We start from the raw sequence: 60,948 nt of genomic DNA on the forward strand, positions 1-60,948 counted from the left end.
TATACAAAACGCTAGAAACCACTACAGAAAAAAAGAAAGAAGGACGGTGACACTTCCCAATACCTGCCCTAGGAAAGCTCGAGTATTGGATTTTGATGAAACGACGTCGAAACACTCGCATTAGTATAGTAGTATTTTTATACTACCTAAGAGCATTATAGCAAATAGCCTAAAAATACCCACTATCACTAATATTCTATGATTAGTCCCACCATTGGGGCACGGTGTGGTATTCCCTTTCTTCTCTTGGCCGTTCTGTAATTAACCGAAGTTGGGGGTGGTGTGGATGGTGTGAAGCTCTGGACTTTGCAGTTTTTCTTAAGACCATGGACGCTGTTGCTGCTGTACGAGTCCTCAGAATCTGATGACATTGCCATTGACTGCTTCTTCCTCTTCTGGAAGTTCTTAGATGTTCCAACAATCTGCAAAATTCATGTTCACACCGGTTAATTAGTTGAATACACACAATGAAACGTAAGGTTGTTCAAGACATTAGAGTTAAGACTAAATTAAAAGGTAAAAAGTCAACATTCAAATCCCAAGATTTTCAAACAGTGGTGGCTGTTTAATGCCTCTGAGGAAATTAAGGCAAAAGAATAAATTGGAGGATCCAAGAGTCCCGTGAATCAGAGGGTACCCATTTTCATGGCTGAGAGAAAAAGTCAACTAAAAAGTGTTCTCAGCTCGCTTGAAAAGAAAGCAAAGCAAAGTCCCAATTTTCCAAGTTTTTTTTTTTAATTTAGTTTTCAAAAATTGCCTAGTCAGAAGCTGAAACAATGAAGGAAAGAAGACATTGGTGGTAAAAAATTAACAGTAGTACCTTGCAACCAAGAGAACAGAAGCGGAAAGAATCAAGAAGGCTACGCTCGCAGACTTCACAAGTGTTTGTGACACCTTTTCCAGGCCTTGGTTGAGGCCTCTCGTTCAAAAACACCACCCTTGCGCTGTTGATAATGTAGGTTTGGACACCAGTGATGTCCAACACCTTCTGAATCTCAGAGACCCTGATCACATCATGGTATGAGGACCTCCTAATCTGTCAAAAATTAACATAACAACAACAACATTAGAGTGGAATGGTTAAAAAACGTTAGAAGTTAGAACTAGACACGCAATACACGCATTGAAAATAACTCCCAAGATCACCGAAAGCTGACATTTTTTTCTCCCACTGTGTGGTTACTTTCACACCATTCTAGGAGTTGATAAATGCAGGAAACGGTTGGAAGAGGGGCAAATGGGCACAGAAATTAAAAATAGCAACCAATTAATGAAAGAGTTCAAATCAGTGCTAGGAAGGAAATTAGAGGAAAGGTGTGACTTTTAGCAAAGAAAAAAATCCAGAGGAAAAAAAGGAAAAGAATCCAAGTAGTCCCAAAAATGGAAAAGGGGTGATTCTGACAAACAATGACTGCGTGAGAGACCTGAGCCAAAAAACGGGTCAGATGCAAAGTTTCTGAGAAAAACTAATGAATGATGTGATGTGACAAACCTGGATTGCACGGTGATCTTTGTGGTGGGCGAGGCAGAGAGAGCAGAGAGGGCCATTCATACAGTCCAAGCAATACATGTTGCATTCGCTCTTGTGAGAATCAGCATGCAACTTGCATTGAACAAAGAAGCTCTCTTTCAGCAGTGGCTTCAACCACGGTGGCCACCTATTGTCCTCATCATCAGGCCCTCCAGCACCCTATTCAAAAAGACCAAACACTTTAATCAGACACAAAAGTTAAAACAAAAAACAATAGAATCCCAATGCCTTCACACCCCATCAAAAAATAGAGCACATACATTTAAGCTCAATGAAAGAGTCTAGTATGCTTACCATGATTCTCCTGTTCTTGGGCTTGATTTCTCTGACAGCGGTGTCTTGGTTTTCAATTGCCATGTTAGTTGAAGAGGGAGGGAGAGAGAGAGTGAAGAGAAACAGAGAGAAGAGGTGTATGTTTTGAAGTTACAGAGGATTGAGAAGTGGAGAAGAGTGGGGGCAATGAGGGAGGGAATGGGTTGTTCTTGTAGGACTTGGAAGCGGTAGATAGATTGGTGTTTTAGAGAGAGAAAGATGAGTGAGATGGTTTGGGTCGTTCTTATCCGCACAAAGTCTTCAACCGAACCTAGCTCCGAACCCGAACCAACAAAGATGCGTTGGGCGTAAGGAACCCACCTCCTTCTTTCCTTTTTAATCTTCATTAAATATTTAACATTTCATTTATAATTGTCTCACTGATCTTATCATTTTATTTTATTATTAACAATAATAATCTCTCTGCTGCTATTATTTTGCTTTCATTATTCGCGATTAAAACATTTTATTCGCCTCGGGCGTGGGCTTTGCCACACTTATTTCGTCCTCTTGCTTTAAACTAATGCAGCATACTTTTTCATATGGTAAAACATTTGATATATTTTTTTTTTTAGGGCTGCTCAGGAGCTTGTCCTAATCCAACTTGCATTGGTTTATTAATATGAAATATCTTTCAATTGTACTAGCTATATTAGGTCTTGTCTTGTCCCTACTAAATGTGTATACAAGCTATAAGCATTGGCTATATATCACTATTCACATCGCAATTCTTCGTTTGTCAATGTAAAACGTTGATAAATTAATCAAGCCCTCAACTAACATAACTCTGTTTGGAAAGAGGATGTTTCATTAAAATACCCATTGCACAGGTGACTAAGATAAGAAGTTATGTGGTGTTTGAAGCAACTCTATGTAAAACCTAATAATAAATAGTAGGAGCTGAATTGTAAGCATCAGGTTGGCCCTAATCATGTGCGTTAGGTCTCGGTTGGCCATCCTTAATTAGACTCTATAATAGTAGCATTTCGTGAGGGTCATACTACGATTTCTAGAAACACTTGTTGTTTCAACAAATAAAATTTAAAAGCTTTGTTCCAGTTTTTTAGGTTAAGAGAGTTTCCTTTTAATTAATGCTTTTCGTTATGCAATGTATATCATTCATGAATCTTTACTGAGAAAAAAAATACTGTCATTCATGAACCAAATATATCGTGTTTGGATATATATTAAGGTACGGTTTTTTTTTATTTAAAAAAAAATATAGTAATGTAATGTAAAGGTACCTTCTTTGCATTGAAAAATTAAAGAAAGACAAATTTTCATAATATTTTGTTGCGTTCGATAACATTTTGGAATTTTAAAGTCAATTTTACGATAAATGAAGAGTTTTTGTTGAATATAATTGACTGTGTGGAGCTCACAAAAATTTAAATACATATTTATATTTATACTTCACAGAAAAGTTTCTATCAGCATTTAAATAATTTTGTTTTTTTTTAATTTATATTAAGACATTATTTATAAAAAAATATTATTTTTAATTCTGTTTTTAAGGCAATTTTGATTCTGCTAAAATCAATTATTTTAATATAATTTCTATCAAAAGTTTGAGTCATGTACAACCAATAAATGTTGAATGCTACATAAACTTAGTTTACATGGCTAAACAGATGAACAATATATCAGGAGAATGGCTAATTAATTCCATTAGTAGTTGAAAATATAGCTGCATGCAGAGAATCTAAATCCCATGTAGACTCCAAACTCCAGAGTAGAAACTTGCCCACTATGTCCTTCAGTACTTCTGCAACTCCTATCCCAAGTCGAATTGCTTTAATTAGTAGCAATCATTGGCTTGATTATGATGGTAATTAATTAATTTGAAAACGGTGATTCAGCTAGCCATTGCGCCTTTGGTTAGTGACAGTGGTGAGTAGCAGGGAAGTGTGTGTAATGATGCTGCGTGTTGGTGGCTAAATTTTCCAAGAGAAATTGTGAGGATGAAGGTACATAAGAGTTTGGAATATAGCATAGGGTTATTATAGACAAGTGCTTCTATAATACTACTATAAATTAAAATGGTTAGATTTTTGTGGCCCTGTACAAAATACAGGGAATACCATATAGATCATTAATTATACTAATTATACACAATTCGTTACAGAAATCTCAGAAAATATTTGGTTAAAAGAAGTCTTTAACCTAATCAAAATGATTTTCCGTAGATTAGATAAAAGTCCACGAAGGTATAAAGAGTTTCCCATTAACAATCAATGACTGAATGGAAGACCATAAGTCACTAGTCATTACTCATGGGGGGCTGCCGCCATTACGGTACCATCAAAATTCAGCAATATCCTGTTTTTCCTTTTTATAATGGGCGATGCTACGAAAGTTTTGAGTATTTCAACGATCGCACATCTTCTGCAAGTGACAACATGTCTATATTTATCATCATCTCATTTGAGAAAAAAGAAAAAGAAAAGTGACTTGATAAAGAAAGAAATATATTATATAAATGTGAAATGCTAACAAACAAATGTTGTTAGAACATTATTTAAGGAATTAAAAATAGAATTTTTATTTATTGAAATAGATAAAATTATATTTTTTTTTATAATTTTTTTTTGTTTTTTTTATGATTTTTATAATGATTTTTTTTAATTTCTTAATAATATCAAAAAAACACGTCGATTAACAATGTATAAATTTAAAGATTTCGACCAATGTCCATTAGGTATATTCTCTGTTTTTATATTTAACTTTAGTAAGAAGTAACTAACGTCGGATTTGGTTTTTAATAAATTTCAGAACTCGCACTTGTTTATTTTTTTCTTATTATTAATTTACTAGTAAATGTTAAAAGTTCATTAATTGCCAAAATTATTTTTTTTTTATCTCTTTTTCATTTTGAACAAATTTTACAAGAAAAAGCAATTATTGCATTAAATATTAACCAACAATAATTGGGTGTAATTATAAACACATTATATACCTCCAGGAAAAATTATTAAAGTTCAAATTCTAAAAAGGAATAATAATTACAAATGTTTTTTTAGACTATGTTTTTTATACATTTAATATGTATCTTTTTTTTAGCCTACTGCCTAAGAAATAGCCTTTTTAGTTTATAAAAAGACCCATCCTTAAAGTAAATTATAACATAAATTCAGAAAAGATTCCACAGAAGAAAAAAAGGAAAATAAATTTATCGTAAGATTTGAATTAAAGCATTTTAATAATAAAAGACAGTTTAAAAATAAAGGAAGCATGCCGTTTTATTTTTAGTTTAAGGAAAGACTTATTGTTGAAGTGAATTATAAGCAAAAAGATTAAATATATTCTTAGCTCGTGTAAATCAGTAATATTCATGTTTAGTCTCTCATCTTAATACTTTATTTATAGAAATGCCATATGTGATCTTTTTTCATAACTAAGGAGAAAAAATGAGACAATTTTTTTTTGAAGAATAAGAATTATATCTAACACATTTTCATAAAGGAAAGATAAGAAGATATATTTATTTTTTAGGAACTATGTGGATGAATTCCATTTTATTTAACTCAAGAGAGAAATCATGAAAGAAGGAAGGGTGGTGAAAGAAATGCATTATAAGATTTGAATTTATGCACTTTGGTTACATAACATTTAATTTTTATTTCATTTTAATTTATATTTTGAAGTTGATTGCCAACCTCATAAAATCTATTTCTTTTTATGAGCTCATGCTCCTTAGGTGCCACTTACAATATGTTATTTTCCACTAATGGACAAGAAATATTTATTGTTAAAAATTCTTTAATTTATTTATTTTGCTATTAAGTCACTCATTTTTTATCAGTAAAAAATAAATTGATTAAGAAAGAAGATATGGGTACAAGGGGGTACCCAGCCCTTACACTTCCAGACAACAAGTGTGTGAACCAGAATATTTTGCTATTTAGTCCCTCGTGAATTTACAATTGCTAAAAAGCTCAAATGAGAAAAAGAATCCGCAAATCCACTATAGACTAATAGACTATAGTATTACTTTGCTTTGAGGATCTGATTCAACGGAGGTGGTGTATTAATTTGCAAAATAGGATTGAGATGCTTGATTTCGGTGTTTGTGGCAATGAGATCTCATGATGAGCATCTCCAAACCAAAAGCCCCACCATCAACCTTTCATTCTTTGTGTCACTATTAATGATATGAAGCAGCCTCTAAAACCATGTTCCTATCCTTATTCCTTAGACATAGGCATGACTAGCACGGAATTACCATTGTCGGATTGTGCACTACACACCAATCGATCTCATAAGCAGTTACTTTTGTAAATTAAAATTTTGTATCCAAATTACCTTCCCATTGTGGATCACCAACATCAATCAACCAGGGAACATAAAAATTAAGGTGAAATGATTTATTTAATTCTTTATCTTGTTTTTTAGTTTAATTTTATTTTTTCTTTTTAAAAAATTATTTTAATTCTTTACATTTTTAATTTGATTCTAAATAGTCATTTCGTCTATCCAACACTAACGCCATTAATCAAATAAATATATTGGCGGTTAAAAATTACTATAAAACGTAACATTATTCCTCCTCTTTTTCTCCCTTCACTTCTCCCTCTTCCTAAGCAAAAACAATTAATAAAACGGATATTATTTAGAGAATCAATAACAATCATAAAATGTGACAAATTTACAAGTCACACAGTGTAATTACAATGGTAGATCTATCGGAGTTAGTGATGTGGAAGTCATGAAAGCTACAAAAACAGACATCGAAATCGCAACACCATGACATACACTCCACACCATAGATATGCATTTTGTCATGACAAGTCTACACTCCACAATATAGATCCACCCTCTGCTGTGACACATCTGCAAAGGACTTCGCCATCACTCCTTGACGACATCGAAAAGATTCCTAATAAGATGTCGTCGAAGAAGACTTTAGTATTCCTACTCCAACGCTAGGAAGATGTTGTTTGGTGATATTGTAGCTCGTCACAAATGTCAACTTCCCCATCAGTCTCGTCGAGAAAACGCCCTTGCATGTCGTCGTTGAGATGGTAGTAGTGTTGCTGGACCACCATGTGGACACCAATGTCCTTACTCTGGGAGGATGTGACCCCGCTGGACATCCTCAGAACCCTAACATCGGACTTCCTCCTAGATAATTCCACCCACATTGAGAAGTAAAGGTGAAAGGGTATAATTGAAAAATATTTGTGATAGTTTTTAGCCGCTGATATTTTAAAATTATTAGCGGTGTTAGTTTACATTGGATAGAATGACCTATTTAAATTGATTTAAAAAAATAAAGGACTGATATAAATTTTTTAAAAGATAAAGGATTAAAAAATAAATTAAAAATAAGATAAGAAACTAAATAGATCATTTCACCTAAAAATAAATTATATAAAATATATCCCATATAAGCAATTCAATTGCTTCGCATACAAAGATTAAATTTAGTCTAAATTCCATCATAGTAGCGTCTCAATTGCAATTTTTTTTTCTATTGACAAGTTTTTGTTTTTATCATTAACTATATTGGAACTTATACGGTAACATGGAATTTTGTAAATAATATTATATATAATAATTAGATTATAATTTTAATTAGCGAAAGATCTAGGTTAATTTTTTTTGTTATATATCTTCTTTAATTTAATAGCTTAATTTTTTGTCGATTATCAATGTACATTGCCCAACAAATAAAATTTTTAAAATAATTATTATAAAAGGCAATTAACATACCATTCATAACAAATTATGTGATTAGATGATACTATAATTTTTTTTTCATATTAATATTAAGAAAATTCAACGGAATCTAACTAATGCTATTTGTGCTGATGCAGACATGCAGTGGTTATAAATTTTCTTCAGTTAAAGTCAATTTCAGTCATATATTTTTAAGCATTAACCTGTAAGATATTGACAAATGATATTTCTGATTCATTCTCGATGGAAATGTTAGTTTTTTACGGTTGTACTCCGTATAATTAAATAACAACATTTACATGTAAAAACAATATTTAAATTTATAAAACTTAGATAAAAAAAATTTAAAACAATAAATGCTTGTATGAAGAAGAAACATGATGCCGCAAGTAATCATGTACCAGCAATCTCCCTAACTTTTCGCATATTTGCTTAAATAACTAATGGCAAAGTCTAACAAAGCTCCTGATTTCGCCAATTCCATGTCAAACTTCAACAACATTTACATGGAAACTTCATTTGAGCCAAAGTAGCAAGAGATCACCCCTCCCATGAGTCCATTTTGTTTTATTCTCTAAGAAACCTCAAACAATTGAAAAATATATTGATCCCGGCCATGATCTATTATCTATAAACCATTCCTCCAACCATTTCATGCCAATCAATTTGGTGCATTGATGAGACTCTAACCATATCTTGCTGGGCTTTTTTTTTTGTTTTCGTTTCTTTAATAGTATCTTGTTTTGTGAACCATATCTTTGATACGATTAATCAGTGGATAAGCACTGACCACTCTTTTCATACAAACCCTTCATTGAGTTTAGGTGGACATTATATTATATTTTATTCATATAATTGTGGGGTTACGTGGGATGGAATAGGAAAGATATTTGTATATTATTCTGCTTTGAAGAAAGGTGCAGGGTCGTGGACCATGCCCAAATTGCCCATAGTTCCCCTGTTGCTGACTAATGAGCTCTGAGACACCACCAATGGACACAACGGAACACGGTTTAAAAAATAGCTACTCTAATAGTATAATGGAAATGTAAAGGAATTATGGAGTGTGACTTCATCACCATTATAAGCATTGAATACACATATGTGAAGTATCATTCTTAGCATTAAAATATATACGCGTGACCATCACATAATGTCATAATCCCATGTTTCACAAGACTTAGATGCTTGCAAATATCAGCTAGTTCAAAAATAAATTTCATATTAATTATGTTAGGCATAATTTCATACATCTATCATATTTCCTCATACATTTTAAAAGTAAGTAGAAATTACCTTATCCATGAAAAACATAAATTCTGCAATCTTCTTTATCTCAATCTATCTCTTTTCTTTTTTTCTCTTTTCCTCTCATGTTGTTGATGATAATTAAAGAAAAAAATGCTTATGACAGAGATAGAACCTTTTCTCTTTTATTAATAAACTTTCATCAAATTAGTTATTAGAAGTTTATTAAGTTTCCCTAAGTTTATTAACTTCTCATATTTATTAATAAATTTCTTTATTTTATTAAATAAAGTTTAACCCTTAATTGACATGAATTACATTATTCTAATAGCTTATTCTCAAAGACAAAATCTTTTCTTTCTCTTTTTTTTTGGAGTGGGGGGATAATATTGATCAGGAAAATAGAAAAGAAAAGGACATGAGAAGATGACGCTGTTTCAAGTGGGTATGATTGATGGTTTGAAATGGCTTAATTACCTGAGGCAGGTTTATGCCAATGAAGAGCTGATATATATATATATATATATATATATATATATATATATATATATAGTAAAGTAAAATAATATTAGATAAGAGTGTGCTAGTAAACCACTTAACACTTTAGAAGCATTGTCCTCTTACTTGCATATTTTTTAACTTATGTCTAACTACTTAACGTGGACCCGTTCTCAACTAATTCTCCTAAAAGCCAATTGTTTCGACTTAGTTGTGACTTGTGGCTTGTTTTTCATTTTTAGTTTGAACTTGTATTTTAAGTTTGGGTCTCAAAAGTGTAGGGTTTATCTTCATTTATAATTAAATATAAAAAAAATATTTTCTAAAACCGAATAAATCTTCTTTTTATTTTATCCAAAGTTCAAGTTAAAGACGTGAATAAATAAAGTAAGGGAAAGAATATTGCACGGAAAAATATGTAATGTACAGGTCAGGAGAGTGTGAAACTAATGGCTTAACGGTTTAAAATTTGTTGGATTAATTAAGTTTCAATTATTAAACTTTTTTAAAATTTAATTTTTGGTTTCTAAATAAAAGTTTCACTAGTCATGATTCTTTAACTTTTTTTCTTTTAACTATTTAGTTCCTAAACAAAAGTTTAACTGATAAAGATTCTTAAGTTTTTTTTAAAAAAATTGATTTTTAGTCTTGTAATAAAATTTGAAATCCATTATTTTTAATAATCCAATGAATTTTAAGGACTAAAAATTGAAATTTTTATAAGTTTAGAGACATTGAGCAGTTAAATTTTTATCTAAGAACTATAAAATTTAATAGGAAAAAGTTAAAAAATTATGATAAATCAAATTTTTGTTTAAGAACTAAAATCCAAATTTTTAAATAATTTAAGAACTAAAAATTTAGTTAACCTAAATCCTTTTAGATAAAATTGCATTTCTTCTTATAAGGACATGAATCACATGATGAGTTGAAAATGTCCTTGGAATAAAAATGGAAGAACATGTCATCCTCAAAGGGTAACATATAAGAACACCTTTGTTTCATAAAATCTTCTTATATTTCTATGAATGATATTCTTAGAAATATAGCATGAAAATATCATTCTCAAGTTTTTTTTAAAAAATATATATTTGATTACATTTTAGGTTATGTTTAAGACATTTTAGTTAGTTTTTAACTTTTTTTATTACCTAAAAAATTTATTTAACTGTTTTGTAAACAAGTTTTTAGTAAGTTGTATTTTTTGAAATCTTATTTGAAGTAGCATTTTTAAAAATATTATCTTTTAATTTTTTATATTTTCTTTCATTTTTATCCTCAATATACTTATCAAATTTTCTAGTTATCATTTTTAAATAAATCATAATTTTTTCCATCATTTTATACTTTTAAGCTCTTTTAACAATTAATTTTATTGAATACTTATAGTTTAATAAGTGAACTTTCAAATACTAACTCATTTTTAAGTTTCTAACTAACTTTTTTGTTAGTTTTGCTAATCATAACCTTCAAATGACAAAAAAAATATTATATACTCACTGCATAAAACAATCACATTTATTCAATCATAGGCCACTATATATCATAAATTTGTTAATTTTTATTATAATTATTTTAAAGTAATTCAAATAATAATTTATGATTTAATGATAGTGTAAGACTGATTTATATCGTTAGAATATAAATATTAAAATCTTTTAATATTTCTCGTAATAATTTTTAAAATTTAAAATAATTTTAATAAAAAGAAGGTTGAATGTGTATTACATTGTGACAAAAATATCACTTTCTCACCTCTCATAGAATAAAAAAAAAGAAAATTATAATATTCTTAGATTCAACCATACCCATTTTTTTTTTAAAAAAAATTATATCAAATACTAGAATATATATATTCCATCTTCATATTCCCAAGAATCAATTAAAATTCAGTGATACAAACGTCATATATGCCTACAGAGGGATTAATGTGAGAGGCAAGTGGCAAGAAAGGAAGTGTGGAAAGCAAAGGTGAAAATAGATGAAGGAGATATGGCGTTGAATTTGACTGGGTACGCATAGGCTACTGCAATGGCTCTATTATGGCAGTGGCAGCGACACCCTACCCTTTCTTTTCTTTTGGTTTGGTTCAAAAGGAAAAATCCACCCTCTCGAAGCACACCACCATTGACCACACTGCAACCCTCTTCACACGTGTGCGTTGACCATTTAAAACTACTATGTTTAGTATCACGTGCCAATGCTGTGAAGTATGAAGTGCCGCTGCCATGCGTTTCCTACCGACCTACCCTGAATCTGAATCTCCTTACTTTGGATGTTATAATTATAATTATTACTGTCATTATTACTGATATACGATAACAGAATCTTATTAGCTAGCGTACATGTACAAAAAATGAAATGTTGAATCCAAATCTTTTATCAATAATAAAGAATCAGTTTTTTTTTTTTTTTGCTGAAAATGTTTTATTTTTAATCTTTCATGAATATTATAATAATATAATCATTTTTTAGTTGTATTATGGGTGTTCTTGATTTTTTTTAAAATTATTGTACTAAATAGATTTTGAAAATCATTTTAGAGAATAATAGAGAAAAAAAGTTAAACATATAATTTAGTTCCTGCATACGTTGTGTTGCGGATTCTCAGTTTTGTCTTTATTTGTAAAACTTTATCAAATTGGTCTCTATATATACAAATCTTAATAGTTTAGTCTCTACCATCTTACAACGATTGCTAACTTCCTTACACATTTTAAATTTGGTTCAAATACATATAATGCATTCTTAATTTAGTTGTTATACATGTAGAACATTTTTAATTTGATCACTCTATGTGTAATGCATTCTTAATTCAGTCTAAAATGTAAGAGACCAAATTAATAACGCATTATACACACATGAATTAAATTAAGAATTTGTTACATGCATGAAGACTAAATTGAAAACGAATAAGGGGATTAACAATGTCATAGAACAAACTGATAACAACATTTATACGTCTAAAAACACATTTAATAAGATTTTATATACAGGGACCAAATTGAGAATTTATAACGTATATAAGGACTAAATTATATGTATAATCTAGAAAAAAAAAATCCATTTATAAGGTAATTTTGAAAATAGTTTTTGTTCTACAAAACTCACTTACAACCTAGCATATGTAATAACTGATAAAAGATTATTTTCATAGAAGATACTTTTGATTTTTTTTTAAATAGACTACAAATATTGTTTAATGGTGGCAATTTCGCTCTAGCTAGTAACAAAACTTTTTCACTCTGTTAAAAAAAAATACTCTTAAAAAAATATTATTTTAGAGTAAATACTAATCTATTTAAGCAATATTTTTTAAAAAGATTTTAATATAAAATAAGTTAAGTTTTTAATGCAATATATTAAATAAATTATTTAAAACTATAATTGTAGACTTTAATCATTTAAATAAGTAACTGAAAAATGAGGGCCAACAAACCAACTTAAATAGCGCGAGTCACGTAAGACTGAAATGAATCAATATATCTCAACCTAATCCAAATTTGACGTATTGTAAGATCACCCACATATAGCCTGCCCCACAAAGGCCTAACCCCAATTCACACCACCATTAGATACAAATGAAAAAAAGGTATAAAGTGCTGAATAATGGCATTATCTGGAACCAAAGTCAAGTACACTACTTTTCATACGTATAGTTTTGAAGGTCTTTTTCACTGAAAGGAATTAAAACTCATCCCCTGTTATAATTAAAATTGATCCAGAATTCTAATCCTTGTATTTGATTTGTATCAAATTAAATTCTAATTTCATTTTAATATCTTTAACAGAAATTTACTAGTAATTTGCTTACTGCTTTATTGTGTACAGTGGAGAGTGCTCACTACTCATAATTGATGAAATGAAATCTATCTAATGCTAAATTAAGCCCTAAGATGAAATGAAGTAATGTTCAGAGTTCTCTATATAGGCTACAATTATTCCCGGTATGAGACTTGAAATAGGTTACTAAAAAGGTCACTTCTATAATCGTATGCCGTAACCACAAGCCAAAAGTAAAACTACAAAAATGTAGTTACCAAAATAAAATAAATGAGAGTAAATCTATTCCCCTTACAGGTACCTTCAATGCAAGAATCACCTAAAAGACCACACTAACAAAATATACTGATGAAAGTACATATGCTGTCAAAATTCGTATTCAATCTATAGTTGAAAATAATCCAAAACTAGAAAACAAAATAAACTACATACGTTGTCCTTATTAGAGAAGACAATAAAATAAAGCAAAAAATTATTAAAAGAAAGTTTTGTGTTTTCACTGTCAATATGCAAACAAGTTGCAGTGAATATTGCAACCCAAAAGATGAATTATGAATTGAAATAAAGACATACATCAACAGTCTAGAAGACACAGCCAAGTTGGGAGGCTTTATTTGGGGGCATAATAATGAAATTTTTTCCTCTGCCCTCTAATTATGCTGCTAAAATATAAGAATTGAAAGGGACCTCTTTCAATCTTTTATAACATCTAGATAGGTAAAAGCAAGTGGTCGATCGCTTTGGATAACTACGATGACTAGTGGCACAAAAGCTAGTTACATGAATATTAGACGCATTAAGGTGAGATTCTTTATTGTGTGAAAAAATTGAAACATTGAAAGGGAGAAAAGGGAAAATGGTTGCACCTGTATGCAACACTTGTGTGTGAAGGTGACAGGTACATTTATCTGGACGAAATATTTACTTACCAGGAATACAATGTTTATGATGAGAATAATGTCAATTTAAGAAAGGGTAGGATATGTTTCGGTAGTTTGTCGACTGATTCTTTTAGTTTAAGTCTCTTCGCACTCTTACACTCGAGGATAAAAGATTATATATTGTATTGTTCATTTGCTATCCCTAGTTGGTAATCGACCATCACTCTTTATTTAATATCAACAATCTTTGATGTGAAGTAATGGTCACCTGAAGATTTCGAGATAACAATTATGATAATTGATGAAGAATTGAATGCCAAAATTATGGTTACTAGGTCGAGCGGACACAAGGATAAAAAGACCAAAAGCAACTTAAGAAAGGCATATGACATTTTCTCACTTGAATTAGGTTTTCTAAACGTTATGTACGATCTACCTGCAGGAACATGTAGTAATAATTTTTTTTCCCTAATGTGATATGAAATTATGTGGTGTAATAATTAAGATTCTGCTCCCATTACCCTGTTTGCGAATGAATGATGTATTCTGGAATGTAGTTAGGACATAGATTTCAAGAGGGATGGGTTAGAGTTACTTGGTAGGACCCTGCAAGTTGCTAAGACTTTAAGTTGTGAGGGAAAGGCCGGTGGAGGAGGCAACTTTGAACTTTGTCCCAATCTCTCTTTGTACTTTTGCGTTTGGCGTTGGCCTCTATCAACACTGCGTAATCGTTACTCTCCGTTTAATTTGTCGTTAAATGGAAAATATGAAATGACTTTTCTCTTGCTGTGCCCTCATTTACTTCGTTAGATTAATACTACATACTATCACTGTGGCAATCAAATAATAAAAAACCTTTTCTAAGGAAATATAAATGCATAATCACGTATGTATTAATGGGAAATATTTATAATTAAGTTTAACTTAGACAGATGTATCATGCATGAATTATATATTTAACAGATTTTAAATCAATTAGACACTTATCCATGTATCTGAAATGGGTTGATTTCGTCTTAAAAAAATATGTACAGTGCACGAAATATTCAGTCCGTGTCATTAAATATCACAACGTCAATCTGTTGATGCAATTTGAATAGATAACATCAAAAGCGAGAAGGAATCGCGTTCATTGGGAAATTTGTCTTTTACTATTTGACTTTTTGACTAGATAGATTTTAGATTAGTTGAACTATCAGTGTTATTAGTTTTATTTATCATGTTCATTGCATACAAAGAGACTAATTATAAGCAACTACTTTATATGAAAAAATAGAGATTAATTTATAAAGTAAATTCTTGTTTTAATTTTGACATTGTATTTATCAACATTTTTATTCTTTGCTTTGCAAAACTCTACCTTAATCAGTCACTCAATAAAACATTATTCATTTTAGTTGTTAATGTTAGCTGAAAATATTGTACAAAAGGATTAACATATATAAAAGACATTCTTTAAAGTATAAAATTAAAATAACCGACATTCATTAAATATTACAACGCCAATCTATTGATGCAATTTGAAGAGATAAGTTCAAATTTGTCTTTTACTATTTGACCCGATAGATTTTATGGTAGTTGAACTGTTACTGTTATTTATGTAACATGATTAATTGCATGGAATTGAAGAGGCTAAACAATTACGTTATATGAACAAAAAGGCTAAATTATAAAGCAAATTCTTATTTCAATTTTGAGATTGTAAATATCGACATTTTAGTCTTTTGGTTTACAAAACCTCACCTTAATTAATCACACTATAAAACATTTTTTTAAAAAAAATTACATATAGAAGAGGAACTAAGTCTCTAGGAAACGAAATGTGAGCTATGTCAGCTCTTACAACTTCGAGAACAAAACAAGGAGCAAATTCAAAAACACTAGTGAAGCCATCTTCCATAGCATGCTTAGCCAAACCATATGCAACTTGTTGGCTTCTCTATATATATGATTCCAAGTAATCTCTCTCTCGTTTTTGTGGACTAAATGGATCTCCCTAATGATATTATAACAAGGGTGCAACATATAACACTCTTCAGAAAGAAGTTCCACTTCCAAGGGAGAATCGAAGTTCACGCAAATCTTCTGAAACCTCCTTGACCAAGCCAATTTGAGACCAACCATCATCGCCTTCAACTCAGCAATGAGAACTAAGCACCCACCAAGATTAGCACCAAACCCACAAATGAAAGATACATTGTGATCTTGCAACACTCCTCCACAAGCTGACTTATTCCCTTTTCCGAAAACATCTTTCATTTTAGTTGTTAATGTTTTCGGCAAATATAGTACAAAAAGATTAAAATAAGCTCCAATCTTTAAAGTCTAATATTAAAATAAATGGCATTTTAAATCTTAATGATTAATTTCGTTGAATAAAAATAAAATGTAAATAAATAAACAAAATAAATAAAAATAATGTTAGACTTGGCAATTTTAGCCTAACTTAATTAGTTGACCTGAACAAACCATAATTAGAACTTATATAATTCTAAATATGTAGTCCCAAAAAGGACATGAATATATAGGTTTAATTTGATGGGACCTATTGGGCTAGTAAAATATTGACTCGGTCTTATAAGTTATTATGTTATATTTTTTTATCAATTTATATATGTTTCTTTAGAAATTTGTATATTAAATATATTTAATTTTGATTGTTTAATTATTTTTAATTAGCGATAATTTGATACTTGGCTTGTTGGCCTGATATAGGGCTAGGGTGGACCACAAAAATTATAATCGTACCGAGACAACCTGATTTACACCCTCTAAATTGAAATATGTGATAAAATAAAAATGAAAAGTTTGAGTCCTCACTTTTATTCAGGTAATTAAAATAAAATAAAAATTAAGAGACAATAACTCATTTCTATGTTAAAAATCGTCATAGGACAATGTCATATTTTGAGTTATGCTTATCGGTTTGAGATGCTTTGTGTCATTAAAAAGCTTAGAGAAAAATTTATAACTTATATCACTACTGTGTAAATCTAAATTAACTATTATCTTGTTAAAAAATAACTAAAAAGTAGGCTATTTTATCATTGTAAGAACTCGTGTGCCATATTCCTTTTGCTCTCTTCTTCCATTCTCTTCCTTTCACTTGAATACTTGAAAAGTGTAACAATGGACAAGTTACTCTCATCATCCTTTTTGTTCGCTCTTTTATATAATAAGAAAACTACCAAATAGTAAGAATTATAGTAGTGAAACTCGGTTCGGTCATTAACTCGGTCGAGGTAGTGGGTCGGTGCTTAATGGTCCAATTGTTGGGTCAGTGATTAGCCCGATTTGACCCGGTATATATTAAAAATTTAAAATTATATATGTATCTATTATATATAAGTATATAAATAACATTTTTTGAGTAAGAAAAATTCATTCATACTCCAAAATTCAAAATAAAAATTGATAATAATAAGACATCAAAACGGAGTAATAGAGGTAGTTCATTTTATTTTGTAAAAATAGTCGGGTCGGACTGATCCAATCGTGATCTAGTGACTTAATTGGCCGAATTTGATCAAGTAATCCTGGATCAATTACGTGACCGATCCAATAATGAAATTGACTCAATTAAACCATTGGGTCCTGATTGGACCGATCGGACCAATTTAGGTTTCACAACTATAATAAGAACTAAACAAAAGAGGCATATATAAAGCCAGTCTAATGCTAATGTAAAGTGTGTGGCTTGTGACGATTATTTTATTTTATTTTACTATTAATCCTCAAACACATGTCATAAATAAGTAGTACCTAAAATTGAGAAGCTAAAGGTTATTTACCAATTTTCCTTTAATAAAAATAACAAAACCTTTGGAGACTTTAAAAACTCCATCTTTAGTATAATAGTTACACCTTTGATAATTTAGAGCATTCGAAAAATGAGATTTTTCTTTAAGTATGGTATATGTCGAACATTAGCCAAAGTTCTCACAATTTCACCATGCATCTCCATTTAGATTGTTCTAATGTCAATGATCTTTCAACACATGTCATTTCCTAGAAGAACAATACTAGCAAATTTTGGCGGGTATTGCTATTGGTATTATCATTTTTCAAATGACACTACTCACCTAGGTGCCTTCTAAGCATACTATGAAATTATCCTTAGAAAATTTGTACAACGAAATCATGATTTCGTTATGCAATGAGACAGTAAAAAAATAACAATGGAAGCACAATTCCATTATAAACTTGTTCAATGGAATCGTAGTTTCAATGTACATTTTTTCACCCTCAAGTAACACAACATAAACATTCTGTTGTATTATTTGATTCCATCCACAAATGTGTAACATAAGTATGATTTTATTTTGTTATTTTTATTTTCATCCATATTTTACAACGGAATCATCATTTTATTATGAATTTTTCAAAACAAAAAACAAACCTCAATGGAAAATACGATTATGTTGTGTTTTCCACCCAAAACACAACGAAAATCGTATTTCAATTATGCATAAAAAAATAATTAAAGTGTTTACCTTTACAGGCATCGATAAAGAGAAATGAGAAAGAGACTTGAAGGGGAAATGTGAGGGAGATGGAGAGAGAGATGCGTGAAAGGAAGGAGTTTGGGGCTCAAAGCAAGAGAAACATGAGAACGAGAGAGAGTGTGTGAAATATTTAAGAGGAAGAAAGACTAAGAGACACTCAAGTGGGATGAGAAGAATGGGAAAGAAAGGGAGGGGGGGGGGGGCTGTCTTAAGGTAGTTTAGCCTAGTTTCATTTCAAAAAGTGTTATTAGTACAATGTTTTAACTAAGTTAATACATTAATTATGTTATAAAATAATTAATATCGTTATATATAACACTAAAATTTCTAATGTATATTTAATGCACATGTAAATTTACATAATAAATTTTATGATAATTAATTTTTATCTAATAATTAATTTATTTACATATATAAATTATAAATAAAAATAATAGGTTTAATAAAAAATTTACATTATTAACATAAATCTACTAATGCATTTTTTTGACCTTATTATAGTCAATTTTGATCTAATAATGTATTTTTTTACATATATAAACATCTAAATACATCATTCAATTAAATACCAATTTTTTTTAATTATCAATTATTGTAATAAACATCTAAATACATCATTCAATTAAATATTATATTTGTGTAATTTTCAATCACTATAATAAACATCCAAATACATCATTCAATTAAATATCAAATTTGTTGAACTATTAATTACTATAATAAACATCTAAATACAACATTCAGTTAAATATCAAATTTGTTTAATTATCAAATTTTGTAACTAAATTAAAGTTATAAAAAAATTCTAAATAAATTATAATTTTTTTTAAAAATTCAAAACATACGGATTGATAATTTGTATGGTTCATACAGATTGTATGGCCAGACGGATTGTCAATCTGTATGTTTTGAAAAAAAAATGCATAGTTCTTTTTCTCCGACGATGAAAAACCACCAAACTTCACCAAACACTCACAAAAGAATGCTAAGGGAAGCAAGTTACAGTAAGGGAATGCAGTTTTATGAAGAAAAAAAAAAAGGTGCTGCATAAATGAAAAAGCTAATCTATCATTTATAACTAAAAATATCCATAAGGGCATTTTCGATATTTTGAAACAAAAATGTTGGACCCCAAGCAGTTCCCATAAGTCGAACATGCTGGCCCAATCAAATCCATCACTTAAGCCTAGTTAAATGGGTTACGTGACCAGTAATAAAAGATGAAATCTACTGTGCCACGATTTTCATTTCTGCACGTCAAAAGGTTCAGGCACACTTCAAATATCTTTGATTTGGTCACGTACAGACGAATAGGAAGATTGATGAAAAAAAATAGCATAAGGATAATAAACAATATTACTCATAAATCGTGAAAATAAGCTAAACATAAAATAATAAATTAACTTAATTTGGCTAATTAGAACAGATAATTAAAAAATGAAACGACATTAATTCCTGGAAGGCTCGAATCCTTTGGTGGACTTTCGTCTTTTCCAAGTACCAACATTCCAGAAAGAAAAAATTGTGGCTGGAAAAGCTTAACTAGTAAAAACACAAACAACTAATATTTTTTTTTTTAAAGTTATAAAATCAAATTAATTCTGCTCTGTTTAATGAAAAACATGTATTTCAATGTAGATACATGGTTCAGATTAATACTAGACACCACACATCCCAATTATTTTCAATACTTCAAAATCAGTTCCATCAAATATACTTGTACTAAACTCTAAACTAGATTGATACTAAATTAGATAGATGAAAACAAGATTGCAAGTAAACCTCATTGCCTTGGTTGTATAAATAAATAATAAGGTTCCAAGTGAAAGTCTATTTAGGTTTAAAGAAGACACCAACAAGTCCATGATGTTGTACATAAACTTTTGTTTACAGTATATGTTTTGGTTGGTTTTAGTCTGATCACGTGCAATATCTAATATTTAGTAATAATGAAAGTATGGAAATTCTTCAATTGTTTGAACTGTTTTATAAAAACCATTTGGTTTGGATCGAACTTGTTTTTATTAAAAAATGGACAGTTTATTCATAATATAATATTTTATTTTATTTATAAAAATCAAAAGATAGATATCAAAAGATTCATATCACTTGTATATCTTTTTCAACCAACTAACTGAACTAATCAATTATGTTCATGAATTAAATTTGACATTACATTGTCAAACCTTTGAAATTGAATGGTTGATTGTAAGATTGAAAATTTATTTTATTTATTTTGGAAAACTTTGACAGTCAAATTTCATGAAATAATTTATTTGAGAATTCTAACTTGCAACAGTGCCACTCCTCAGAGTCCAAGGGACCATAGCCTTTCCTGTGTTTCGGGAGTATGCTTTGACCCTAATAATAAAAATTATAGCCCATTTCATACTGGGCATACAATTATAGCCCATTCATACAATTTCCTTTTTTGTGATTGGGCCTACAATTTTAACCCATTTATTTATATTTTTTATTAACATTCTGGTTCATTAAGAAAAAAAAGATTATGATTAATCTGAAATTTGACAGTAAAGCCTGACAAAAAAATATTTTCATTAAGGATAGAATTAGAGTACTTCTCAAACAATATTTATTTATATACTAGCATGTTTGTTATTTCTTTCTTTCTTTTTTTGTTTATTTTTCATAATAAGAATTGAATAAAGACATAATTATTTGTGCTATTGTGTTTTTTTAACTTCATAATAATAGTTTTTAAACCAATTCTTTTACTCACAGATAATGAGAGTTACAATCTCTTTGAAGGATCATTAGCTAGTGTATGTACATTATATAGCAATTCCTAGATTGGTATATATATATATATATGTAGATTATAAAAGTACTCTATATCTTTCAATAATTATATATTATTTAAATTTTGATGGATACAAATAATATATTAAATAATTTTAAATTAAAAAATGGTTTTATAAATATGATTTATATGATAGTAACGTTCAATTAAATAGTGGGGTTGGAAATAAATATATTTGATAAAACGTTATTGAACTGTTTAAAAATAATTTTCATTTATATTTGATATAATGAAAGTGACTCTTCGTCTCATATGTGCATCTATGAGTGCATGTGCGTCCAGAACAAGTTGCATTCATATTTGTGTCAATGAAGTGTCCACGGAATGACATAATCCTTTGGTTTTACATTTAACTAAGACCAAATGTTTATTTTCAATCTAGAACAAGTTGACCATTTAACAGGATTTTGGGGTAATTATTGTGAAGGACAAACCATATAGCAGGATCATGCGGCTTTGACAATTTTTTTTAATCATTTTTTATATGAAGTATTTATTGATTTTGTCAAATAATTAATTTCCATTGAAAAAATTTGACTCATCATTTTTAGTGAAGTTTTCTTTTTTTAATTATATTTTTTTATCAACAAAACTCAAATAGAAAACCTTATTTAAGAGACAATTTGATTGATATACAAAGTTGATTATAAATATTAATTTGGGAATTCTTTCTCTCAAGGCAATTCAACCATCAAAATGATAACAGGATCGGCCCAATAAGTGAGGGTTAAAAGTAAAATTTGATATTCTTTTTACTTATGTTAAGTCTTTTTTTTTTATTATCTATATGTGATTTTTTTTTGTTTTAAATGATTAATAATAAATATTTTTTTAATAAATTTAAGTTTAAGCTTTAATCATTTTATCCGTAATGGACCTGCCTGGAATGATGAAATACTTTTGAACTTAGTTTTCAAAAGAGAAATATGAAAGGAATAATTAATTAAAAGTAACAAAAAATGATGAATTCGAAATATCAGTCGAAATATGCAATGAAACAGTGATTAAAATATCAGCCAAATGACAACAACATAAAATGATGCTCGAAAAGGTATGAATGAATTCAGTTTTTAATTTATTTGTTTAGTTTATAAGTTTGTGTAACTCATAAGTTATTCTTTCTAAGATTAAAATAACTTTTGTTAGGGGAGCTAAGAATAACTTATAACTTATAAGTCTGTCTATAATTTATGAATTTGTCTAAAGCATCGTTCTTGGCGGAACAACAACCATGGTGCAGTGGATTTAGGTATCAAAATTCGGACCAGGAATCTTCTGTTAAAGGGTTCAAATGGGGAGAGGGGTCCAGTGTTTCAGAATGTTTGGAGAGGATGGTTACTGGGTAGGAGATGAAGATGACGCCGAGTGTGGAGTTCCGGTAACGAAAATGAGACCGCCACAGCAGCCTTTGGGTTTTCCGGTGATGCCATATGGGAAGCCGGAAAAGCCACTTCCAAATTCAAAAAATCTTGATTTGGAAAAAGATGTAAGGAAGGAAACTTTGAAGCAAGTGAGTAGTATGGTAGAGACAAAGGGGAGGAGGCAGGAACAAAAGATTTAGTTGTGAAGGGGGAATACGACAAAGGAGAAAGAGAGTGTGCATTTAAGTAATAGTAACCAAAAAGTAAAACAATGCCTTCTTAAGTGGAAAAGGTGACTAATAAAAGAAGAGAAATAGATGGGCCAAAGGTACATGGACTAACGAATCAGGAGATTGAAGGAGTTGGAGTGCCCTCGACGATGAAAATAATGCAACTGTCCCTCAGCCATATGACATGGAAATTAAACGTTTCAATATGGGCAACAAGGATGAAAGAGAAGCCATTGAGAATATGTAGGGGGGATTTATTAATGAGGATACAAATGAGAAGAAGCAGCATAAGGGTGGTATCATCATTAAAAAGTCTACAACTACAAGGAAATTCTTTGGCACGATACCAGTTAAAGGAGGCATAGGAGGGTATCTTGTTCGTACAATAAAGGAAGCTTTGGGAGGTAGCATATGTAGTGGTGTTTGTGTTGTTAAAGATGACAAGGCTGAAGCAAATCATATATGGGATATAGCGACAAATATGAGGGTGCTATATGCTAGAAACAAGGAGCAAAGATGGAAAGTATATGTAGACAAGCCGTAGCAGTGATATGGGGTAATGATGAGTTCGAATGGAAAGAGTCTCCATCAATTAATCGTGCAGGTGGACTATTGTGTATATGGAAAAAGGAGATTATATGGATATCAACAACTTCTTTGCTGGGAAAAGCTACGTGGGTGTACAAGGTGTTTGGAAAGAAGGTAATATTCCTTGCTTTATCCTTAATATTTATGCACCTTGTGATTCGGAGGAAAAGAGGAAACTATGACCAGAAATTGTGGAGCCAAAAAATCAAGTAAAGATAACTTATTGGTGTCTAGCTGATGATTTTAACTCGGTGAGAACTATGGAGAGAAGGAGAGATAATAACAATGTAGCAATTGGTGGAAGAGATATGAACACTTTCAATAAGTTCACTAGAGATTTAGAAGTGGAAGATATTTCGTTGGTGGGCAAGAGTTATACTTGGTAGATCGAGCAAGTACTCCAAGAGTAGGTTTGATAGATTCCTTGTATCAAATGAGTGGTTTCAAGAATGGTTGAGTATTACTCAATATGTCTTGAGTAAGAGCTTTTCGGATCATTGTCCTATTATAATGAAAAATAATTGTGTTCACTGGGGGCCAAAGCCTTTTAAGGTCCTCAATTGTTGGTTTTTGGATAAATAGCAATCCTTTGATGTCCAAGGAAGAGTTGCATACATATTTAAAGAAAAACTCAAGCTTCTTAAAAAGGAACTAAAAAAGTGGAACTTGGAGAAATTTGAAAATCTTGAAAAACAATGCAAGAAGTTGATTGCCAAGGTAAATTTCTTGGATGTGATAGATGAAGAAGTGGGGTTGACGAAAGAAGAAATTGAAAGAAGGAGGATTTGTGAGGGGGAATATTGGGAGATTGCTAAAAGACATGAATCTTTCTTACACCAAAAATCAAGAACTAAGTGGATCAAGGATGGGGATGGGAATACAATTTTTTTTTTCCATAATGTGATTAATTGGAGAAGGAGAAAAAATGCCATTAAAGGTCTTCAACTTGGTGGTCGGTGGATAGAAGATCCATGTAGGGTAAAGATAGGTATATTGGACCTTTTTAAGAAAGATTCCAAGAAATTTCTTTTGAGAGGCCAAAGTTTGATGGAGTTCCATCTCATTATTTGCAAAATTTAGTGAGGCCGAAGTTAAAGAAGTAGTGTGGGAAAGTGGTGGAGACAAGAGTCCGGTGCTAGATGGTATGAATTTCAACTTTATCAAGAAATGTTAAGAGACATTAATGGTAGATATATTAAGCATGATACATGGGTTTTGGGGGAATGGGGCAATCCCAAGAGCAGAAAATTCTTCGTTCATCACTTTGATCCCTAAAGACCTTACTGAGTTTTGGCCTATATACTTGATAGGGTGTATGTATAAAATCATCTTCAGAGTATTGGCAATAAGATTGAGAAGGATGATTCATAAATTAATTGATGAGAAGCAAAGTGCATTTGTAAGGGGGAGGAACATGTTGGATAGTATCCTTATTGTGAATGAGGTGGTGGATGATGCTAAGAGGAGGAAGAAGCCATGCCTTATCTTTAAAGTCTATTTTAAAAAGGCATATGATTATATTTGTTGGGATTTCTTGATATATATGATGGTGAGAATGAGCTTTAATCATAAGTGGATCTCCGGGATAAAGACATGTTTGGAGACGACAACCATTTCTAGTCTTGTAAATGGTAGTCCTACGGAGGAGTTTAAACCAAGGAAAAGATTAAGACAAGGAGATATAATTGCTTCTTTCTTATACCTAATTGTAGCATAAGGCTTAAGTAGTCTCATGAGGCAAGCGTTGAAAATGGGGAAGTATGTTGGACATAAGGTGGGAATACAATTGGTGGAAGTATCACTCTTGCAATTTGTGGATGACTCTTTTCTTTGTGGAGGCATCTATACACAATATCATATGCTTTAAGGCAACTATGAGAAGCTTTGAGTTAGTATCATGGCTTAAAGTCAATTTTCACAAAAGTTGGTTGGGTGATTTTGGAATGGATTCTCACCTTGTTCATAGGTATGCTCACTTGCTAAATTACTCTGTTATGCCCTTGCCTTTCAAATACCTTGGGATTCCTATTGGGACTAATCATAGGAGGGAGTGTGTATGGAAAAGTATCTTGGATAAGTGTAGGAATAGGCTTAGTAGTTGGAGACATAAATTCTTGGGGGGGGGGGGGGGTGTCACTTTGATTAATTTGGTCATTTCTCCTCTTCCTCTTAGGATTCCGGTTGGAGTGGCTCAAAAAATCACTAGTCTCCAAAGATATTTCTTATAGGGTTGAGAGGAGGAGGAAGATAGCATGGGGTGAATTAGGATGAGGTTTGTAGGCCGAGGGAGCTCAAAGGGTTAGGTATAAAGAATAATATTAAACATTTCAATATTGTTTTGCTTAGGAAATGGAGGTGGAGAATGATGGCGAAGAGGAAGTCATTATGGTGTCTTGTCCTAAAATCAAAATACGAAAACTTGGATGATATGTCTTTTAGGAGAGTGTCACACTTGAATTTTATATTGTAGAGGGACTTTGTGGAAGAGGGGGGGGGGGGGGTGTCACTTTCATTAATTCTACCATTTCTTTTCTTCCTCTTTTTGGCATAATACATGGTGTGGCAATGAATTGTTAGCCTCTAAATATCAAAGGCTCTTGTTAAATTTGGTGGGTGAAACTTGGTGTGGAGGTTGAGGTGGAGAAGGGAATGGTTCATTTAGGAGTTACCATCGGTGGGGGCATTTATGGAGGATTAAATTGAGGCACCATGTGGATGATATGATCTTGTGAAAAAGTGGTTCAAGAGGGATGCACTCGGTTAAAATTGCATGAGTATGTTTTTATTAACCTTTATCCTGTTGAAAATCTTTTCAATAGGGATCTTTGGAATTATTTATTCCAAAAAATATTATCATATTTGTGTGGAGGCTTTCGGTTAACTGATTGCCAACCATAGACAACCTTGAGGCTCGTGGAATAAACTTGCAGAATACAGAAACAAATTTATTTTCCAGCAGCAAAGCGCTGATTTGGATTCAGTGGTGGAAATTATCAAGTACAAATCATGGGCTTGGTTGGAGGCAAAGGTCAACGCAATCCACTTTTCATATTACGAGTAGTATTCTGATCCTGGAATTTGCTTACAAAGTTTACGGTTGTGACTGTCATTAAGAATCTGACTTAATTCTGTATATGTGGGAATGGTAGAGGAAGTGTTTTTTGGTATATTGTTTGTTATTGTAGCGATATATCGTTTCATTGCCTTATGGGAATATGAACTCTGCAGGGTTGGTGTTAAAGGAAAAGAAGTGGATAGAAACAATACATGATAAATGGGGGCTTCTATTTAATCTTTGTATATGGGAGTTTCTACTTGATCTTTGTATTAACTTTGTAATGACTTTAGGTACTTCTGGTACCTAGTAATGTTAATTCTTTTTGGTTGAACAAAAAAAAGGTTTGTCTAACTAGTCTAACATATTTAGTAAATAATTTCTATTAATAGTTTATAACTTGTAAGATATAATTTTTTTTCAAACTGCTTATTCTTTCTTTCACATAATATTTTTAATGTTATCTTTGCTAATTATTATAATAATTTAAGTAGTTAATATTTTCTTAAAAAAATACACATTACTTAATTCAAAGATTAAAAAATATTAGACGAGAAATAAATGTCTAAGAAAGATTGGTAATTGGCCGGCGGTTTACACAGTCAATTTCTAATAACTAACAGTTTTATTATATTTTTTAGAACTCCGGATTAAATTTCAAAGTTTTTCTTTTGTTTTGATTCTGGCTTAAATTTCAAAGTTATACTCACTGATGGTTTCACTTTCATGAAATCAACCATTAATTTAAAAATTCATTTTAACCGAGTCTTATGAATTATATTTGCTTTCGTATTTTTTCCCACCTTAAACATCATTATTTTCAACCTTTTCAAAAGTATCAATTTATTTTATAAGTCATCTCCAATAGGATCTTAGAGAGAGATTTTAAGTTAAAGATCTATTCTTCCAAGATTTAATTATTGTAAACTCCCTCAAGATTTTTATGTTGGAGGTTTGATTCTTGTAGAAGAATCATGAAGATTTACACTTTTAAAAAAAATTATTTTTTAGTGTCTCTCTCTTAAATTCTAACTTATTATTGCGGGAAAGAAAAAAAATAACAAGAAGAACAGATAATACCAAAAACAGACCACAATCCAGTACAATAGCATAACAATATAATTTTAAACAAATAATAAAAAAATAAAATAATTAAAAAAGAGGGACGGAGGCTAGATCGGCAATGACCGGCGACAGTCGTGGTGGCTAGATCGGAGGCTAGCGAAGGAGGTAGGGTGGGTGGTGGGGGAAGAGAGAAAAGAAGAAAAAAGAAAGAAGAAAAAAGAAACGAGAAAGGAGAATCTGAAGGGGCAAAGGGGGTGGGTGGGGAAGGAAAGAGAGGGAAAAAGCAGTAAAAAAATTATTGATGGATTAAAAGTAAATTTCATTGGAAAAATAATTTAAATATATTTTTTATTCTTGGTAAATTTTCAAATATTGTATTTGGTTATCATTAATAAACTTTTTCTTGACTCTTGGTCCTTGAAAAATCAATTATTTATATATTCCCTTCATGCCATAAGACTAACTCTATTAAGTAGTCCATGAAATATTTTTAGATTGTTGTCCCTAAAATTATTTTTATCACAACCATTGATATATTTACCATCAAACGGCGACATTTCAAGTTGACAGAACTAACATAATGATGGGGACAAAATACAAAATATAAAAAAAAGTACCAAAAAGTCAAGAAAAAAATTATTAAAAATCAAATGCAAGATTAAAAAAAAATTTAGGGATAAAAAATATATTTAAATAAAATAAATATTTAGATAAATACAAAATTGTTGAAAGACTAAAAATAAAATTTATGAAAAAATGATAGATTAAAATATAGTTTATAAAATAAAATTAGATGTAACTACCCCATAAACTAATAATCTACGTGGTTGTCATATTGAAGCATTTAAAATATGCTCAAAGACAAATATACCCTATTGTCACAGTAACAAAGACGTAAGTCTAAGTATTGTAACCAAGGAACTAATTTGCGATCACTAGTTTTAGGAAATTCATATGTTATTTAAGTCTATGGTTTGAAAGTTTAGTTGTCAAGAATGCATCAATTAAATTTGCAAGAAACAAAGAGCAATGCACACAACAAAATCTCAAATGGGAAAATACAGGATTATGATTTCAAATGTACCTTAAAATCCCTTAATTCATATTTTATCTTAACCCGAAATTAAACTTTAATTGCTAATTTTTGTCTGACTTCCATAAACAGCTACTGGCCATGAACCGTTAATATTCTTTTCTCCTAAAAAAATCCTATTTGTTCGTGTAAGAAATCAATTTGGAGAAAACAAAAATTATAGAGAGGATGACTAATAGAAATTATTAATCGAATTAGAAGTTTAAAAACAATTTGATTATTCAATGTTCCTAAACCCGATTATCTTATATGTCTACCAACTAACTACAGTACAAACACCGCCAGTTTATTGATTCATATATACATGCTTATAGTGACAATTTCTAGGCAAAAATTAAAACAAATGGATAATCCATATGATTAAAAAAACAGGAATTCAATTAAAATAAGAGATCGAGGTTTTGCGGGTCCAATTTACATCATAACCCTAACTATTTAAATTAGATAGCCGTCGAAATAGGGAAGCACAAATTTACAGCCAAATACATAAAAATCAGAAAAGAGGAGAAAATCCTTTTCTCTCGCTCTCTAATTCACCCTTGTTGCTGCTGCTTCGCACAAAAAGATTTCATTTTCCACAAACAAAAGATGCCCCAACCGTTGCTTACACGAAGAGACAATCATGATTGTTATATTTATAACAATCTTTTTTACTTAGGACGCAAAGAGACAATCATGGTCGTGCATGCTTCAACGTGCACGTACCACTGTGTTGCAAATACTGAGCAGAACTTTTTGAAACTATGCTCCATTGTACAAGGTTGTGCCAAATTAATAGCATGAATGTGCTCTCAGTTCAAAGTGGAAACCTCAAAGACAAGCATTAGCACAACCGTGCTCTAGGGCACAATGGTGTGCTCAACTTAGCATGGGCATGCTTAATTAATTAGTCCTCAATGATTTTGGCCTTGCAAGATCAAGCACGATTGTGCTAATTTCAAAATGATCGTGCTTAGTTCTCAATTTTCCCGTGCATGCATATAATGTTATTTGTGTCAAACTGGGAAGAAAATGTGTATCATTCCGAATAACAATAACATAAAAATAAAGCAAATTGATTCCCAAAACTCCCCAAGAACCATGTTAAAGTGATTGTTTATCATGCATCATCACTTAAAGAAACGATGATACTTGATTCCAAGGGCCACAAATTATTAACGGGAGAAAAAATATACTAAAAGTGAATTTTCCAGAACATTTAAGAACCATATACATATTTAACTCTTTTTAATTTTTAACTCATTTTTAAACACGTGTCAACTACATATGGTATTGTTTTGACGGGTTGAAACGTGTCAATCTAATTTTGCCATCACTGCTTTAGAGAGTGACCTTTCCATTGGACTAAAGGCCCAGAATTGCTGTCCACAATGCAATACGTGGAAATGTTTTGATTGTGCTTAGTTCAAGTTTAAACCATGTTAATCTCAGTTTTATTACATGCGTTAAACAAACTCGGCCTCCACAAGTACCACTAGAACCTAGATGCGATTTCGTGTACTTTGAAAGGTAGCGAGTGGGACATGCTTACAACTCGCAAGTAACAAGATCTATTAAATCTTGCAAATGTAAAGTATTAAACCGTTTACCGCAAGCGTACTTCTGAAAAGACCACCCAACAAAACATTAAAGAAAATCCTTGTCGAAAAATAGGCACAACAAAAAGCTTCCATGTTGACAATTAATTCCCATCACTACTATGTGGGTCAAAATTAAATCTTTTCATGCATGTTCCATCTATAAATATATTTCTGTACACCACTTATAGACTTCTAGTATTACGTTTGAATTACATATATAATATCTACGGCTGGGTTTGAAAATTTTGCCTTGTCTTACGAATGCGATGGTAAATGTTGACATTATTGGTGACAGTATATTTTTAATAACGCAAAAGTAAAAATGTTGTTAAAAATAATAGAATATTACTCCTCCTTTGGCCACGTTTCTTGTTGTCTTTGCACGTGCACTTAGTCTTAGACACGCTCAACCAAACAATTGAGATTTGAGGGACTCGGTTATTCAATGCTTTTGACCATTTTGGAGATGTGACGTAGTACTATATTGAATGTCGTAGGAATACATTCACTAATAAGAATTTTCGTATTAACTTTTTGACCTTAGAGGACAGGGTATGCTTTAATGCTGCCATATTTTATAATGTAACAACTTGCTATTTAAATATGTTTATATTCTTTAAACCTACCAGAAAAATGAATGTTTTTTTATATTCAAGACCGTACTTATTTACAAAAAAATATTTTAAACATTGATTAATTCAAATGAGGTTGGAAGAAGACTAGTACTAAGTCAAAGTTTCTACGACACCTATTTGTTTCATTCACACCACTCAAATTTAGAATAAAACATAAAAAAATTGAAATAATCATCACTTGAATTGATGAATAATTTTCATGAATAAAATACTATATGCCAACTCTTAGTTTTTAATTATGATCGAGTACTAAAGGTGCTTACAATATTGATTTAATCAATGTTCAGGAAAAAGACATCCAAACTATTTTTGTTTTACTTTTCAATTTGTTCAATTCAAAATTCAAATTTTATCAAATAGTTTTTTGGTAAAGTAAAATGTAATTTATAATAATTTAGAATCGACTTTTTAATATTTTAGAAAGTAAAACCAAACTATTAAATACATAATAAATGCAAAGATTATATGTTTTCACGAGAATTAAAAATTTTGATATAATTAACAATGGACTAAATTATGTTAATTTTCTTAATTGAAATTAAATATTGATCTATTTTTTTTAAAAAAATAATTAATTAATTCATTTGTTTTCTCTTAAATATAATCCAAAAGGCATTTGTTTTTCATTTCAACTTTATGGTTTATGTTAAATATAGTCAAATCGATTTGTGAGTAGTATTATTTTGGTTAGTAATGATTTTTACATGAATTTTATTAAAGTGATTATATTTTGAGAATAAAAAAATTTAAACACTCAATCAATATTTTTTTTTTCTCTCTTCATAATTAATATATTTTTTTTCATATCATATTATATCATCAATCAAATTAATCATTTATCTTTCTTTTTTTCTCAAAATGTAGACAGCACTAAATTGTAAAAAAAAAAAGTTTTTCATTTTAATGTTTACATAAAAAAAAAGAGTTGTCCTTGATGTGAAAAAAAAAAACATAAAAGAAAAATGTGGAAATGTAAGTGTCCATTATTAAGTAATAATCTTGTTGGGAGTGGGCCCTGTGGGTTGCTTGGGAGTCCCATCTCAGATGTGAAAATGCGCTCGTTGTGTCTGCAATGCTGCATTACATTTTACGACTTTAGAATTAGAAAGGTGTCATTCAATTCAACACTCCCAACAATCACATTCACCTTTTCAGTTTTTTTTTTTTTTCTTTTAATAAAAGTCGCCAATGGCTTTCCCGTTAATCACAACCCCAATTAAGGACCAAATCATAAAAACGCCGCTAACCCACTTAAAACCCGAACCGTTACCCAAAACGCGGCGTTTGGTTCCCCCAACAGTCACTAACCCCGGTTCAACTCATAACGCTAACCATGGTTAACTCCACTCCTTTTAAATCCCTCACCCGAGCAATAAAAGCGAGAGAGAAAAACAAACACTGATAGAAAAGAAAATTCACCAGTGAACAACGAAGGATAGAAGAAAAAAAAGCTTCAGTGAAAGAAAATGGCGTTGTACCTGGACGAAGAAGAGATTTGGAAGTGCCCGAAGCATCCATCGAAGCGAAGAAGAAGCGGAATTTGCCATATTTGCCTTCGCGACCGTCTCGTAACTCTTTGCCCTGACTGTGCTAACGTGCGCCCCTGTTCCTGCTACGCCACCAGCTCCTCCTCCTCTTCTTCCTCTTCGTCTTCCTTCTCGCGTTTTTCCGGCGCCAGCGACTCCGTCGGCCGCGTCCACAACCTCATCGAGCGGGAGCCAGGGCTGCGACGCTCGCGCTCCATGGCGATTCCGTTTCTCCGATCGAGGTCGCGGTTCTCCGGCGGCGGCGGAGGAGATAGGGTTTTGGATCTCGATAGCGCGAGGGAGTCGCCGGCGATGAACGGAAGCCGGTCGGCGAGGTCGTTCTGGTCAATGTTCAAGTCGCAGAAGAGCAGTAGACACGGCGGCGGTGAGCAGGAGTGGGAAGCGAAGAAGATATTGGCAGAGGAACGCGACGGCGACGGGAGCATAAATCCGGTGATGGCGCGGTCAAGGTCGGTGGCTGTGACGGCGGTAGCGAGGGTTTCTGGCGACGGAGAATTGAGACCGCGGACGAAGGGGAAAGGGTGGTTCTTTCCGAGCCCGATGAAGGCTTTCCGGCAATCCAAGGTCTCTAAAGTGGTTCAAGAACACTCTCCTTTGTATAGAGGTTGAAATTTTGTAGATTAAAAAAATATATAATAATAACAACAAATACTTTATATAAGTTTATATATATTAACCAAAAAATTTCAAATTTTTATTTTGTTTCAGTACGATCTTGATCCTAGTGCGTTATGGTTCGGCTGGGAATGTTGAATTTGCAATTTGCAATTTGGAATACAAATACAATGACAGAAAAGTGTTATTATTAATTGTTTAGCTACTAGTCTATATTTATGTAACTATGTATATGTATATCTCATACGATTTTGTGATTTCTAAATTTTAGTGAATGTTCGTCGGAGAATGAGATTATGCACTGGCTAAACTCTTTTGAAAATTTGCCTTTTTTGTTTTGTTGTGTTTATTATTATTTGGGTTAGTGCATTATACTAAGTCTGAAAAGATTTATGAAATGATGTGTATTATATGATAGCACCAACTCTTAAGAGGGCATGATTAGGCTGTATTGTACGATTTGGTTGTGAAGCGCTAACTGCCTTACAATTTCATGCAAATGATCGTTATTTGATATGTTTGGTCCCACGTAACATGTGGTTCCAAGCTGATTAATCAATCATAGTGTTTTAGGTTTTGTGTTTTTTCTTTCTTTTCAAGCCTATCTCTTCACTTTGTTTTTTTGCTTTTTGGGCTGTTATAGGGAGGTTCAGCCTTAATGTGCTGGAGTACGGCATGTCCGTGCTGTTTTTGCTTTGCTCCTTTCATTTTATTTTCTTTTAATTTCCTACATCTCATAAACTTTTGGTTCATGCTTCTAATGGCAAATTTTTTTACTCTGTTTTATCATTGAATCACCCATCTTCCCCCCGAAGAACGGGTATATAATATTGTTTCTAATGTTTGTTAGTGTTGAAAATTTGATGGACTTTAATACATTTCTTTGGTCTTCAACTTTTTTATGACCGTTGTTTATTATAAGAATAGGAGACAATGTTGACTGTTCTATGCCGCAATTCTAAAATTAAGAACTCTGTATCACATTAAATTGATATAAAATAAATGATCAATTTTATAGTACCTAGGTCGAAATAAATTAGAAAGAAATTAAAATTGTGCTATGTTTTTTTCTTCCTCTTTACAATGACGGTAATATATAAGAATTTAAAATCTTGTACGAGTTACTCAAATCCTATTAATTACTAGACTGAAATTATTGGGTAAAATTGTTGTATGTTACAGTGAAAGAGTTCAAGTAATATCACGCTTAAACTGATATAATAGTTGTATAATTAAAGTTAACTAGAATAATTGTATTTAAAAGGGAAAAAGAAAAATAAATAATCATGAACTGATTTAGCAAATTTGGCACGAATTTTACATTTATTTTATGAAGCATGAAAACTATAACCAGATTTTATTAGTTTTTGGAAAGCTAGTACATGACCAATTGTCAACATTACCCATATATATACTATGTACTCCTGATAATAAAAAAATACTATGTACTTTGTATTAAACTAATAATATATTAAATGGAATTATCATACTAGTAAAAAATTTGTTTGATATTATTGCATTTATTATTTATTAAATTTCAATTTTATCTCGAAATTAGTTTATATCTCCTTAAAAGAATATGTCGCTAAGAATATTAAACAATCTATATGCGATCACTCTAAATATCAAGATTTTTTTTTTATTTAGCCGTTTGTTTTAGAAAGTACTAATTTACTACACAAGAATTTGTCTCTCTTTTTCATAGTTTCTATGCTAGTTTTTGGTTTTTTTTACTTATCTCTTACATATGAGAGAGGAAATATATTTTTCTTTGAATAAATCAAGGTATCTTTTATTGAAATTAAAGTAACTGTATATCCAATACTTAATTTAAAACATTTGATTAAGTTAAAACAATTATTTGTCAATTGATCTACACTGAATAGTTTAAATAAAAATCCTTGATATTTAGAAGAACTAAACATAAAATTTATAATATTTAGATAGATAAAATCAATAAAAAAAAAAATAGAATGGGTTACAAGAGGGGAAATGAATAAATCTAAATGATTCGTCACGGATAAAATAAACGTATTAAAGACTAATATAAAAACTATGAGAAATAATAAAAAAAATTACAAAGACTATATTACAACCTTTTCAAAGTAAGGGACCAAAATCACCAAATAGAATGTCTGTAATGTGGCGCGGGAAAAAACACACATTTAAACCTCTGGTTTTGTAGTGTCGGTGCTGTTTTTGGCTTTGGTTGGTTTGTCAATGTGCTAGATAATGTTTAACTAGCTTTAGATCATGTTTCAACAACGACCTACCTCTGGTTTTCTCTACTAAAGGGTTTATTTTTCATTTTCATTTTTGGTTGTAATTGGATACAGGATTGATTGATTTGTTGATTCCTAACATACATATTTCAAATGAAATGTCCTTCAACTACTTAGAATTGATACTTATCAATATTTTCCGAGCAATATATACTATACATTTTTTTATTCAAAATTACATACAAATTTTGTGACACAAAAGTACGAATAGAACATGAAAAGATCCACACATAACAATATACGACAATCTATAAAGATTCCTTGTGGAAAACAAGCAATTTGATATGCTATATTTGCTGATCTCTAGAGTCTAAAAGAAAAAACTAACAAATAAATAAATGTCTAGAGTCAATTATTTTACCTTAATCACGAGTGATTTCAATATTTTTAAAACGGGTTGAGACTTGCGAATCTTTAAGTGGATTTCCATGCCTTGGAGTGACACAGGCTACGACAATATTTTATGAAATAATTTGGAAGGTGAGCACTTGAATTGGATTATGAAGATATTTCTACTATATTTTTTTCGTGGGTTACATTTCTACTGTTTTTATTTTTCAACTAATACTTCTAATTGATCGATTTGATTGTTTCATTTTGTTTTGGTAAAACTGATCGTTTCTATTATAAATGTATTTTCTCCTGGCTAGCATTTGACATATTAGGATTTAAAAGAGGAAAGCTTACTGCTTAATCAATCCTACCTCAGTTAGATAGTCTAAGTTTCCTCATGATCCACTCTTGTTAAAGGTGTTACTGATTCTCTGTCATCACATCCTCTAAACTATTACTAGTAACAAAGTTTATGTTGTATATAACCCTGCAATGAATTATTTTAATTGACTATTTGGTTTTTGGGATGAAACACTTATTAATTGATTCTTCCAATCATCTCAACTAACTGGAAGGTAGTATTAAATGTCTCTCAAATTATTGAGTGTTTTTTTACTGCAAAAAAAGGTGTTAAAGTATTCATTATTTCTTGATCTTTTGTTTCCTTACAGTTTTTTTTTTTATAAAAAAATCATTTCAACAAAAAACTAAAGGTATATATAAGGACTAGAAATATGTAGTTGGATTTTATGTTTTAGATTTGAGCAAAAATATCAGTAGAAGAAATCGACCGTCATGCATGGATGCTTCATCAACATCACAAGATATTGGGGTAGCTAGCAATAAAATTTAATCCTGATGATGGACTCCAATAAGACTATAAGAAGACATAAGGTTAAATTTGGAGCTACAGCGTTACCTTGGTCTACTGTGGTAGAAAAACATGGAGTGTCAATGGATATGTAACCTTTAAGGTTATGAGCAAAAATAACAAGGCATGATATTTTTTGTTATTTAATTTGATAGGAATATTGACGGTGATGTCAACTCAATATATAACTTTAGAATTGTTAGAAGAAGAGATAGAATTTTAATTATATACAAAAAAGAAGAGATGGAATTTTAATTATATATATATAAAAAAAAAGAGATAGAAGTTTCTGTGGGAGAAGTTAAAGCTAGCTAGCCATGGGGATTAAGGGCATAATGAAGTAATAGGAATTCTAATTCCATTTAAAATAAATTGGATTTTTGTTTTAATTAAAGTCTAAAGAGGTATATAAATACGTAATATTTATATACATTAATTTACAAATGCTTTCAAACTCAAACTGTCTTAGGAAACGATAATATTGTTAATTCATTAATCCATCTCACTCTAAAGGGAAGAAAAATTTATAAAAAAAAAATGTTAGTCACGAGGTAAATACATATAGAGCACAGATCTAGACTAACAGACTATGCACCACATGAACCACCAAGATGTCAAAATTCATAGAAAAAAATAAAAAATTGTAACATTTATTTAAAAGCTGCAGCATTTGATTGCTAAGATTATGAGAGGATACTGCTGTTCAAGAAAACAAAGACAGGAAAGCAACTCCCTGAAAAGGAAACTGATCTTGAATTCTTCATTCGTTTTCGGTTCAACAAGAGATGTTTCCCCTAATTATTCCTGGCGATGTTTTCCTGCATTAACAAACAAATAATTGGGCAAAATGCCAAGTCCTGTCCTTTTTTCTACCTTTTTCTTTGTCATATGGAGAATAATTAATAAACAGAACTTCATGTAGTATTCTTTTTTTTTTTTGACATATTCATGTAGTATTCTATTCCTCTTATTTTGTTTGACATTTCAATTAAAATGAATATATTTTTTTCATTTTACAATATCAATAAAGTATTGAATATTTTTTCCTATTATATTCTTAATAATTTATTGTGCAGTGAAAAAATAAAATAAAAATGTAGATGAGAAAGAATATAACTAATATGAAAGACAATAAATATATTAGAAAATGAAATTATATTCTTAATCATTTATTGTTAACATAAGATATAAAATTGATTTAATGGTTGGGAATGAAGAATAGAAGGGAGAGATCTCATATTTAAATTTCTTCACCTGATATTTTTGATAAAAACTAATAAACTAATTAATAAAAAATTATTTATCACGAATACAAGGATTTTAAAATCTAAAAAATTGTATAAGAATTTTTTGAAATCTAAAATATTGAATATATTTCTTATCACCTTAAATGTCAAATTCAAAGGAAAGCATTGGATCTAATTAAGAATTTGGGACAATCTTGAAAGTTACCAATAATGGAACTTGAAATATTTTGGTGTTTGCACATACGCAAGATCAGCTCAAGTTCTTTAGAGGGAGAGAGGCATAAAGAGTTGGCGTGTGAAGAGAATCTTGGAGTCTGGCACGTGTGAATGAGCATGTGGTTACAAATAAATATAGGAGGGACGAATACGATAGGTCATGCTCCAATATAGTGAATAGCTACAACTACATGAAAATGGATATATATACAAATTACAAAGTGCCCAAACCCCAACTTCTGCTGGGGAATGGGAATAGCCCTGGGGCCGTTTTTTCTCTATCTGCTCATTTAGTTAGGTCACTTCATTTATACATTTTCTATGGCTCATGATTTTCATAAACATTATGTGTGACTCGATCAAAAGAATTTCTCTCATATATCTATTCCTAACGGCCTGAGTCTAATTACATAGGATTGATGATAAAATAATTGGACAAGAGATACGTGCATTTTAATACTTTCTTGAAACTTTAAAATTAATAATTTCCCTTCATAAATATTTGGAGTATAAAAGATATAGTGCATTTAATTGATAGTACAAAAACCAATCCAATTCTGATTCAGGAAGAAAAAAAAGAGGAGCAAACAAGCATGAAAAAACTTTAAAAGTTTCTGTTTAAAATCTTAGTTAAATTATTATTATTATTATCATGGTAACAAAGATAAGTGCTAGAAACACATTTTTTGACATACTCCTTCAATCACATTCTCTTTAATTAATTAAAAATTTGTTAAAAATTATGAAATTATAAGAAAAAATCATTAAATATAACATGAAACTCACAAAATTAATTTTTTTTATTTTTAATAAATTTTAATTAATAAGAGGGAGTATGTTTTTAGTATTTCTCATCTATAAAATAAAGAGAGAGAGATGACGATGATCTTTAAAAGTTGAAGAATGTACAAAACGTTAACTATTTATGAATTCATTATTTAGTGGATTAAAGGTGATAATTATCGACATAATAATAAGATCCTCATTCCTCACGCAGCCAAGGAAGTGGGAACTAGTCCCGTCCAGTTATCAAAATGAAAATTTTGATAGTATTTTGATTGGTTGCAAATTAGATTAATGAGTTGACACGTCTCCAGTTTTACATTGAATTGTTAGAGATTTCTTAACAAGCTTGAAGATCCCAAGAGATACACAACAAAAACAAACTAGACGATCCCAAAATCATGATTTTATTACATTCTTTGACGTGAAACTCTCAATTTTATACCTTAAAGTAGAGTGGTGGTCCAAGAGGAGGATACAAGTTTTATTCCTTCTGTTCTATTATATGGTTGTTGTATAAGAAAAAAAAATTAAAATAATAATTATTTTAATTTTTTAATGTAATATTAATAACTTTTTTTTATTTATATAGTAATGATGAACTATAAAATTTAAAAATTAAGTTTAAACTAATGAACGTGATTGAATTATATGTTCAAATTAACCTCGATCACAATTTTATATATTATGTGAATCTGGTGTTAACCAAGCCCGCAACAAAAAACTCGAAAACATACTTTTTCACTTTTATTACCCCTTCCCTTTGTGTGTGTTTATTTATTTTAAATTTTCATGATATTAATCTAAACTAATGAACCTGATTTAAGATATTTGTTCAAATTAATTTTAATTTTAGTATTACAATACCTGAAATTAATTCTATGTTCTAACCAAACAAGCAGGAACAAAGTGACAAACCTTGCACTTTGAAGACCTGTGTTCGCGGTCTGTGTGCAGGTTTTGGTTGGAGTTTTGTTCAGTTTAACTATCTCATATTACTTTACAATACAAAACAATGCTTATTTATTCTTTCAAATTCAGTAAAAAGAAAAATAAGCAAGCTGTAATTCAAAGTTTAGTAGAGCTTCTTTTTTTTTTTTTAGTGATTATGATATTGACGTGGAATATTTAATGAATAATCTTTGTTAAAAAAACTTTATTTATTATCTTTAATAAGATTTCTTTTCACAATTATATTTTTTTTTCGTTTATAAAATTTGAACTTAAAGATTAAGTAATTGAATCAAGTCTACTCACACCAATGATTTGTTACTAATAGTAGCTTTAGTAAAATTTTCGTTCGTTTTAAATTTTGATACAATTTTCTACTCCATACTAAATATGCACATTTTAATAATCTTACCTATAAATTCTACATTCAAACATTTATTGAAGTAAGTGAAATGAATTATAAATACTAACCAAACAATCAATAAATAAATTTGTCTTTGTTTTGGCGTGAATTTTTCGTTTTCAACCTTAGACAACAGGACACACACACAACATGGCGTGGAAATGGTAAACTATTATCTTTCATTCATTTTAAGGGGAAAGGCTGAAAACTGTCTTATTTCATAGTCAATTACCATCAGTCTTCCTGTCGGCCAGTTTCGATATTCAAACGTCCAAGTCTGAAATTCATGACATTATTTACACATGGATTGAAATCACTTCTCCCATTAAACTTGTGTCTCATTTTCCTTCTTTTTTTTTTATCCAAATGAAAAACGACAAATTATTAAAAAGAGGATAACATTCCCTTTCTGAATTAATAATTGCTAGTCTTTATGAGATGTTATTTTTTAATTAAAGGGACAAAAAATAGACGGATGATTTGAGTCACACACACATACCTCTTCTGTCTATGATCTTTGCTATTTTTAATATAAAGTAGTTTTGTGGAGCGTGGACATACAATGTATGCATACATCTATGCAAGTTGAGTGAGAACTATATATAATCACTCCAATACCTATAAAACTTCATCAATAATTTCTCTCTCTAACTAGTTTTAAAGAATGAAGAGAAGATCTTCTTCGTTTCATAATTCTGGGGCAATTATTTTGTTTTCTTTTTAAGGTAAGATAAGTTGTGGATCCCATTTTCACTGACTAGATTGGATTGATCATACTTTTGGAATGCGAAGCACTCATGATTCAATACAGTGTACGTGCTATAATTGATCGATCACCGAGGAAGTCATCTTGCAATTATTCTTTCTTTGGGATTAGGGCAGCAAAACTCTTGTCCAAGTTACCTTCACCCAACACCCGTACTCGTACAGTTTTTCTCTTTTTCTCCCCTAAGGAAGACCATAAAATATCTAGGACAAAGGAAAATCAATAACAACAATAACATTTGATCATATCAATATTCATGCATATTTTCATTATCCAAACCGAAAGAAAAAATACAAACTTTTTTATTTAGACGAGACGATTAAGCAAAAGCTAAAACATTAGAGAGATCTCTTTATTAATAATAAGTCAAACAATAGCTACATAAGTAAATTATTAGGTTGGGAGATGGATTAGGCAAGAATTGCATAAGTGAATGAAACACTACAACATGGAAAATGTTGTATAATTTTCAACCATTATTATTCGATGGTGACATAAGAAAAGAGTCTAAAACACCAAAGGGGGATATTTAATACCGGGCCAAGTGACAAAAAACATGTGAGCTATCATATTACATCCAAACTCTTTAAGAATATTAAGTGTATGGATTTTTGTCATATATACACCAGTTAACTTATTCATTTTTATCTAATGCAAGACTCGTTCCTCACGCTGGAACAATCCAACACTTTTACTGCTACTACTACACATGACACAAAGCATCATGGTATGGCCAATGGGGCAGAAGACAGAGGGTGGCAGCGAGTCCCCAGTGAATGCTAACTATCGATCTAGGGATCCGGTGAAGGAAAGGCAACGGGAAGATGCATGGACTTATCAGTAGGTGTTTGATTTTTTATGGAAGGTCTTCTAATTATCAAATTCTTACTTCTCACAAAACTTACATTCAAATATGTATAAGTTTAATTTAATATAATACATCCTTGATTATTGAATTCCTAAATCAAAATCAATTCACCTAGAATTATTTTAATTTTGAGTTTAATCATAATATTTCAGAAAGAAAATTTTATTATTTATTATATAATCTTATTTAATTCAAACAAAATTATTTATACTAGAGGTACAAAGAAAAGAAAGATCCAGGGACATAGGTACAGGCCATAAGGAATATGGCAGGGTATTGTGATTCTTCTTCTCTTACCCCAAATCCAAGTGTATATACCCCACGCCGTCACTCGGGGCCACAATGAGCCAGAACATATCATGTGCCACAGACCCATATTACATGTGAAAGTGTCCACGGTGGATTGGGTACGTAGTTGAAGTTCAAGTTACAATGCAATGAAACTTGGGTTTTGGCGGCATTTAGTTCGGTTCTGGATAAATATGCGTGGATCTTGGATCATGGTTGTCTCTCCTTCTTCACTTTTAAACGTGTTTTTGGGCTGAGGATTCCGTGTCACAGGATGCGACAGACACACATACATACACACGCACACAGATTGAGGAATGTATAGTCCCCTTTTCTCTTTTAATCAGTAAAGATTGTGGAAAAATAGATAAATAAAGTTTGTGGACTCCTTTCCTTTGCCATATGACGGATGTACAGTGAATCTCCTTTACCAGAAGCCTGATTCATCCAGCTCAAAAGTATACTACCTTTTTTTTTAAAAAAAAAATAAATTATAAAAACAATAGCAATTGGCAAGTTTATATATATATATATATATATATATATATATAAGTAATATCACGTTGGTTTTGATGATAACAAGTAACAAGTATATTGATTCTAAATGAATCATAAAAAATATTTTATTTATTATGTAAATCATAAAAAAAAATATGATATTAGAATAAAAAATTTATGTGAAAAATTATATAGGGATGGAATGTTTTTATAATAATATGTTAATATTTAAATTATATGAATAAAATTGATTCTTATTCTTATAAACAATCAAAATAATTTCCATTTTAAAATACACATTTATTATATAAATATATAGCTATTCCATTTTTACATTTTATTTTTTTACTTAAAAAATGAGACTTGCATTTGATAATTTTATATATTGCCCATGATATTAAATATTATATTTTCTTCATGCTTATCATTCTCATTATCTTAATTCAACATTATTTTCATGCATATTATTAAGAAATATTTCACGAATTAATTATATAAGTAACACAATATATCTTATAAAAGAATTACCATATATAATTTGACTCCGTACAACGCAGGGGGCACACATGCTACTTGCTGGTATGTTAAAACAAATTTCCACTTTTAGTTTTGAAAACATTAATGCTACTTAGTCATTTTTTAATATAATTTTAATGTATAAAATAATTTACATTTATAGATTTATAAAATTATTAAAACCATATATTTAATTCAAAGGTATACATTATTTAAAAATAAAATAAAAATCCTTAATTTTATCAAAAAATATTCTTAGCAAGTACAATAATACAGCAAATAAATCCTTAATTTCATCAACAAATCTTCTCACTAAGTACTATAATTTTTGTGGTACTACCATAGTTCCATTATTGTTGAATTTGGTATCTAGTGTGCTCGAAGGCCGCTAGTTTCCAATGGATATGGTCCCTTCTAAAAAATAGTTCGGGACCTTAACTTTTTTGTACTAAGAAAACCACAAAAATTTCTCTGCAAATTAACGGTAACATCACAGATATCAGATCTCTAAGCTGTTCAGCTCAATAATTCCTCTTCCGTGACATCAAATCAGACAAGAGGCAATGAAACGAAGCAGAGAGGTGTATGTGCGTCGTTGAAGTGTTATCCTCATGCCAATCCTTTTCTGACAACATTTGTGTACGCGTGCTTACCTGAATCACCACACACAAGTTTGGAACATCACATAGTTCTCCAAACATTGTGCTACCAATCGTACTTGTATAAATTAGGATGACATTACTACTGTTAATTTTTCGGCAGAGAAAGTTGATCCACGAAAAATCATTATGCCAGGCCATTTAGCTGTGCCAACCACAAGATGCAATGTTTCATCAACCTAAGTTCGTTGCACTTTACTGATTTTTTTTATTCTAGTTTTGGCAGTATGGCATCGCGGTGGGGTTGCCATGTCATGTATCTGTTTTACTTATCATATCAAATAGTTTCTTGTTCTATTTTCTTCTTTCAGTTTCAGTAAAAAAAAAAAAAAAACCATCTTATTTTTAATGTTTGTTATTTTTAAATATTTGTGTATAAACCAGAGAAACCAAAAATATTTTTTATTTCCTACATGTAAATTTTTTGAAGATAATTTTATCTAAGATACGGTCACATATTAAATGTGAGTATTTCTGTTAATAGTGATTCAATTTGTACCTTCTTCCTCAAGTTACAGAAAGTTAGAAACTAATCAATCGCGGGCTTTGTAGGCCTAATGAGTTGTATATGGGCCAGAATCCTTTTTGGTCCAAGCCCACAAAAAAAACAGAAATGGGCCAAAATAAAGTTGGAAGATTAAAGAATAAGAAACACAGGAATGCAAGGAAAGTGTAGTGATGGAGAGAGAGAGCGAAAAGGCGAAACCGCACTTGATCTTCGCGTACGGCACGTTGAAGCGAGGCTTTCCGAACCACTATCTGATGGAGGAGTTGAGGAGCAAAGACGACGCCGTTTTGCTTGGCAGCTACGTGACGAACGAGCCTTATCCGCTGGTGTGTGGGCCCCACGGGATCCCATACCTGATCAAACTACCCGGGTCGGGGCATCGCGTGAAGGGCGAGGTCTATGCCGTGTCGGAGGAGGCGGTGGTTGTGCTGGACGAGTTCGAAGGCGTGAGCGCGGGGTATTACGAGCGGTTAGCGGTGACGGCGGCGGAGGAGAAGGAGGGTGGGGGGAAGGTGGAGGCGGAGGCGTATTGGGGACACAGGAGATTCGGTGAAGTGTTGTGGAAGATGAAGGGGGAAGTTGGGTTGAGGGAGTATGGGGAGAAAGAAGCAAGAGAGTATGTGAGGAAGGAGGACAGAAGCGGTGGCAGAAACACTATTCTTGACCTTGTTCCTTAAACCTGTGTTCTGTCGCTGCTGAATTTTCATCGCATTTAAGGAAAGTCTTCAGCCTAATATTATTTGTAATTTTTCAATAAATAAATATGTTTGTTATTGTATCCTCTGGGACGGATCGTATTCCGATCATTCTCCGGATAATACAGTTTAATCTATGCACACCTAGTGCTGAAACCTAAAGAATTCGATGTATTCGGTCCAATTCAATTAATGTTAAGTGATTTGTGTTTAATCACAATTAATGGGATTTGTAACCTCTGAATCTTTAACGAAAAGTAAATTCAATGCTTGATAGCATCAGTATTATTAGATTTTGGGCTTTTGGCTGGTCGTTAATTCTAATGGATTACTAGCCAGGCTATTAGTTGAATCAGTGAGTTAGTATTAGATGAACAGTATGAACTAATATTTATGTTAAATATATAAAAATATTTACTCAATTTTTTTTATATATAATATACTATTTGTGATATTTTATCTACATGAAATGTCACTAGCTAGCATGATGGCGTAAACGTTTATACCACCAATTACAAAAAAAAAAAAAAAAAAAAATCATATGCGTCTTAGAGTAGATAATATTAATCGCCATGAAGCTAACTTGAAACGACGCTAGCCAATTTGAAAAGACAAAAAAAACAAAAATCTTCACATGCCTTTGAACTTGGAATCTACATGGCGGGTTTAAATTACTTGATTTATGCAACAATTTTTTCCCTTCGTATCATAAAAATTAAATTATAATTTTATTCTCTTAATTTTTTAAATTCATAATTTTATAAATTTATAATTTTGATCCTCCGACATATTATTAATAAATAATTTTAATTTATAGTATCATTACATTAGAATTAATAATCTTTTATTAAATTTTTTAATGATTAATAGTTTCTAATTAATTTAATAACTCTACTAATTATAATTATTAATTAGTAATCGATCACAGGATTTAAATTACTAATTTATAAAAAATAAAAATACTAAAATCATGAATTTAAAAAATTAAGTTGAATCTATTATAAAATAACAAAAATTTTGAATTATGAATGGAGTAATGAATATACTCCAATAAAAAACAAATGGAGCATATTATTAAGCAATAATTACTAATACTGATAAGCAATTAAGTACAAACTAATACTGATCAAGCATAATAGTCATGGCAGTCCCTTCATTTCCTTTATTACTGATCACACATTATACTGAAGATGGTTCACTCACTTCTTCCATACAACTTATGTTACAAACATGTATCAAAGTGGAAGTAAACCAACCATCATAGTATATATATCATACATACACTTGACCACACATACTACTGATCATAATTGTCCCCTTCTTCAATACAATTAATTTTACAAACCTGTAGCAGAATCAAGAGAAAAATAACCATCAGATTATATCATAGATGCACTCATCGTTTATCTTAGGTGGATTTGTCATCAATAGTACAAGAACACTGTCCAGCGCATTCAGCAAAGCCCTTGCCAGAGCCTGCATCAGGGCCTTCAGTCCTGAAAATGACACAACTCCACCCTTCACCACACTTGCAGAATGCTCCACTGCCACTGCTGCTCACAACATCAGGTGGCAAATTCAATTCTTGGGACACTGCTTCGCCCTCACTGCACAAGAATTTGGGAACAGAACGGTGTTCAGTACATTGCAAGTTGCAACACATAATTAGATGCAGCAGCGGTATATTATTTTAAACAAAGAGTTACTACGTTGGAGTATTGGAAAGGACAAACAACTGAAAAGAAGAACAAATAAAATTGACAATTCATTCTAGAGTAGCTATGACTTATGAACAAATTCAAATAATCAATAGTTAATTTATATATGGAATAAAAGTATCTTAGAAAAGAGGTGTGTTAGACGTACATGGTACAGGTGCAATTTTCACCACATTTAACGAAAACTTTGCCAGCATCAGGCCCCTCAGTTTTAGTTATGATGCATGTCCAACCTTCACCCATCTTGCAGAATGCGCTGCCCTTGGCCATGTCCAAGCCCAAGGTTTTATCTGCTTCTGGGACTTCCCTGCAGAAATAGTTGCTAAGCTTAGGGGATAATTTTTCTGGACGATTTTATTCTATGGAATTAATCTTCACCATTCATTTACTTGGAATATAATAAATGACGAAGAGAAGTAACTCCAAAACAATTACTTTTTAGAGACAATTGATGTCTCCTCTCATATTATATATATAAGCTCGCAGTATATATCTATGATATATATCATGGAAGTTTGAAGATGAAACAACAATATCGGCAACACAAGTTATTGAAATTAATTAAAGAAAAATACATGGATGAAATAAAAGGTGAAATATAGGATCGATGGTAACAAAAAATGCAATCAGAATTATAGGAAACCTGAGATTGAGAGACTCCTTCTCTCGTGTGGAAGTCTGGGACTCCATATTCTGTAAATGATAAGAATTTAATTTTTTTGTTGCTCATCATCATTTTGTGTTATACTAAGTATTATATGTATGAGGAATTACTGAGGGAACGAGGTAGAACATTAGAAAGTCAAAAGTATTCTCCACAATCAATAATTGAAGCATGTTTAAGGTTGGGCATTGCTGTCCTTAAACACTTACATTACAAAATATCTACATTCCAGTCTCCATCATTTAAAAAGCAGCCTCCAATTTGTGAACCCTATCTGTATTAGAAAAGAACAAAAATGATACTATTAGTTATATATATTTTACATTATTAAATGAATTATTGAATTTTATGTAAGTTTTATTAAGGTATCCAGCGGCATCCATTTCTCCGAGGCTATCTGTTACTAGGGAAAAGAATTAAAATAATGCAAGCTGTATTTTTTTTAATATATTTTGCATTTGAATGAATTTTATATAATTTTTATTAAAAATATCCCCGGCATTCCATTCTGCAAATCCTTTTTGACTCACCTTTTTAGAAAGAAAAAAACGAAAACAAGGGGGGACACCTGAAAACATTATGGAATGTGTGACTGTTTTAAATTTTGTTTGTTTTTTAAATGAAAATCTATCTCCTCGGGGTTTGGGGTTCAGGCAGAAAAATGGGCCTAGAAGATCCAATGCCCACAGCCCATTTGTAAGTTAGAATGCGGGCTCGAAGGACACGTAGGCCCAAAAGCTACGACTCCCTTCCACCCTTAGTAATAGCACATTAGTATTAATCATCATGCGGATTTGAATCCTTCTCTCCAATATGCATATCCTGCCCTTCCATTTCTGTTTGAAAATATCAAATTATTCTTTTATTATTATAAAACATTTATTTTAAAAGTTATTTTTTATTGTTATGAAATACTTATTCTGAAAGTTATTTTTTATTATTATGGAACACTTATTCCAAAAGACATGATTATTTTTTATTGTCATGGAATACTTATTCTGAAAACTATTTTTATTTATTTTGAAAGTTATTTTTTTTACTTTTATGAAATATCTTTTTTGGAAACTATTTTTTATTATTATAAAATACTTATTCAAATTATTTTTTTATTACTATGAAATACTGGAATATGAAAAGAATAATTTAAGATTTTAAAAAATTTGAGAGATGCAAGATTCAAATTCCATCATCATGTCTACACATTGAGAAAATTTTAGAAACCTATATAACAATCAAGATATTGAACTAAAATTTGATCACTTAAAGCCATAATCAACTCTCACTATTTAATTTAATTTTAAACTTGGCACTTGTTTAGTTAGTTTTGCTTCCCAAAGTTACACAATCTCAAAAAATTTGTCCCCAAATATTTTTTTCACTCATTTTGCCTCCCCCATTAACAAAATGCCATGAATTGTATCCTTCTGCCTACTCACCTTTAATTATTCTCAAGGGTTATGTCAATTTAGATTTTGCATGTTGTCTTATAAAAAAAAAATCTACTATGTATGTTTACATTTGCAGGAGAGGTGGTAAGCTAGCTATTCAAATTAAAGACTATTGTGACTTTATCTACTACAAAAGATGAATGTGTGGTAGCTACTCCAGTATGCAAGTTATTTGGATTCGAAGGTTAATGAATGAGTATTGGCACAAAAAACAAAAGGTTTTTATGTATTGTGACAATCAAAGTATTTTGCACACTACAAAGACTTCAGTCTTTTATTTCAAGACAAGACACATACATGTTCAATATCACTATGTCAAAAATGAAGTATAGGAAAGAATAGACATGCAAAAAAATCACACCAAAGATAACCAACATATGTTATCACAAAGTTAAACAATACAAACAAGTTTTTAAGGTGTTGATCCTCTATGGCCTATAAAAGATGTAAGCAACAAAGAATTGACAAGGTAGACAAATATTTGAAAGGGCATAAAAGTAGCTTTAAGTGAAAGATTGTAATTCCACAAAATAGTAAAACCACTATTGCGGTAGAAAAGTTGAAAAAAAATGTTAAAACTTTGACTAGAAATATGTTGGGCTTGTAAATTGGTTGGAAGGCTAAAATTTTTCAATGGCATTCAATGTTTAAACTCAAATCTTTGACTAGAAATAACAATTCATTTTATCAGCTTTAGCATCCCATCCAAGAGAAAAAAAAATATATTTGACAAATCTAGTGTTTACCTATTTCATAGATAGAAGTGTATTCTCTTAATAAGAGAAAGTATAATTGTTCTCTAGCAGCATTTAGAGAGATGAAATTTTTTCTTCTACTTAGTAAAAACATTTATCTAGTCTTGTTTATAGTTTTTCCTAATCAATTGAAAGCTTCACATTAAAATATTGTGCTTCAGTTTGTAATTTTTTCAGCTCCAATTTTAATTGTAAGATATTATTTTGTCACTTTGATGTTCAAGTCAAGAATAACATTAGTATTATCATTTGAGAAAATATTATATGTACAATAATATTTTTTTTGTTTATCGATCTCTCTCATGTACATCAATTATTATACGTCACAATGATAAAGCAAGATATAGAAAAAAAAATATTGTATAAATTTTATGTATATCACATCTTTAACTATAAAGAGAGCACTCAACAATGCTTATCAAACAAGTAGTCCATGTTCCACTAAATATATATTAGCTACTTCGAAACATTATATGGGTTCATAATTTAATTACTTTGATTTAATTAATAAAATAAACCTCAGTGCTTACTTATGCTAGCTTGTTCTTCTTGTTTATTTTACATGGTAACTCATCTCTGATGAAGTAGTGGGCAACATATATTGCTGTCAGAGTCAAACATTTCTGCTCACAAGACAAGGGTGGAGGGCAAAAGGGCAATCCACTAGACAAGCAGAAGGAGATGGGTGGATCCCATCCCGCAATCTTCGAACTTTCATGTGATCGTCCACTATATATCATACTTTCAATGTCATGTACGGGAATTAAAGTAGCTTCCAATTCCATATTCTTAATGTTAGTGATACATAGCTGAAGTAAGGTAAAGGTAAGTTCCTTCAATTTGAAGCAACAACTTGACGCTTGAGACTATGGTCTTGCTCTTGCATGTGCACCTTCCCTTTCATTTGCACTATTGCGCCTCCTTCTAACAAAACTCTTATCTCCCAAGTCACACATACCCACATACATATATAGGGTCTTCTTACGCGATTAATGTGAATACGAAATGATAATTTTATGTGCTTTCTTTCATATACTACTCTTTATGTTTTCTTCATGATAGTAATTTGAATATTGTATTTCTATAGTTAACAATCCGATCGAGTTGAAAGTAAAAATTTACTATAATGCTCCTTACTATTTAAGAAAGAGTAGCTCGTTAATCTTTCGATGGAAATCACTTAATTAATCTATTGCCAAAATTATGAAGGAGTGGAATAAGTGGCCGCACAAATATGAGGGCCTTTTCGCTTTTTATGCTAGTTTGAAGTTAAGACAAACAAAAGAACGCAAACAAAAATGTATTGAAAAGTATCAGAACATAAGCTACAGTATACAGTGGATGAGATACAAAGCACTTCATAAGAAAAATGCATTTTTTTCGTTCACTACAAAAAAAAAAATACTTATTAACAATTTAATATTAAATTAACCTTCATTGGTAGTATGATTTTTCTCTTTAGAAGTATAAACTATACATATAGGTAGCCTTATCAATCTTATACAATATTATTTAAAGAATGAAATAAATATAATGAAATAAAAATTTCATTCTATCATTTGGGTAGTGAATATATAAAATAGAATTAGTTCTCACTTTTATTTTAATATTATCCTTACTAGCCCCAAACCTAACATTAAGCCTTCAAGCACAACCCAAAGTTCTGTTATATAGGCTATATTAGAGCCAAGACGCTCAATATCCCAAAAATTTGATGTATAACAAAGCATTAAAGACTTAACATGATTTTTTTCATCCAAAAGTTTTTGTGTGCTTTAAGTGTACATCCCACTATTAGACTTACAAAAATAAGATTGAGTATATAAGAAACATACAAAAAGGTTTTCAAACCAAACATCTCAAATGAAGATTCTTGAATAATACATAACATCTACAAATTGATAGATAAAATACATAAACCTCTATGAAGATAAACGAACAAGCTTGACAAAGGTCTTGAAAATTGTGTTGTTATTTTAGAGTATTTCAAAAGCTTCCATATTCCACATTGCTTGGTTTAGCCGGCCTATCTTCAAGTGTTTATATCAAATGTTTTAAGGGGCAGATAAAATAAGAAATAGAAGTGGGTTCACATGTGGACATGATAAAGATAATATAATGCAAATTGTTTGATTCACCCTGAAATAATGGATATTTATTAGCATTAATATACATATCCAAAAGAGTAATGATAACACCTTATATCCTAAGCATATATTTATATATTTGGCATCTTTTTTTTCTCTCTTTTTTTTTATCAAATTATATCACCTAGTATTTACACTTGGATCTCTTTTCTATCTCTTTCACAAGTTGTCAAATAACATAAGAGGGACACACATCTTTAAAAAAACATCAAGCTTTATCTCAAATGACAAAAAGCATGTCAAGTGATATAAATACTTAAACTTGAAGAATTAAAGAGACTGAATCACTTATTTTTCTTTTATCCTTAATTTGAAAGGGCGCACTCATCTAGTTGAGAAACATTCTTTTTTTTCAGCCAAAAAGGATAATATTGTTAATGGCTACCAGAAGTACCTGAGGCAGTTACATGATACTGAGAGTTAGATAATTAAGTCCCCCATGCATTGATATATTCCCTGTATATAGCATCCCTGTGTTGTTGATCTATGAGAAACATTCTTAACAATCATTAACTATCACCGAGTATTATAAAGTAACTCTTCACAAACGTCACTTTCAAAGTAATTATTGTCAATAATTTTAATTATAATACAAAGTATAATAATTAAATAATAGTATTAAAAAAAGTTTACACTATTAATATATTATAATTAAATTCTTGTTGCATCTCATTCTACTCATTCAGACATAACATAATGTTCCAAATTCGGCACATTACTATATCGTAGATTTGTAGCTCAAAAACAATATAAATTTGGTACAATTAATAGTCAGTATCACAATTTATGAAACAAAACAAGTACAATAGTTCTTCCAGCGGCTTTAGATTCACTTTTAAATCAATTCCCACATGCATGTTGCCACTGATTCGGACTCATTAACACAATCATATATACGGTAACCTTCTGTTGTATGAACCACACAGCACAACAATCATGTGATATCACTAAAGAAGGCTTAAAATATAAATAAACAAAAGTTGCTAAAAGCATAAATCATAGAAATCCAATTGGTGGATCAGGATAAATACATACAGATCATGAACAAGCTAGTTGCTAATTACAGCTGCTGAAATTTGAAAGAAAAATTAAATAGTTACACTTGCCAATGGTGCTAAATGTGAAGTTGTGAACAACATAGATGAATGACTTAGACATCCATAAGAGAAAACGGATATGTGTCTTATAACAACGTGAGAACAAGATCAAGGAAGGTGTATAATGGTTGACAGCAAAAGCACACCAGTGGGTCTAATAGTGCGCTTTTCTCAGTTTCTTTCTGAACTTGTACCGGACCAACTTCTGCATGTGCAGTGGGCCACACTGAACACGCTTTAAGGCCCCTCCAATAGCCTAATGGGCCAGGCCCATTCCTATATATACACACATGCGCTTTCCATTCTAAAACCACACACTTTGCAATGGCAACTACTTCTAAGGTAATTCTGAGTAACGTTCTCTTTGTGTTGTTGTGTTTAGGGATTTGCTCTGCTGCTAGAACACTCCTCACAATAGAGGACCATGTGAACTTGCATGGCGCTGTTGGAACTGTTGCCGGTGGTTATGGAGGTGGTGGAGGAAGCGGCGGTGGTGGTGGGGTAGAACATGGTGGAGGTGGATATGGAGAAGGAGCTGGAGGAGGAGAAGGTGCTGGTGCTGGATATGTTGCTGTGGGGGGTGGACACGGTGGCGGTGGAGGAAGCGGTGGTGGCGGCGGTGCTGGTGGTGCTGATGGTGGTGGATATGGAGGAGGGGCTGGTAAAGGGGGTGGTGAAGGATATGGTGGAGGTGGTGCAAATGGTGGTGGAGGTGGAAGTGGAGGAGGAGGAGGTGGTGGTGCAGGGGGTGCTGGTGGTGGTTATGGAGGTGGGGAAGGAAGTGGGGCTGGTGGTGGATACGGTGGAGGGAATGGTGGAGGAGGTGGAGGTGGAAGTGGTGGTGGTGGAGGAGGAGGTGGTGCTGGTGGAGCACATGGTGGTGGATATGGAGGTGGTGAAGGAGCTGGTGGTGGATACGGTGGAGGAAATGGTGGAGGAGGTGGCGGTGGAAGTGGAGGTGGAGGTGGTGGAGGTGCTGGTGGGGCACATGGAGGTGGATATGGTGGTGGTGAAGGTGCTGGACAAGGAGCTGGTGGAGGATATGGTGGTGGAGCAGTTGGTGGTGGTAGCGGCGGCGGCGGCGGCGGCGGCTCTGGTGGTGGAGGTGCACGTGGGGGTGGATATGGAGCTGGTGGTGGGAGTGGTGAAGGTGGTGGCCACGGTGGTGGATACTACCCTTGAGATTAATTGATAAATTACCCAAGAAAATACCCTAGCTAGCTCCTTGTGGCTATAGTAACAATAATAACAAATGTATGGGTACGAGTACGTGGATGGTTAAAACTATTTATGCATTGTATTTTACTTTTTTATTTTTATGTCTTACATATATGTCGAATGGATTGAAGACTTACATCGATGTAAACGTATTAATATAGTAATACATATTTTGCAATATTTTTAGATTCCATGTACTTCATTATGAGTCTCTGTGTGTCGAGAAACCAAGTTATAGAAGTCATATATGATGGAAAACATGCCAACTTAAGAGCTCGTTTTACAAAAGTATGAAATAAAATAATTGATATGATGAAATGAGAAAGAAATTAAAAGAATAGGTTATACGAAGTGTACTGTCAAAAAAAAAAAAAAGAGAGAGAGAGTTTATAAGAAGTGTTGTAGAATTATGTAGCATAAATAATATATCTTAAAAAATTAAAGACGTTTCTACGACGTTGACTCTTTAGACAACATTTTTTTACAAACTTTTAATAAAATTCTACCATAAGAATTAAGAATTCACAGTGATCGACTATCTAAAATAAACTTTTTACGTTATTATTTAATCAAATATTAGACAATTATATTAATAAAGAATTCAATAATAATTTTTATCCAAAAGTTAGCCTTGTTGAATTTAATATCATATGATAATACGGTAACTGTATGATAATTAAAATCTTAAACCAATTGATCCCATAGAAATATAATGCTTGCGAGTAAAGCGTTTATATGACCCTAGAATTTAAGAATAGAGAAGTGCCTGGAATTTATTTTTAAGATTGTTTTTAGCGCACTTTGTTATTGAATAGAATTTATTTGAGAATCATGTGAGTTTAACCCTATTTAACAAGTCACATTATTTATAAGATATAACTTTTTGTACAATAAAAAATATGGAAGGGAAAAAATGTAAGATTATTAATATAATGGAAAGACATAAAGAGAAAACATAAAATAATTAAGATAATATTAATTATATTATTAAAACATAATGTAACAAAGTGATACAGTATAAAAACCTAACTTGCTACAGTATAAATTTGTCTTTACATAGTCAATGAGAAATAAAATAATATTTAAAGATGACTTTTGATAGAAAAACATTATTGGACACTCATTGGTGTAGATGTCTATGGATAGAGAAAAAGATATAAAAGAGATAAGTGGTGATTAATATAATTAAAGATAGTATAACAAGAAAAGAGAAATAAAGATAAATGAGAAGTGTAATGAAGTATTTGTACGTATTGTTTGGATGTCTACAAATGAGAGCTTCTTTTAATGTGTGTTGTATTATATCTAATAAACGTCCGATCATGGAGTTAGTACATGGCTAAGAAGAAGGGCAAGGGATGTCTTTTCTCTTACTGGTGCTACGATAAAGGACGGATGGTTTTCGTGGACAATTGTCCCAACTAACGTTAATTTTTTTAATGTAATTATATATATATATATATATATATATATATATATATATATATATATATATACACACACACACGTGTGTGTAATTATAAATTATCTTCCTAATTTAAAATGCAGTATGAAAAAGTCATTCTATGTTGTAAGTATTATCTCAGAAATTTATGCATAAAATTTCTGATCCATCACTAACTACAATTATGAGATGGGAAATAAATGACCAAAAATGAACACGCTGCTCTGAATTTAGCAAAGGCCTGCCAGGAGGGAGGTTGTCGATTTCATGTGTATATGATGGGATTATACATATGTGATCGGTTGCTGACAACATTAATTATTTACGTATCACATGTGAGTAATAATATTTGAATACCCGCAAATTCTAGAGACTCCACAAATTTGAAACTGATTTTAAAAAAAATACTAATGTAATAAGAAATTAGATTATTGGAACAACAGAATGCAGCATGTACTCAATTTAATATCCTTGCTATATATATAACATATTTATCAGAAGAAATGAGCATCAATTAATTTCAGTTCAAATTTGGCAATAACATCAAACCGGCGCCTTTGAATCTGGCCCAATATTTGATGCTCATACATACCCTTCTTTATTAGTGTAGTGTAACACGTAAGAATCAATAATGACACAGTAAGTAGGAATGTTTGCGCCCGATGGTACTCGATCATTGCAACACACTCACACTGATAAAAAAAAAAAAAAAACATTGCAACAACTGAAATGATTCATTAATTACAAGTTCATAGTAGCTAGGTTTTTCAGCATGAATTCCATTAAGAAAAAATGGAAGCTAGACACATATATTGAAGAACAATAAATAGTGATGAGTGGCGGTGGGAGGCAGCTAGATAGAGGTTTTAGGTATAAAGTTGAAGTTGAAAAAAGAAAAGAAAAAGCGTAGGTTTGTTGGAGTAGCTATTTGTATTTGTAATATTACTATTGCAATTTGCATGCTCAGTCAGATGTGGAATACAGCAGAAGAGCACACACAGAATGAGAATGGTGTGAGCCTAAGTATGAGTGGTTAATTTGAGTGTATCTTTGTATGTTGGCATATTGGGCCACAGTGTGGGGCCATCCATGTGCTTCAACCACTCTTTGCACTCAACGCGGCTTCCCAATCCCTATAAATACCCATCAACCTAACCTAGCTTCTTCACTTCAATCCCATGGCTTCTATACACAGGCTTAATAGTGTTCTTTTCTTTCTACTATTGGCTCTTGGCATTTCTTCTGCCAGAAGGGCCCTTCTCACTCTTGATGGCGGCTATGGTGTAGGCCCTGGCATTGGTGGTGGTTATGGTGGATATGGAGGTGGTAGCGGTGGAGGACAAGGTGGGGGTGTAGGGTATGGTGGTGATCATGGAACTGGATATGGTGGTGGTGGTGGTGGTGGAAGCGGCGGTGGTGCGGGTTATGGTGGTGGTGTAGAGCATGGTGGTGGAGGTGGTTATGGTGGAGGTAAAGGAGGTGGAGCTGGAGGAGGATATGGGGCTGGTGGAGAACATGGTATTGGGTATGGAGGAGGAGGTGGAAGTGGTGCTGGTGGTGGAGGAGCTGGTGGGTATGGTGAAGGAGGAGCACATAGTGGTGGATATGGAAGTGGTGGAGGAGCTGGTGATGGTGGTGGTGCAGGAGGAGAGCATGGTGGTGGTTATGGTGGTGGCCAAGGAGGTGGGGTTGGAGCAGGTGGAGGGTATGGTGATGGTGGAGCACATGGAGGTGGTTATGGTGGCGGCCAAGGAGGTGGAGCAGGTGGAGGGTATGGTGCTGGTGGGGAGCATGGTGGTGGATATGGCGGTGGTGAAGGAGGTGGAGCAGGTGGAGGGTATGGTGCAAGTGGAGAACATGGTGGTGGTTATGGTGGTGGTCAAGGAGGAGGAAGTGGAGGAGGGTATGGTGCTGGTGGAGATCATGGTGCTGCTGGCTATGGTGGTGGAGCTGGAGGTGGAGCTGGTGGAGGCTATGGTGCCGGTGGAGAACATGGCATTGGCTATGGAGGAGGTGGTGGAAGTGGTGGAGGGAGTGGAGGAGGTTATGGTGATGGAGGAGCTCATGGAGGTGGATACGGTGGCGGCGCGGGTGCCGGTGGAGGAGGAGGGTATGGGGCTGGTGGAGCACATGGTGGTGGTTTTGGAGGAGGTGGTGGAAGTGGTGGTGGCCATGGTGGCTATGTTCCCTAAGAACTACTCTTCAATGCACAATAGATGTGCAAGTGTCCCCTTTCGCGTATCAAGAATAATAAGTATGCTATTAATAACAGGATCATAATAATTAATAACGTAACAATCATATCATCACCATTAATTCTAAGCACGTTGTTATCAACTCGTGATTTTTATGTAACAAAAGTATTTCCATAATTATTATTTGCATTATCGTGAAACTACTATCATCTTGTAATTGCTCTTCTGATTATATATATTTGCATAAAAGAAATATGTTTAGAGTTTGAGAAACTCTTTCTGCCTCTCTTTGGTGTAATCAAACTTGAATTTTTAGAAAGAAAAAAAAAAAAAGATTTGTTGACACTAATTTCTAGTCAGTACTGACTACTGAACCCGAATGTTCTTCCGCCAAATCACTCTACCTATTATCATCTTAGTCATTTGTTGGTCATTCTATAGAAATTAAGAAAAGAGTGAACACAACGAATGGTTCTGTTTAGAAAAGGGTTATTAAACTTATTCAAACTAAAAATTGGGTTCAACAATTCATTACGGTATAAATCATTGGTCTGATTATTACCAATTATTTTTAAGTAGAGAATTATACTAATTATCTATTTTGGGTTGTTTAATTTAATTTTCATTTGGAATAAGTTAGACAGTTTCATGGAGAGGAAAAAAATGATGGAGAATTAATTCACAACAGAGAGAAGAGAAAGAAAAAATTATCGCTCCGACTACAAGTACTGTCACAAACAGATATAATTGGTAATATAAAGAAATAGAAAGAGAAAAATAGAAAAAAATAATAATAAGTATTAATAGAGTGTACGATAAGTGAAAATGATCATAAATCTTTGTTCCGGCTTTTAACCTAAAAAATAATTGTACCAAGATTCTTAAATTTCTCTTAATAACATAACAACACTTTATTTTCATAGACATACATTGCGATTATTGGTATGTCTAAAATTCAATATATGATGTAATTAATGCTAATTTCAAAAAAAGTATTGTTATTTTTTATCATTTTTTTAACCGTTTGATAAAAATAGTAGACTTAATAAGGTCATTGATTAAAATTAAAGATTTATTATCATAATAAAAATTATGAAAATGAGACATAAGTATCTTATAATTTTAATATAAATTATTCTTGATTATAACATTATTGTGAATAGGACATTAATAATTTAAATAGATTAATATATATGTAATGTCTTTATTGGATAAAGATTAATATATTTTATTTATTAAATTGTATATATAAATGATGTACATGTGAATATTACCATTGACTCAATTCTCAATTGAAAATTTCTAATAGTTAATATTACCTTGATATGTTAATAAGGAGTTCTCAGGACAAAATATAATAAGTTAGTTTGACATGAGAATATCATAGTAATTAACAAGTTATTTGTTATATTTTAATTTCAGACACCTAATATTTTAGACACTAGTTGAATGAATATTGAATATGATTAAATACTTGCAAAACTAATGATTAATCAAGAAGGAATCTATCAATTCTAAACAATGAGTTTGAGTTTTACTGTAGAATCAAGACATTGGTAAGGGCAATTAAATGAAAGAAGAAAAGAGTTTTTGAAATCATTCATTGATTAAATATAATGTGTTAAAAGTGAGTAATATCATATTCTAGAGTTAACCTTGAGTTCTAAACAATGCAAGAAAATGTTATATTATTCTTTCATTGGTTCTTAAGAGTAAAAAATGTTATTTCATGTTATCCAAATGCTAAGAATTGTTGCTAGATGCCTATCCTAATTAGTAAATTAATTATGATTAATTACGATCAGTTTAGTATTGAACCAGCAGTCACACACAAATGAATGTTACAATCTTTGCAACAAAAAAAAAAGATAATTTATTTGATAATTAAATTAGAGAATTTAGTTTAATCAAATAAATGTTTTAGTGAAATATTATTATATTATTTGCTAGCACTAAGAATATTATTAATATAAACAAAAAATATTATGTTATAAATGTGAAAGTTTTCCATAAAATAAGATTATATTATTACACATCAGATTATTTATTGTAACTAGTCATGTAACTATTTGAGAATTATCTTTGTCTATAATAGGAAGCTTTTTAAGATAAAAAGATAGGAGATAATTTTTATTTTTCAAATATAAAAATAAAGAGATATAAAATTATTTTAAATAAAATCTCTCCTTTTTAAAAAAGACTTAAATTCATATTTATTTATAGTTATGAATAGAAACATATAACTGAGAACAAAATGTACTAGACACAATCTGAAAAAGTTCAAGAAAATTTACTCTTTAGAGTTTCACTTATTAAAAAATTAATAACAAAAATTAGTCTAATTCTTGTGGTGTGGGTATATGTAGAGTAGAAAATTTTTCTTACTTCAAAAATGTATATCCGTATATACAAATCTATTTTTTTTCTATTTATTATTATTGTATATTTTTTAATGTAAAATAAATCATAATTTTCTAGTACAAGTATTAAAAACACTTTTATGTAACTATTAATTATTGTGATTGTTAAAATTCTTAAGATTTTAATCAATTAAAAATGATATTAACATCACTTTTAAAATAATTATTATAAAATCAAATAATCTTATGATATATGCATCATAATTTATGATTAACAATGTAAATGTGTAAAAGACTTACGCTTTCATGACATATATCTGAAAATAGTATCCGATGGAACACTCTGCTCATTATTTCTGTCGGTTTAGGTTCTAACACCCTTGACCGGTAATTGTCAAGCCTCTGGTGGTGTATATAATCTGTGCGTAACTAGTGCTTTCCTAACGAACAAAGTGCTGTTTTTGTCATCCAATATATTCTCCTCACTTATTAGTATCCTTTGATTCCTCTGAAACTGTCATTTGAGGCTTAGACAGTGCCAATTCTGCAGAAATGCTTTCGCCGTTATGACTCATCTGCCTGCTTTTGATCATGTCAACCCTTCCATCATCATTCATCATGAAAATGTTGCATGGTATCTTTTTGGCATAGAAATCTTTGTTCCTTTTATGAGATCTGTTCCATATACCATTTTTTCATGAATTACAATCCTCCTCATCACCAAACATGAAATAACTAACAGTAACATTTCATTCAAAAAGACTACACAACATTAAATGGTTCCTGGGGAGATAATTTTCCATGATTCCTTCATTGAACCAGTTCTTACCTCGCCTTTATTTACATTGACAGTAGCTGTTAAACGTGTCATTTATCGAGGGAAGTTATTGTGTTTTAAATTTAATAACTATTGCTATTATTCGTAAAAGGAAACTTAGTTATGATTCTCTTGAATTTAAACCCATTGGATTTGATAAAGGGTTTAATAGGC

At 31.3% G+C, this 60,948-nt stretch overlaps 6 protein-coding genes across 6 annotated transcripts in view; 4 read left to right on the forward strand and 2 right to left on the reverse strand.

Moving 5' to 3' along the window:
* Window positions 1–2,058, reverse strand: part of LOC114408777 — a 2,389-nt gene extending 331 nt beyond the window's left edge. The window contains exons 1-4 of the mRNA XM_028371944.1: window positions 1,826–2,058; window positions 1,493–1,690; window positions 821–1,036; window positions 1–422 (exon numbers count right to left, since the gene is read on the reverse strand). The exon at window positions 1–422 is cut by the window's left edge and continues 331 nt beyond it. Of these exons, the coding sequence (XP_028227745.1) occupies window positions 189–422; window positions 821–1,036; window positions 1,493–1,690; window positions 1,826–1,888 (711 nt within the window). The 5' untranslated portion in view covers window positions 1,889–2,058 and the 3' untranslated portion in view covers window positions 1–188. The remainder of the gene's footprint in view (window positions 423–820; window positions 1,037–1,492; window positions 1,691–1,825) is intronic.
* A 30,199-nt stretch (window positions 2,059–32,257) lies between these two features.
* On the forward strand, window positions 32,258–33,319 carry LOC114408787. The gene is made up of 2 exons (XM_028371954.1): window positions 32,258–33,016; window positions 33,121–33,319. The coding sequence occupies exons 1-2, from the start codon at window positions 32,332–32,334 to the stop codon at window positions 33,129–33,131; spliced, it is 696 nt and encodes a 231-aa protein (XP_028227755.1). The 5' UTR covers window positions 32,258–32,331; the 3' UTR covers window positions 33,132–33,319.
* An 11,067-nt stretch (window positions 33,320–44,386) lies between these two features.
* On the forward strand, window positions 44,387–44,893 carry LOC114406271 (putative gamma-glutamylcyclotransferase At3g02910). Its single transcript, XM_028368940.1, has one exon. The coding sequence runs from the start codon at window positions 44,387–44,389 to the stop codon at window positions 44,891–44,893; it is 507 nt and encodes a 168-aa protein (XP_028224741.1).
* A 1,141-nt stretch (window positions 44,894–46,034) lies between these two features.
* Window positions 46,035–47,436, reverse strand: LOC114408794. The gene is made up of 3 exons (XM_028371965.1): window positions 47,273–47,436; window positions 46,778–46,936; window positions 46,035–46,518 (listed from the first exon to the last, which is right to left on the reverse strand). The coding sequence occupies exons 1-3, from the start codon at window positions 47,317–47,319 to the stop codon at window positions 46,320–46,322; spliced, it is 405 nt and encodes a 134-aa protein (XP_028227766.1). The 5' UTR covers window positions 47,320–47,436; the 3' UTR covers window positions 46,035–46,319.
* A 5,597-nt stretch (window positions 47,437–53,033) lies between these two features.
* On the forward strand, window positions 53,034–54,146 carry LOC114408802 (glycine-rich cell wall structural protein 1.0-like). Its single transcript, XM_028371974.1, has one exon. It carries the CDS (start codon window positions 53,065–53,067, stop codon window positions 53,920–53,922), a length of 858 nt encoding a protein of 285 aa, XP_028227775.1. The 5' UTR covers window positions 53,034–53,064; the 3' UTR covers window positions 53,923–54,146.
* A 2,434-nt stretch (window positions 54,147–56,580) lies between these two features.
* LOC114406280 (glycine-rich cell wall structural protein 1.8-like) lies at window positions 56,581–57,594 on the forward strand. Its single transcript, XM_028368952.1, has one exon. The coding sequence runs from the start codon at window positions 56,581–56,583 to the stop codon at window positions 57,592–57,594; it is 1,014 nt and encodes a 337-aa protein (XP_028224753.1).
* Window positions 57,595–60,948: the final 3,354 nt, after the last annotated feature.

The sequence above is a fragment of the Glycine soja genome, chromosome 1 (genome assembly GCF_004193775.1).
Source record: "Glycine soja cultivar W05 chromosome 1, ASM419377v2, whole genome shotgun sequence".
In the NCBI taxonomy this organism is placed as follows: Eukaryota; Viridiplantae; Streptophyta; class Magnoliopsida; order Fabales; family Fabaceae; genus Glycine; species Glycine soja.

What these genes read in the sequence shown, in the direction of transcription:
- LOC114408802 (XM_028371974.1), top strand. Translation starts at nt 53,065, where the DNA reads ATGGCAACTACTTCTAAGGTAATTCTGAGTAACGTTCTCTTTGTGTTG.
- LOC114406280 (XM_028368952.1), top strand. Translation starts at nt 56,581, where the DNA reads ATGGCTTCTATACACAGGCTTAATAGTGTTCTTTTCTTTCTACTATTG.
- LOC114406271 (XM_028368940.1), top strand. Translation starts at nt 44,387, where the DNA reads ATGGAGAGAGAGAGCGAAAAGGCGAAACCGCACTTGATCTTCGCGTAC.
- LOC114408794 (XM_028371965.1), bottom strand. Translation starts at nt 47,319, where the DNA reads ATGGAGTCCCAGACTTCCACACGAGAGAAGGAGTCTCTCAATCTCAG. An exon ending in AAGGAGTCTCTCAATCTCAG is followed by an intron (nt 46,937 to 47,272) that starts GTTTCCTATAAT and finishes CTATTTCTGCAG; the next exon opens with GGAAGTCCCAGAAGCAGATA. An exon ending in GAAAATTGCACCTGTACCAT is followed by an intron (nt 46,519 to 46,777) that starts GTACGTCTAACA and finishes ATTCTTGTGCAG; the next exon opens with TGAGGGCGAAGCAGTGTCCC.
- LOC114408787 (XM_028371954.1), top strand. Translation starts at nt 32,332, where the DNA reads ATGGCGTTGTACCTGGACGAAGAAGAGATTTGGAAGTGCCCGAAGCAT.